The 64,069-nt window shown below is 32.1% G+C and overlaps 4 protein-coding genes and 1 pseudogene across 4 annotated transcripts; 4 read left to right on the top strand and 1 right to left on the bottom strand.

The window, feature by feature from the left end:
- Window positions 1-3,361: 3,361 nt before the first annotated feature.
- Window positions 3,362-9,779, top strand: LOC122525242 (annotated as a pseudogene).
- An 8,334-nt stretch (window positions 9,780-18,113) lies between these two features.
- On the top strand, window positions 18,114-20,638 carry LOC122525241. Its single transcript, XM_043647922.1, has 3 exons — window positions 18,114-18,639; window positions 18,723-20,346; window positions 20,512-20,638. Exons 1-3 carry the CDS (start codon window positions 18,114-18,116, stop codon window positions 20,636-20,638), a joined length of 2,277 nt encoding a protein of 758 aa, XP_043503857.1.
- Window positions 20,639-32,502: 11,864 nt separating this feature from the next.
- LOC122525243 (G1/S-specific cyclin-E1-like) lies at window positions 32,503-34,483 on the top strand. Its single transcript, XM_043647923.1, has 3 exons — window positions 32,503-32,516; window positions 32,921-33,539; window positions 33,644-34,483. Exons 1-3 carry the CDS (start codon window positions 32,503-32,505, stop codon window positions 34,385-34,387), a joined length of 1,377 nt encoding a protein of 458 aa, XP_043503858.1. The 3' UTR covers window positions 34,388-34,483.
- Window positions 34,484-37,643: 3,160 nt separating this feature from the next.
- On the top strand, window positions 37,644-38,099 carry LOC122525240. Its single transcript, XM_043647921.1, has one exon. It carries the CDS (start codon window positions 37,644-37,646, stop codon window positions 38,097-38,099), a length of 456 nt encoding a protein of 151 aa, XP_043503856.1.
- A 4,427-nt stretch (window positions 38,100-42,526) lies between these two features.
- Window positions 42,527-44,273, bottom strand: LOC122525238 (G1/S-specific cyclin-E-like). The gene is given in 3 exon segments (XM_043647919.1): window positions 42,527-43,135; window positions 43,240-43,858; window positions 44,260-44,273. Coding segments are annotated over 3 exon segments (1,242 nt in total).
- Between the last annotated feature and the right edge of the window lie 19,796 nt (window positions 44,274-64,069).

Below are 64,069 nucleotides of genomic sequence, written 5' to 3'. Positions count from 1 at the left end.
AAAAATTGATATCGGAGATGAACACAGTTCATGTGCAAAGTATATTGGATATTACTTTGATCTGGATCAGATTTTTCAAATCGATAAATAAAACTTTTTCATCAGAATTTGTTTGCTTGAAATTTGAAATTTGCTTTGTTCTTATTTTTATAGAGCTACAAGACACTGAAACGGTATCACTTACAATTTTTGGTAACTTAATAATACTAAAATCTTTTTTTCTTAGAATACTGTGCTACCATCCGATTCATTTGAATAATGTGGAATTATTTTATTGTACGATTGAAGGCAATTGTATTTTGCATTGTAACAATTGACATCATGTCTTCCGGAAGATACTTCTGCTAAACAATGACATGATCTGATCAGCTGTCAGAAATGGTGGATGTTCTTCAAACCATTGTTTTACTACTTTTACCTCTTTTAATCTCAAGATATATTATGATAACGTAAATCCTTGTGCTCCTCGCTGTAAGTACTTTCTATTTGGCAATATTGTTCCAAATCATCAATTATGTATGCTGTAGAATTAAAACATATTGAGGCTAAGATGCTGCGACGCTTTCAGTTACACCTGGTCAGTGAACTAAACCCCCTATACAATGGATTGATCGCTCATAGTTTGTTCTACGACCTTATCAGGACTCACTTCACTGAAAATTTATTAGTACGCCATGGTAAATGGTATGTTGCACATGGTAAAGTATCCATTGTTAAGATAGTGTTCATATTCTTTCGGTGAATACGCTTTCTTCCAGATCCAAGTTTTCTTGCACATATAAATAGGCACTTTTGGCGTAATTAAATGATTGAAGGCGTGAAAGAATGTTATTAATGAATTAATTATGAATTATATAATATATTAATGAATTATATAATAATAATTATTATATATTAATGAATTTGAAATTAAGAATGGCATTTCAATAATTGTTTATACGTGTAAATTAAAATTATCAGTACTTTCAACATGGAGAAAACGTCTAAACAAAGAAACCATTTTAATGTATTAGATTCATACTACTGAAGTTTTAACTTTCCACTACAACATTCATATGTAATCTAACGGTATCAACGAGTTTAATCACTGTTGAGTTTGTTTTAAACTTTTCGAGAATCGTCTGCTCATCTGGTTCAGTTTTGAGTCCGCTTGAGTTAGGTTCAATGACTAAAAGTTATTCATACATTAGTTGAACGGATACTAAATTAAAGAGAATTTTTTTTCAACTCTCCCATTCTGTAACAGCTGGCATTAATTACGTGACGTGAAGGACAACAGGGCTTAAAAGAGTAATCATAATAGTTCAGGTATAGTTTTAAAACTGTACACGTTACAAAATCCGGACCGGTGTACGCGTGAATATCGGGCTGAAGGAAAAAGGTGAAGAAAAATAAAAACTAAGACCACCAATAAACACTCGCTGGAGCGCCAAATTTGAAAAATAATTTTACTGTATAAAAAAAATAAATAATTTTAATGCATGCAATTGTATAACAAATAATGTTTTAAAGCTTTATTCTCAAAATTGGCTGGGCATTTGACGAAAATATTTTACCACAAAACACCTTAAAGTATACTACTAATATACCAAAGCTCGTTAAAATCCGTTGGTATCCCAGTGTAAGGTTCCCTTGTTAGATCTGTAGAAAAATAACGGAATATTGAAGTCATCTAACGCTAGTTTTCATACATGTGGGATTAGAATAAATATAGAAGCAAGAGGCGTTGAAATATGAATATTCAAAAATAATCGACTATCAGAAAAAGTTGTTTTTCGGTTAGGTATAGGTATAAGAATTGTTTTCCTTTATTAATGTAGTATGAAGGGAATGAGAGAGTATGTGTATGTATGTATTTAGCGTGGATGCGGGGAAGACAAAAGGAGAAAGGATATAAGGGGAGAATAGGCAGAGGAGTACGAGTTGGACGAGTGTAATCTGAGTATATTGATGAGTTTAATAAATAGAGTTTGATGAGTTTGACGAATGTATTAACGAGTGTAAAGAGTATCGACGAGTGTAAGAGTTGAAAAAGTAAAGTAAGAGTTTAAAGAGTAGAGTAACAATATCAGAGTAAAGAGTAAATTAGAGTATCAGTAAGTTAAAAAACTATTTCAAAACAAGTCAACAATCGTTTATGTTGTTTTACAAAACGTACATCACTCTATTGATCTGAAAGACCTTAAAGATGAATTTCAAAAGCTTAGGCATGAGATCGTAAACATAAACAAAATTAGACACAGAGTTACTCATAACCAACTTTCAATTTTCTATATTCACTTAAAGCAAAAATCAAATAAAAATACAATAGATAATATAAATCGTCTAAATAATATTATCTTTAAACATTCTTTTTTATTAATAGAAGAAAATACAATCAATTCTCAGCAAGCATTATGAGTAATTTATGCTGACGTAATGCATTAACAATAATGGCAAGAGATGATAAAATGGTAAATGTAAACATACAAAATTCTATCAGCATAACAAGATAATTGATAAGCCAAATCTTGTTTCTAGATCAGAAGGGTAGAACCTTCTTAACCTAAGTACTAAACCAGTATTTTCTAACAAATATGTTGCTAGAGGATTTCGATATTTGTCTAAACGGAAGTTGTAGTGTTCACTGATATTTGCAATGTCTTCTTTTACTGTAAAAATTCTTAAGTCCTTGTAAATTCTTTCATTTGTTTTAACCATAAGACATTGCAAATATTCCGCAGGGTTTTTGACTAAATCTGTGAAGAATTTCAATATTTGAGTTACCAGAGGTTCCCTACAGTTGAATTCCGTGTCAGTCTGTTTTCCAGTACCTTAACTAAATATTTGACTAAATCTTTAGTTTGTAAAACTGCTTAATTTCTGGTCACAGGAGGACATGTGCGCTTACGCAGCGTTAAGGTTACACGTACTAATTTATTTTCATTAATGTTGATTCGCCACTTTTGGCATAATTTTTCTAGCACGTGCAGATGACGTTGAAGGATTTCAATCCGTTTTGAGGATAGTCATCTGATGCTAACAAAGCTGTGTCGTCCACAAATGAAGCCGTTGTTATCTCATCTGAGTTAGTTAAATCTGCCTTGTAAATTACGTATAATAATAGTTTTAGTACACTGATTTATGGGATACCGGATAGGATTGGAAAAAGTGTGGTGAAGTAATTTAGGTACCTTAGGACGAATTTTTTGTCAGTGAAGTAAGATTTGAGGATTATGTAGAAAGGATACAGCAGCGTTTACTTGAGTTTATACAATAGTCCAGTGTATCACATTATATCGAAAGCTTGTCCAAAGTCCAGTAATATTGTTAAACAGTATTTTTTCTGTTTAAGATTTCGCGATATATTACGAATTAGACGATGACTTTGCTCGATTATTCAAAGCCATTTTCGAAACCCGAAATGATGCTTACAGAATGTCGGGGTACTTAATACTTTAAAGAAACAATTAATTAGCATTTTGTCAAACAATTTAAAATGATGATAAAAACCTGATAGGACAATATAAGGTAACTACATGTACTAACTTATAAACAGTTTTTATCTAAATATCATAATTATATTGTGCATTCACTTTGTACAAAATTTAAATAAATAACAATATTATTCTCGAAAAATATATCATTTTTTTTCGTCTAGTTGTTAGAAACATTTGTTGAAAACAAAAAAAATGTTCATGTCTTTAATATAAAATAATATCTTAATTGTGTGTAATTGTTGTCCAAAAAAAGATGTTTAAATTTATCGATAACGTGCAGGAATATTCTTTAACGATAGAAACACAGCTTTTTTGCTTACTTAAACTTCTTTTAACCTTTGCTAGTGTAATATTTTCAATGGAATTTCCTTGTTCTTAAATAGCTGATGATAAAACCTTACTGATTAAGAACTTTTCTTGTTCTCGTAGAAAATGTTATAAAAATGTGATATTCTTTGCTTTTCTTCTTCTTCGTGAATTATTGAAGACTACTATACTAATTGCGATATTTTTTTTGCTTATTCTTTTTTATTTGTTTATTGTTTAAAGTCCTGTAGTAAACTTAGGCTTTCTTGTTTACTTTGCAAAACAAACATTCTTTTTTCCAGTGCAACACCCACTACTACCGCTTCCTCGAATGATAATCTAGGAGATCTAATTAAATGAGTTCTTATATCAACGTTACGTATTCCATTACGAAACTTTTCGCATAATTTTCTTCTAAGTGACTTGTAAAGTTGCACTTATTATATTTTCCGTAAGTTATCAGCATATTTCCCTATCGTTTCTTGTTCATACTGATTTCGACACATAAAACGTTTCTCGTGTACATTATTTTCATAGGGAGAATAAAAAAAACAGAGATAATAGCTTGTAATATTTCGTATGAAAGTTCGGAGAATTTTACTGAAAAAAAGTCTGCTTAACTTTATTTTGGACATCATTATCTACCATTTCGTTGAAAAATTTAACCTTTTTCTCATCTGGTACCCTGACAATATTCATAACATATTCAAGTTTATTTAACCACATATAAAATATATCTTTCTTTTCTTGATTGTACATATTAATCATAGGAAGAGCTAAATTTACATAATCAATTACTCCATTAGATTTTTCAAATGCAATGGCTTCTACTATCGCCTCATCGAGCGATAAACCAGGTGTTTTACTTAAATGATTTCTTATATCATCGTCGCGGATTCCATTAAGGAATCGTTCCATAATATGTTTTCTAAGCGATCCGGATAATTGCACTTCTTATATATTTTTCGTAAGCTATCAGCATAATTTTCTATCGTTTCTTTTTCATATTGATTTCGACACGTAAATCGACTTCTTTGTAAATCAGTTTCATTGGATGAAGCAAAAAAACACAGGTAATGATATATTATATCTTCGTATGCAAGTTCAGAGTAGTTGAAAGAAGGGAACGCATGCTTGACACCCGTATGGACATCATCATCCACCATTGTGTTGAACAATTCAACCATTTTATTATTTGGTACTTCTAACGTATTGCTACATACTCAAATTTATTTACCCATGTAGAAAAAATTTCTTCTCCCTGTAGGTTGAAAATATTCATTATTGAAAGAGCTTTATTTCGATAATAAATATTTGATTAATTTTGGGTAATAAATCCTCATTGTTCATTGTTTTCAATTAAGAGAAAGCTTTTTATCACTAATTGCTCGGAAATGGATAAACTTTTGAAAATTCTTCGTTCAGTCTTTTTTTCGCTTTCTCCACTAACTTCAATACACTTTACACTTTTCATAAAGTAAATGAAAATAATTTTTCTTAGGAAAACGTATATGTTTTACATTTTCTATTATATTATTTACACTTATATAAGTATAGGATCTAAGTGGTGTAATGTTTATCAATATAATTTATAAAAAAAAGTATTAAAATTTGTGATGAGAATAAACGTACTAATATTCAATTTATATCTTAACGGTTTAATTATGCTTAACGACTAACTATTTAAATCTTATTGCTTTTAGAGATAGAAGCTAAACGGGGAATTTATTCAGCGTCCTACATTAGTCTTTAGTAGAGATAATAATAATAAGGGACAATAATAATAAACATTTCTTAATATTGAAAATTCGAACGTTAATAAAGTTTACAATTACATTATTATTATGCCGATGTTGTATTTCATAGATTCTTATAGATTTAAAGCCAAAAGTAAAAAAAAACTGGTGTGTGTACGTAAGAAGTTATACTTCTTTGGCGTATCAAAACGAATATAACCCAATAACCTCAAAAATAACTTCAAAAAATAACTTAAAAAAAAAAAATAATAATAATAATAATTTATATTATTATTATATTTATAATATATATTTAAATAATAATATAATAATTATTATTATTATTTTATCATTATTATTTTTTCTCGTTACTTTTTAATTTTCCATGTTTATTTTTTAATTAATGTTATTATTATATCATTATTATTATTATTATTAATTTTCTTTTTACATAGAATATAGTTGATAGAAACCTGTTTCCCCCTCCGTGCTGATGTAACATTCGCTAATGTAAGCCGATTATTTTTCTTTGATTATTATACTTTTATTCATTTATTTATTTATTTAATTTTATAAATATATTAGGAGTACAAATAACTTTCCGCAGTTTTTTGTCAAAAAAATAATATTTATTGTGACAGAACGGTAGTTTAAATTTAATCGAAGTATTGTCCATCATTAGCAACTACTTTTTCCCATCTTTCAGGCAGCGTTCAGATTCCATGTCTGAAGAACTCCTTATTTTTTGAGGCTATCCACGAATCAACCCAATTTTTGGTATCATCGTATGATGTGAACCGCTGCTCCGACAGAGCATGTGCCATTGACCGGAACAGATTATAGTCGGACGTCGCAATGTCTGGTGAATACAACGTGTGGGGTAGTACTTCCCAATCAATGTTTTCAAATAGTTTTTAACCGAAACCGCTACATGCGGACGAGCATTATCATGTAGAAGAATAATTTTGTCGTTCTGAAGTAGTATTGAGGGCGTTTTTCCTTTAGAGCTCGGCTCAATCTCATCAATTGTGTTCGGTAGAGAGTTCCAGTGATTGTTTCGCTTGGATTAAGCAACTCGTAATACACCACACCTAGCTGATCCCACCAAATACACAACATGAGTTTTCTTCCATGAATATTCGGTTTGCTGTGGATGTTGACGCGTGGCCAGGTAGTCCCCATGATTTTCTTCTTTCTGGATCATCATAATGTATCCACTTTTCATCACCAGTGACGATTCGATGTAAAAACCATTTTTTTGTGCCTAGCTAACAGCATTTCACTCATATAATCAGCGTTCAACATCTCTCGGCTTTAATTCGTATGGAACCCAATTACCTTGTTTATGAATCATTCCTAACGATTTTAAACGATGTGAGACTACTTGCTGAGTGACTTCTAAAGTAAGTGCAAGTTCCTTTTGTGTTTGAGACAAATCTTCCTCCAATAATTCCACCAATTCTGCATCCTCGTAAATTTTTGGCTTTCCACTGCGATCTTTGTCTTTTACGTCAAAATCACCGTTTTTAAACTTTTGAAACCACTCATAACATGTTCTCACACTCAAGGCAGCCTCATTATATGCTTCTACGAGCAATCGATGCGCTTCAACTGTAGATTTTTTTAAATTAAAGAAGTAAATTAAAAGTTCCCGCAATGACGCTTATTTGGCTCAAATTTAGACATTTTTGGATAAAAAAATATATGATGCTAATACGAAGTTAATAATATGATAGGTTATGTTGCTCTTGAATGGGTAACCTAATTTTCAAGCCGGTTATTATCTGCGAATTCTAACGTAAGCCTCGTGTAATGGCATCTTTCTCAAAACTGCGAAACTTATTTGTACTGCTAATACATTTTTGAAAACATAATTCAATTATATTTATTGTCAAATAAAGATTCTTATTTTTTATTTCCCTACCAGATTAATTTTTCCGAATTTGGAACTTATTATTAGATCACTTGTCAGTAAGGGGCTTATATACTTTGTATAAAGTCACATATAGAATCGTATCTAATCTATTTTGTGTATTGATAAGACGATATATTAAATACAATCGTAAAAATCTGTGCCATCAGTGTTCCGTAAATTCTAATTCGTGAACATGCACCGCGGCGTTAGTTATTATCATTTTATCGTGCCTTCTTTCCGAAAGTCTCGGTAAGATTAGTATAATTCAAAAATATATATTTGTATTACAATATAAAATATATAAATAAAAACAAAAAACAAAAAGAATAAAATATAGTGAATTGAATAATTTTTATATTAGGAAAAGTAGTTTTCGGTCCAGGTGAACAAGATTAGGGATATGTGACCGTTAGAAAATATTCCCATATGTTCCGGTGGCTTTATTACACCACAGCAGACGTTCAATCGTATTATGAAAAACCCTTAGTGATTTGGTCCTGGTGCATCCTCTACTTCTTTTGGAAACTTCGAGGAACTTGGTTCTCTCGATACAAATTTGAAACCAAGGAATTACACGTGGGTAGGAATTTATTTTTTTCTCATTTCGAACATTTCTAAATAAAAATAAGTATTACAGAAATGCATTAAAAATTTCCAAATATTTATCTTCTAACAGGTTAAGGATTACAATGTTTTGTTCATTGATAATCCAGTTGGTGCAGGGTTTAGTTATGTTGAAGACTCATCAGCATATGCTCAAACAAACGAACAAATTGCTATTGATCTCGTCGAATGTATGAAAGGATTTCTAAAAAAATTACCAAAATTTTCTGATGTATTTACTTATATCCTAACCGAATCGTACGGTGGAAAGATAGTGGCTGAATTTGCTCTACTTTGGTATAAGGTCTGATCTTTCTTTTATTTTCTTATTTTTTTGTCCTAAAAAATACATTATAAAAAATTAATACTTATTATTAGATATTTTAGAATATATTATAATTCATAAGACCCTAAAAATCCATAAAAGAGAAAGTATTAAAGGTAATGTTTCAAATAAAAATTATATTTGCAACATTGTAAATATAAATAAATAAATATAAAATAAAATAATACTATTAATTATTATATATAGTAATTTTATTACAATAATTATTTTATATAAATCGATGGTCTAGCCACACTGTAGATTACTAGTTTCCGGTACGATTACTAAAATCAAGTCACATAGGCACAGTTAGTAACATGGATGGGTGACCCGTCCGAAGAAACAAAAGACTGAAACTGTGTGATTATTGAGTCCAGAGAGTCGTCGAATAAAACGCGTCTCTTTGGTAGTAAAAAAATGTGAGAAGGTTAATAAAAAAGTGATTGGAAACCGTAAAAAGACAAATATTATTATATAAATATTATAATGTATATAATATATAAAAAGAAAAATATATATATAATAATAAATATAATAAAATATATATATAATAATATAATAAATATATAACAAATATATATAATATATATGTATATAACATAATATTTAAATAATATATTACAAAAAATATAAATTAAATAATTATCAAAATTTTTGATAAAATAAAAATATCAATAAAAATAATAATATAATATATAAATATATAAATAATAAAATCGTATTAGTACAAATAAAATAAAGTATAATATATTTATCTTCTTATTGTCTCTTTTACTGGTTTAAGGGGTCTTACGATCTATCTGCATTACTATACAATATTTATGAACGCAAAAGTATAATAGCAAACAAATATATACAATGACCATAACCAAACAATTATGACAATAATACTTAACATATTAATATAAACATATCAGGTATATTACTAAAATATAATATATTAAATTTATAGGAACAGCAAGCAGGTACTATAAAAAGTAACCTAAAAGGGATTGGCCTTGGCGATGTATGGATATCTCCAATCGATTCTGTTCTCACTTGGGCACCTTTTTTACTTAGCACGGTAATGCTATGGAGTCAATTGTTCCACGATTATAAACGATCAATCACCATAACTATCATGTTAAGATAAATTTCATATTCAATATTTTTAGGGTATGATCGATTCTAATGGTTATAGAAAAATAGAAATATTAGCCAACGCAACTAGAAATGCCGTTAATAGTGGTCGATGGTCAATGGCCACTTCTTTACGGGAATATACAAAAAATACCATTCTCCAAGTTACAGATAATATCGATTTCTATAACATTCTAAAACTTTCCCCTTCCTATGGACCTTCTCAAACTCTCGGGAAACTATCATCAATTTATACTGATGGAGGTGATCATACTTTTTCAATTTTATCAATGTGATGACTTTTAAAAAAATATACAACAATATTCTGATCTCTGATAACTTTAGTAAATTATTATTAAACTTCGTTAGCATGCTACAATACAATCAGCACAATTAAATAATGATAATAATAATAACAGCACGTTCAGAAAGTACCTAATTGAATTTAATTTACAAAATAACTTGCATATAAAATTCGAAAGGCAATAATTTGTGAAAAGCATGAAAGATATTTTATTATGAAATTCTTTAAAGAATATTCGAGCTATAGTAACTTCTGAATAAATCTGACAATAATCCGTCATTCGAATTGTCTCAACAAATGAAACACGAAATATACATATAAATGAAGATAATAATAATAATAATAATCTATTAATACGACAGATGCTAAATATCACAATTTGATTCTACGGGACAGTAAAAATTAGAGGATTTGATGAACGGACCAGTAATAACTGCACTTGGTCTTAAAACTTTTCATGGTCGACAATCTGACAGGGTGTTCAATATGTTGCGAGAGGATTTTATGAAACCGGTTGTCGATAAAGGTAATTCTCTTTCACACAATTGTAATACATACATTTATATTATACAATAAGCACTTAAAAAATCTAACAATGAAATTTTATATATCCAATAATTTAACCTCCTGTTGTGTGTCGCGATAATAATAGTTTTTATCTTTTGTTCAATCCAACTGTAGACTGTTTCACAACAACACACACTTTCAAACGTTGCAAATAAAATTTTGATTTATTGATTTATTTATAAATAAATATTATTTATTGTAAATTACGTTTTAAAATTCAATTCATCATAGACGAATTGAATACAAATTTTCAAAAATATTACGATCCACCAGAAGTATTATGTATTGACGAATCGCTAATTACATTCCGTGGGCGCATTGTATTTAGGCAGTATATGAAACAGAGAAAACACAAATACGGTATAAAATTATTTAAATTATGTTGTGGTCATGGATACACTTATAACTGTAATGTGTACACCAAAAAAGGTCTCGATAAGGAAAACACAACTCCGTCAAATGTTGTAATGTCTCTATTGAAAAACTTATTTCATAGAGGCCACACATTGTGTACTGACAACTGGTACACCAGTATCGATTTAGCGAATCGCCTAATAGAAAAAAACGCACATTTGATTGGAACACTTCGAACAAATCGTAGGGAAAACCCAAGTGATGTGATAAGAACTAATTTGAAACGTGGAGAACTTATAGCTAAAGAAAATAATCAGGGTATTACAGTGTTGAAATGGAAGGACAAGAGAGATTTTTTGGTCCTGTCCACAAAACATTCCAGTGAAATGATAAACATAAAAACAAAACGCAGATTTTGCTGTAAACCACAAATTATAGTTGAATATAAAAAAAAAACATCCATTGATTTATCAGATGAAATGAGTGCGTATAGCAGTCCCTTGAGGAAAACACTCAAATGGTATAAAAAGTTAGCCTTTGAGTTATATTTGAACACCGCTGTGATTAATTCGCTCTTCGTCTTTCAAGAAGTAACAGGACAAAAAATATCAGTTACGGAATTCGGAGATAATTGGTGAATGGACTGACACAGCGAGAAGATGAACAAATTCCGCATCGCGAAGGAAAAATTCTTCATAAATTGCAGAAAAAGAAAGGAAGCGTCCATAAAGTTCGAAAATATTGTTCTGGTTGTTATGCTAAAAATTCAAGATTATTTGGGTCCAAGAAAGCCAAAAATATAACAAAAAAGTTGTTACATTTTGTTACCTGTGTAAATCCCAGCCATACTTTTGCTTAGAATGCTTTAATAAAGCTCATTAGAACTATATTTGACTAGATTTCATTCAGGCGACATTTATCTTTTAACTTTAATACTGTCGGTCCCACCGACCGATGTCGGCCGAACGAAAAGTCTAACGCCGGTCCCCGAGGACCGACGCCGTCCCGAAGAAAAGTTCAGCGGCGGTCCCCAGGGACCAACGCCGCGCTCAACGTGTTAAGAAGCACGTTCGTTCGTTAATTTCAATTCTGTCGCGTTCGCGAGTATTTTTAAAATTTATATATTAAATTAACTGCGACCAAGGCAGTAATTGCATTACCCTAAACAGTCGCACAAACAGTTCGCGTATTAATCAGCGTATTAATAAAGATTTTTGTACTTGCATTGTTTTTGTGCAAATCAGTTTTGGGAAGCAGTTATAGAATCAGTGATCGCATGCATAATGAATTAAAATCATACGCGAATTAAAGTCAGTGTTGTTCGCCGTAATTTCAAATTTTGATTTTACGAGAAGAAACTTGTAGATAAGGTTTTTATTTTCGTTTATACCGCGTTATTTGATACATGCGTGATGCATCGTCATGGTGCCATTGAGCTTCATCCCATTGGAATGCATTCTGAATATTCATTTTTATTAACATTTATTCGTTTTTGTTTGCTATGATTTTGAATCATATTACATATAACTTATCATTTTGTTCTATTTTATGTTACAGACATAACGACGGATTATCTTCCTCTTCATAGATGTGGAATAATTTCTTCGATGGATCTTCTTCAATAACAAATAGAGTAACTCTCCGATCGTCAGACTACAATACTTGTTATGAAGTAGGAGTGTTTTGAGCCACCGCAGAACTCCTAATGCTATTAATACTTCGTATATGTGTTATTTTAATTCTAAAATATCACAAATATGTTATATAACGGTTGGTAACGAATGAGTGAGCACGGAAGGAACTTTAAATTTCTTCAATCATGCCGAGGATTAAAGGTCCTAATCGGCACGAGCTACTGGCTGTAATTATTTAAATAAATTATTTACGAGCACACGAGTAATTCTTTTTCATCAATAACTCATGAAAATTATATAATTTGTTGTATGTTTTATTAGTTCAGGATAGGTCTTCTTATTTCATCGGTTATATTTATTTAATTAACAGTACAATTAATAAACGCCCTTTTTATATTTCCTATTTTGCTCTCGTTACTAGTGTTGAAATCGAGAATTTATTCGATTATTATTATTATTATTATTTATTATTTATTTATCGATTTCGTCCAAAAAAGCATGTGATATTATCTTTAAATGCATTGCATCGTGTTTAATTTATGTAAGTGCGAATAATTTTAATATATCGATACTTCGATATTAACAATAAATGAACACGAAGACAAACCTTTTCGCGACGGATAGACTCTAACAGTTAAGTGGTGGTACAAAGCCTAGTTCTTTAATTAGAACACCTAACTTAATAAAAGGAGTCTTCCGAGGTTTTACATATATATTTATATATTCTTTTTCTTTTTTGAAATTCTTACTTATTAAAAAATTAAATTTAAAATTTCTTACAAATGAAAAGTTAAAAAAATTAAATAATTATAAAAAAATTAAATAACCTATAGAGTCCTAGTCCGCTTAGATGAATTTCTATAGAAATGAATTTATATGTTATGTATTTATGTTTTTTTAATCATGTTTCTCAAATCATGATTTTCAGCTTCTAATGAGCTAATCTTTCGTTTCTTCCTCCTATACTTTCTGCCTTCCCATCTAGGAGTGTGCTCAAATGCTACTCGTACTGGTAAGAAATGGTTAGCATAGGTTCAGTTTTAAATTTTTCCCTTATTAGCGATTGTCTTTGTAGCAGTGGTTGCACGATGTACTTTGCTATATGCGTATTAGGTAGTGTGTACCGTACATCGTTTTTCGCGATAGTTTTTAATTAATGCATCATTCAATATTTGAAGTACTACTTGTAAAGTCATTTATGAGATGAAAAATACGAATATTTGCATTTTTACATTATATTAAATTTTTATACTTTCTTCTTTTAATAAAATCGTTTTTAATGGTAGAATTACCGAATTTATTTATGGAAACTCTGATATACTCGTATATTATTAGAATGCACATATATTAGTATGTACCAGTAATTTTGATTTAGTCATTTTTGCAATAATCATCAGCCTTGGTTGTCAATTACAGCAAAAAGTACGTATACCTTTAGCATATACGCTTAGAAAACAAGTGGTTTAAAACTAGGGTGTCGGAGGTGCGTCGGGGGATGCTCTCTAGTTTAGGTATTTGCACCCTGGTGGTATGTGAGAGAATCGTGGAGTGAGTGGGTTGATGGGTATGTATGTATGTATGTTTGCTCTTTTTAGATATTGCCAATATACTGGCATGGCATACTTTTCTGAATGAATGTGAAAACTTTAATTATAAGCAGGTGGGAACCCCGGAAAAACACGTGGTATACTTTCACTTAAAAGTGGAAGTCCTACCTCCGAGTTTTATACAGAATTGTTACAAAATTATATTATTTCATTTTATCATGCTTGTTTTATAAATTAATTCTGTCACTCTTCTGTAATATTTATTATGTATCATGATTCAAGAGGATTTGCAACGATTTGAAAGATTTATTTCTATTTCGATTCTATCTCGAACGAGATGTAGTCGAACAAATTCGCAAATTTTTTGATGAGTTTGATGCTTAGTTTTAAGTATTATAACTAGCACTTCGCACTATCGCGATTTAGTCTTTGAAATATTTAATATAATTCATATAAAGAAAAAATTAAATAAAAATATTGCAAGAAAATGCATTACATTTATTGCATTATTCATTTAAATTCTATTTTATTACTTGACATTAAAAGTGCGACGTGTTATTAGGTCATCGATTATGATTATCTGCTTGGACATTCAATTAATTAGGCTCGTATATGTGTACACGGTCAATTAACTTAGAATTCATTCATAGTTCACAAGTTTTAATAATGAACAGAGAATGTAAATTAGTTTTTTAATAATTGAGAAATAAATAAAACTTGAGAAATAAAAACATACGAGTAAATTTGTTTTAAGTAGTATGGAAGATCTTATTTTGCATGCTCGTAGGAAATGTCCAAATGCAGTTTTTTCAGGGCATGATGAAAAGAGGAGGCAAAATGCCGAAGAGAGAACGGGCTACCAACTTATCTATTGCTTAAGACGGAAACTATAAGCTATTGAATTATTTTCACAGGTTTTACGGCAAGTTTGAACTTTTCGGGAATAGCTCTCTAGTGTTTATATTTTATTGTATTACTTTTTTGCTCGTCGTTAATTTGTTGTTGTAATTGGAGATAATGGAAATCATTCTATCTCCTTGGGATACCAAATTGGTGTCTAAATCGTTAAAGATGAGCATAAGTGTTTAGATAGAGTCAAAAACATTAAAATACCTTATTAACACATTACCTATGGGAGATATCTCGTGTCTTTAGAAATCCGAATTTTGTGGCCGGGAGACGAAATATCTAGTTTTCAAGAAAAAAATCACAGGAAAAACCGAAATACATTGTAGATTACAATTTATACATGAATAGCGTCGACCTCACTGACAAATATCTATCATATTATTCAATATTGAGAAGAACAATCAAGTGGCCGAAAAGGATCGGACTAATAATACTGTTGGAAAAATAAAGCGAGTTGCCTATCTTGGTATCTCAGGCGTCTCCGATACAGTGGTACCAAACCACTTAGTTTTTAGTAAGTTGGCAGATGGTGTAATAGACGAGAGTTAGCGCGACGCGGTATATTAAGTAGCCACGTGTTTGAGTTGCAATATTATATATTTCACAGTTATGTTAAATAAATATCTTTTTCAACGATACTGCGTATCTCAATTTAATTGGATAACCCGACAAATACTAATCAACTACGGCCTGTCAAATACATTTAAAATTTATAATTTTTGTAATGAGAATAAATTAAATATAAAGAGTTTTTATTTGCTGTGGAGCAATAATGAATATCAGAAGAAAATAACTCAATAACTACTATTATGAATATTGAACAAATTATTCCAAAAACAAGAGATTACGTACGAATCGACCCGGCATACAGACTCTCGGGTATTACGAAACAATATACCTTTGAACCAATAATAGACAAAACCATAAAGAAATTCCCCCCAAAAAAGTATGTAAAGTCTGTCTATCTGTCCAATGGAAAAGGGAGCGAAACAAGATACTGTTGTAAATTGTATCAAATACCATATTGCAAAAGCGATGCTTTTGACCTAATCCTCACAAAGTGCTGTCTGAGAGACGTCATTTATTTTATGTGCCATTGCAGGACTTTGACGTCTTCGAGATGTCAAAAACCGTTTTTGGCTAACACCGGGACACGGAGCTATATACAATAAGGACGATCGAGATAGGTTGTCTGGTATAAATGTGTCTTCAAAAATACAAGCAAAATACTTATATTCGCTCTCACCACCAGAGTAGCGTTACAATCATCTCGATCTCTGTGACGTCACGAAAAACCGCTACAGCGTTTGTAAATAACATAAACACGTTTTTACATACTTTATTTTTGGCATTCTTCAATCATTTTCCGCTTATAATTAAATTAACTCCACATTTTGAAAAATTGTAAAAAAATGTGTAGTGAAAAATTATATTAGTGACTGTTTAGCGAAATGAAGAAAAAAGTCTAAGTTGAATCATCGTCAAACGACTTTATTTAAAGTTCTAGAGATGAGATAACCTATAATTTTAATTGTTGGTAATTATATTTTTATTTTATAAAAATCTATAGAAAAAATAAAAAATCGTATGATTATCAATCTAGCAAATATTAGTGAATTTTTCGAATAAGAAAAAGAATATCATATAAAATATATTTAGAAAAAATTATTGGTTGTTACTCTTCGATTTGAACCTATATAATTTTATTCTCATTCTCTAATATTATTCTCATTTGCAGTATTGCAGTTACAGAATAATATAAGTACACAGATAGAAATTTATTATTTAAAAATATTCAGCAAAAAATTTATAGAAAATTATTTTAAATTAGAAATCTAATCAAAATATTAAAACTATTTTTAAATAAAAAAAACATAATTGTTTTTATAAAAACAAGAAATAACTTTCTTATTTAACGGTTAATTTACTTGACTTAAATTAATATTGTTTTATCACTATATATGTCTTTAAATGTTATTAATATTTAAAAATAATTTTGATATCGTTATCTTCAACATTTCATTATGAAACAAACAAATTAATTATGTAAATTATTCTTTTCCTATAAATTTAATGTCCTATAGCGCTGCAAAAATGAGTTTCGGCATTATCACAACTTCTTCAAAAGAATTTAGTTTGTGAGTTACGTTTTAAAGAGGAAGATATTCTTAAAAATATAAAAGAATAAATTTGCCAAATGGTGAGATTTTTTACTTTTCCAGAGCTAGATTTGATTTAAGAATCGGTGCAATTCAACTTCCGATAAATAATACAGCAGGCAAATAATACAGCAATCAGGTCGAAACGAAGTTAAGAGATGTAAACTTTCAAACAGTTAAGGAAGTGATTATAAGACGATGCTATTTTCAAAAAATCAATACGATCGGTGGAACCATCTTCCGACCCAGTGGGAATAAATTTTAAATGATAGAAATCAAAATGAATGCTGTCTCACAATCAGTCAATAATTACTCTTAAAAAACCACTACCGTATACGTAAGGGAATTGAATCTAGTAGTTATCTCTTCATACCTAAGTAGTTAATTTGAAATTTCAATAACTTTACTCAAATTACCTAATTTCTTTTAATTTTAACAATTCTTTAACCGAATTTTTATCAAAACTGAAAATATATAATTCCTTAACTTTAGCAATAATCAAAATTATATTTATGTTTGCATTAACACGTTCAATGTCACAGTGATTTTACATAATGAAGGATAGGAAATAAAGAAAGAAACTTTCTCTTTCCGGCATTCGTTTGTTTGGGCGATACCACGTGAGAAATGCGTTTCATGTTTCGTCGCATGGAAACCACTCGATGTTTCTCGTGGATAAATAGATGAATATTCGAGAAGGACCGAGGGGTTTCTAGAGCGATAAGAGGAATATAAAAGAGGAGCGTTTCGGTTCGAACCGAGTTCAGTGTAAGTTCAGCTACTGTATAATCAAGAGTTAGTGTTATATTAATAAATTGTACTCCTCACTATTTTTTATAATTTAAACATCCTATAAATTTTGGGGGCTCAGCCGGGATTGAGTAAAAAGTAAGCCGTGAGTGAGTGTAATTTTTGTAATTGCTGGTGTTGTATTTTCGTGTTGCGCGAAGTAGTGTGTAGCATCCTCGTGTAAGTTATACAGCGTTGGTTAAGTCTGTATTAAAGATCGAGGTTGGGCATATTTTGTCAATTTTCGTGTCGTGTGAAGTAGTGTGTAGTACCCTCGTGTAAGTTATACAGCGTTGGTTAATCCTGTATTAAAGATCGAGGTTGGACACAGTTTTTGGTTTGTCGGTTCGTTGAAAAGATTTATAAGATGTCGAAGTCACAGAATAACACTACGATTGCTGAACTCAAGGAGAAGTGCAAAGAATTAGGATGTAGCACTTCAGGAACGAAAACCGAATTAATACAACGGTTGAGAGAAGTTGATCCGTCGGAAGCGTGGGCTCAGAAGAACGTAACAAATACAGCTCCACGCGTTGTGTGTGAAGAAGTAAGATTCCCTGATGCTGAAGATGTAGGGAGACTTTTGAATGATAATTGCGAAGAAGAAGTTAGAAGAAATGATAAGCATTTACTGGAGGAAGAATTGAAACTCGTACGACGTGAGTTAGAATTGGTTAGAAGTCTTCGCGGTGCAAGTATTAGTACAGAGCGACGACAATTGGTTGAAACGCAAGAACAAAGTTACAGTAATCCAGATTTTAGAGAAAGGGTTGATATAAGGCTTGTTGCTGACCTTTTGAATGTTTTTAAGGGAGAAATGGGTGAATACGAAAATTGGGAAAGACAGCTGAGAATGTTACGAGCAACATATAGTCTCAACGATAATCAAGTGCGTATGTTAATCAGCATGAGATTAAAAGAGAAGGCACTTGAATGGTTCTATTCAAAATCAGATTATGTCACAATACCCATTGAGGAATTGCTAGCCGATTTAAGAAGCACATTTTGTCATCGGCAAATCGTATAGTTCTACGAAAAATTTTTGAAGAGCGTGTTTGGAGAAAAGATGAGTCATTTCGTGAGTACGTTCACAACAAGGTGATACTCGGAAACAAAGTTCCGATTCATGAAGATGAAATTGTAGATTATATCATCGAAGGTATTCCAGATGCAAATCTTAAAAACCAAGCTAAGATAAATAGGTTACGAACGAAGGCAGATATCCTAGAAGCTTTCGAAGGAGTGACCTTGCAGGAAAAGAATCGAATTCCGGGTGATACGAGATTCGTTAGAAGACCTTACAACATGAAGAATTGGAATACAGGAGGGTGGAAATCTACGAAGCAGACAAGAAGTTGTTTTACTTGTGGATCATTTGACCATATGGCTGATAGTTGTCCAAAGAAGAAGGAAGGACCAACGTGCTACAATTGCAAAGAGCGAGGACACATTGCATCGAATTGTCCGAAGAAATATCCCGTAGTAAAAGAAAGTTTAAACACATTTAGAATTCAAGAAAAGAAGTGCGTTATTGACGTTCGAGTGAATAATTGTTGCATCAAGGCATTGATTGATACAGGCAGCGATGTATGTCTTATGCGTTTTGATCAATACATAGAGTTAGGATCTCCACGGTTAATGGATAGAGAATTGAAATTTAGTGGTGTAGGTGGAGGCACAAATACAACAATAGGTGAATACTATGCACGGTTAACAATTGACAATAATTTATATGTAGTTCTAATGCGTGTAGTACCGAATACAGTTATGAGTCAAAAGTTGATATTAGGAATCGATTTTCTCAGTACGGTCGATGTAGCAATTAAAGACGGAAACGCTATTATTACACCGAAAGCAGGTAACGATTTAGATCGCTCAGAAATATTTAAAATAGATCTTATTGAAAAGTCTCTGGAAATAGAAGTAGATCATGTAAACGATGTTAAATGTCAACAAGAAATTAAGAATTTAGTTGCTGATTATAATCCTAGGAAAACAAAAGATATCGGTGTTAAAATGTCTATCGTAGTTAAGGATAACGAACCGGTATATCAAAGGGCGAGACGGCTTTCCCAATCCCAAAAAGATATTGTAAATCAACAGATACAAGAGTGGATGGAAGAAGGTATCGTACAACCATCTCTTTCTGAATATGCAAGTCCGATAGTTTTAGTGGAAAAACGAGACGGTTCATTTAGATTGTGTGTTGATTATAGAAAATTAAATCAAAAGATAGTTAAAGATCGTTATCCTTTGCCTCTTATAGAAGATCAGTTAGATCAGTTGCAGGGCGCTAATTACTTTAGTACTCTTGATTTAAAGAATGGATTCTTTCACGTGTCGATAGAAGAAGAAAGTCGAAAATACACCGCGTTTATAGTTCCTGATGGACACTATGAATTTTTAAAAGTTCCTTTTGGACTTTGTAATTCGCCATCCGTATTTCAAAAATATATAAATGCAGTTTTTAGAGATTTGACTCGCCAGAAAATAGTATTAACATATTTAGATGATTTGATTATACCATCAATTAATAGTGATGACGGATTAGAAAGATTGAAAATCGTGTTAGATACTGCTAGTCAAGCAGGTTTGCAGATAAACTGGAAGAAGTGTTCCTTTTTACAAAGTAGGGTCGAATTTCTAGGCCATATAATAGAGAATGGAAGGATACGACCATCTGAACGTAAGACTGAGGCTGTTAAAAATTTTCCCACGCCAACGAACATTCGACAGGTTCAAAGTTTTTTAGGTCTAAGTGGCTACTTTAGGAAATTTATACCACATTATTCGTTAATAGCTAGACCGTTGACAGATTTGTTGAAATTGGATGCTAAGTTTACGTTTGGTGAGGAACAAGAGAACGCATTCATTCAATTGAAAAAATATTAGTCGAGAAACCGGTGTTGAGTTTGTATAGGGTTGGTGCAGAGACACAGTTACACACTGACGCGAGTATGCATGGGTATGGAGCGATATTGTTACAAAAGAGCGAGAAAGATAACGCGTGGCACCCTATTTTTTATGCTAGTGGTAAGACTACACCGGCAGAAAAGAAATACACAAGTTACGAGTTGGAAGTACTTGCAATAATTAAAGCGCTTAAGAAATTTAGAGTTTACCTATTGGGAATTTCTTTTAAAATTATTACGGATTGTCGCGCTTTTGCTCTTACGATGGGAAAAAAAGATTTATGCGTGCGAATTGCTAGGTGGGTTTTCTTTTTACAAGATTTTAATTATGTTATCGAGCATCGTCCAGGAAAAAATATGCTGCATGTAGATGCTTTAAGTCGTCAGCCGTTACCATCTTGTATGATTATTGAAGAAAGTAAAAATGGATTAATGAATCGCTTAAGACAGGCTCAGCGGAGCGATAGTGATGTACAAAAAATAATAGATTTAACTAAAGACGGAAAAATTAATGGATACGAAATGCGAGGAGATTTGTTGTTCAAAGAAGTTGATGATGATTTTAAATTAGTAGTTCCGAAACAGATGTGTTTACAAATAATTCGTCAAGCGCATGAGGTTGGTCATTTTTCTGTAAGTAAAACAGAGGCATTAATTCGAAAAGATTATTGGATTCCAAATGTTAAAATGAAAATAGAAAATGTTATTCGAAACTGTGTTGCGTGTATATTAGCCGAAAGTAAACAAGGTAGAAAAGAAGGATATCTGAATCCCATAGATAAAGGGGAAGTGCCCCTTGATACCTATCACATAGACCATCTAGGACCGCTGCCTTCTACAAAGAAGAGTTATCGACATATATTTGTAGTTGTAGATGCTTTCTCAAAGTTTACCTGGCTTTATTCAACAAAAAGTACTAGTTCGTCTGAAGTAGTGATGAGACTGCGAAAACAAGCTGCGATTTTTGGCAACCCACGGCGTATTATTTCCGACAGAGGAACTGCGTTTACCTCTGCCGAATTTAAAAACTATTGCACTGAAGAACGCATTGTACATTCTCTTATTACGACTGGTGTGCCGAGAGCAAACGGACAAGTAGAGCGTGTTAACCGAACATTAATACCACTGTTAACAAAATTATCTGATACATCGAAAGAAGAATGGTATAAATATTTAGATACGGCTCAACAGTTTTTGAATATAACTTTACATAGGAGTATTGGTATGTCTCCATTTCAGTTATTGTTCGGAACAAAACCTCGTTTTAAAGAAGATTTGCAGATAAAAGAAATGATAGAATCAGAATTGATTAGTATGTTTGAGGATGAGCGTAATGAACTACGAGAGCGTGCGAAAGAAAGTATTAGTAAAGTACAGAGGGAAAATCGCAAAACGTTTAATAAAAAAAGAGTCGAAGCTAGGGTTTATCGCGACGGAGATTTGGTTGCAATAAAGCGTATGCAACAAGGACCAGGCCTGAAGTTAGCGAATAAGTTTTTAGGACCGTATACGATAATAAAAGAAATGCGTAACAATCGTTATTTAGTACGAAGAGTTGGAGAGCATGAAGGTCCGTTGCAAACATCCACAGCAGCCGATTATATGAAACCGTGGATTAGTGAAGAAGGTGATATGTCTGACAGTGAGAGTGAGAGTGATATATCCGATAACGAGCGTGTGTGTGAAAATTACAATGTAGTATGTATGCATGTTCTGTAATGTTCAATGTAGTATGCATATATGTTCTGTAATGTTCTATTCGGAGAGGGAACATTCGTTTTCAATAAAATCCTGTATGTATGTATTGTTCGAGGACGAACAAAAATTTTCAGAATGGCCGAGTGAAGGATAGGAAATAAAGAAAAGAAACTTTCTCTTTCCGGCATTCGTTTGTTTGGGCGATATCACGTGAGAAATGCGTTTCATGTTTCGTCGCATGGAAACCACTCGATGTTTCTCGTGGATAAATAGATGAATCTTCGAGAAGGACCGAGGGGTTTCTAGAGCGATAAGAGGAATATAAAAGAGGAGCGTTTCGGTTCGAACTGAGTTCAGTGTAAGTTCAGCTACGGTATAATCAAGTTTAGTGTTATATTAATAAATTGTTACTTCTGATCGCACTCCTCACTATTTTTTATAATTTAAACATCCATATATATAAGCGGAAAGAAAAGTTTTAAATCACATACCAGAAGGCTCAAAAGTTTTAAATCTAACGAAGAAAACAGGATAATAAGTTCTTAGGCTTAGAATTAACAGTTGGTTCAAAAGCTTTTTTTTTTAGGCTTTAGCGTTTTTCACACCGTGTAAGGCTCAATACTTTTTAGCGATTCTCGAAATTCAATAGAAACTTTTTAGCTTTTTTGTAACAGGCTTAAAACGTTTTAGAACTTCTTTGCTTATATCGTTCTGCACTTTATACTTTACCAATCTATATTTTTTCTAAAAGGTCTCTTTTTTCTATACAGTTTTTATCCATTTTTTTGCTATATGACATTAAACAATCATGTGTATGAAAATAAACGTTAAATGTTTGTTTCTTAGAAACAATTGTGTATTCGATCTCACTCCAGGCACTATGTATAGTACTGAAAGACCCCCGAGCTTGTAAGGGAGTTTTAAACAATACTTAAAATTTAGTATTTAAAAAGATGTAAGTCAACGCTTGCAAGATTAAAAAAATTTAGATTCAAATTATTCTTACGAATTATTTTTAGGAAGATGTGATGAGAGTGAATTTTTTACGAGCAACATGAAAAATCGACATCCACGAAGTTTGTCGGTATTTACGATGCTCGGCAAAGCGATTTCAAATTTATTGCATGAAGTCATCTTCTTTTCTTTTCTTCTTTCTCTTTTGTTTTTCTCAAGCGGGACACCCATCCAAGTACTAATCGTACTCAACGCTGCTTGACTTAAATTATCGAGCGGGAAATAGTGCTGTAACCGCGGCAAGGCCGTTGACGCATAAAATAATTCGATAAATCTCCCTTATATTTAATGTGGATTGATATCTATACCTTGATATCTTTTTATTCTTTCTTACTTTCTGTTAATATACTTTCTTTTTTCTGTTAACTTAATAAAAAATAATAATTAGTAGACTTCTCTTACTTTCTATCCTCCCCTTTTTACCTAGTCACGCTATAAATATATATAATTAAATATAAATGAGAATAAAAATATAATAAAAAAAAAATAATCTTTTTACATTAGACAATATTTTCGATCATCAAACAGGGTGGGGAGGGACAGATTTCTTTATCAACTATATTCTATGTAAAAAGAAAATTATAATAATAATAATAATAATAATAATAATAATAATAATAGTAATTATAATAACATTAATTAAAAAATTAAAAAAAGTAACAAGAAAAATTAAGAATGATATTAATAATAATAATAATAATAATATAATAATAATAATAATAATAATAATAATAATAATAATAATAATAATATGTAATCATTGTGATAGTTGATCTGTAATTAATTATAAAAATATCGAAAGTGTAGCATAAAAGATTGGAAACGTATCATGCAATATGAATATGTTATTTTTTTTTATTAAGTTGTACTTCTTTTTCAATACTAAGTAACGAGCATTGCCTGACGTGGATTTCCTTCAGAATTCGTGTAGCACTCATTTGTGATAAAAATTTATGTATCATTAGTAACGATTATAAATTCTTAGCGTATATTTGAAATACGCGACTAATTCATTTTGAGAATATTGAGATTATTTAGAATATCGAAATGTTGTTATCGCGCTTTTCCACTGTTTAAACTATGATGTTAACTAAGCACGCACTGCTGGGCTATAATCAAAGACACTCCTCATATTTTTACACTTTAATGTTATTACATCACGCCAGCCTAAAGTACTTATAACTCTCGTCGAGAATTGATTGTATGTTCTGTAATGAATAAAAAAAAAAAAAAAAAAAAAATATTTTTACACTGGTTTATTTTAATTATACATAAGGTGGCGATTGATATTAAAAAATTTGAATATTTTCAAAAATAGCATCAAAAACAGTAATTATTTGTGAAAATGTCTAATAAATGTCTTTTTTGAGGGTAATTGAGGTATGTATTATTATTTAGTATCTTTAATTTGTTTGATATCTTCTCTATAGTGGTCATCAATTTAGGTTGAAATTAAAAAAACTGGATAACATGCTATGGGATCTTTTTATGCCTTAAACATACGATGACAATTTTCTTTTTTTAATCTAAATATACCGATGAATTACAAATTGATCTTTTTATTCCGATATTTTAACAAATAATAGTAAGTAGAATAGCTTAAAGTTCAGTTAAAATACTTTACTGAGTAAAAAATATCTATAAAATTTTGCTCATAGAAACGAAATATTGCTTTGGAATAGGACGGATTCACAGATGACGACCCAAGAAAGAAAAAGGACAAAGCATTGGAAAAAAGAACACATAATGCGTCTGGCTACCTGGAACATCAAGTCATTTAATAATAAAGATCAAGAAACCCTGAAAGAACTGAAAGATAATAACATTGATATATGCTCCTTACAAGAAACCAAAAAGAAAGGCAAAGGACAAATACAATACGACGACTACTTAGTGATCTATAGTGGAGTCGAAAAACAAGTCAGGACAAAGGAAGGTGTAGCCATCGCAGTGTCTAAGAAGTATCAAAATAACATACAAGAATGTAGCTACATATCTTAACGAATCTTAGTTGTAAAAATGGAAGCGGAAAATCAAAAATTAAATATAGTAGGCCAGTCAACGCGGGCAAAAACTGATTTTTTTTACCAACAGCTTGATTCTTTGAAATAAGGGTAAGTTGACGACGCTGAATCGAATGGTGCTAATTTTATTAAAATCAATCCTCGAGGTTTTGAGAAAAAAGGTAAAAAAGGGTAAAAAATAGCCTTATCTTAGAATATAGGCATTTAATCAAAAAAAGTTTCAAACAAAAGTTGTAGAGAATTAAAAATACTAAAAAAATGTTGTATGAGTTATCTTCGTATTTTCAAAAATAAGCGAATAAAATTGGATTGAAGATGGGAAAAAAATTGTAAGAGTGGGAGAAAGGAAGCTTATCCCTCCGTCGCGTTTTACACGCGAGCAAGCTAGTATGCGTGCGAGCGTCCGTGTGCACTAATACACAAACGAAGGATCTTCGGCAATCTTCGGACTCTCGGTCTTGAATGAAAGTGCGAGTGAGAGAACAAACCAATATTTCTCTCTTTTTATTTATCATGCGATAACGAGTATTATTGTCCTTGGCCATCGATTGATGAGCGTTCTGATATTTCTCTTTTTATATTTTTCTTTCGGTAGCAGAATTTTACGTCTTGGCCATCGAGCGTCGAGCGTTTTGTATACGAGTGCGAGTGAGAAAGAAAACCGATATTTCTCTCTTTCTATTTTTTCATTTGGTAGCCAGAATTTTACGTCTTGGCCATCGTGCGTCGAGCGTTTTGTATATCTATATATATCGGCGCATAAGCGCGGCACTTTTAAATCGAATCTTGATGCTTATGGCACGCCGTTTCTTTATTTATTGTCAAAAAAATGAACCTTGAGTAAAAAAAAAATCATTCATTTTAACAGAAACTATTATTATTTAGTTGAGAGTAAAAATAATGAATTAATTTTGTGTCTCGCCATAAAATTAATTAGAATAATTAATTGATATAATTTTTGACTCACAAAAATTTATTTGTATATCAAATTGAATACGTATTCTCTTTAAGACGAAATTTAAAATTTAAATATTTTTCCTATTAAATTATGTATTTTATAAAATTTTAAATTACTGACTTTTTGTCTCGTAAAAATTTATTAGTGTATCAAATTAAATACATATTTGAAAAAGAAGAATTTTATAACCACACATAAAATTAATTCAAGATATATATGAAAGGATATTCTAAAAACGTGGAATTTATTTTTTGTCTATACATAATTTTAATTCATTTTTATTATGTTATAAGAAAATAGTAATGCATTCTGATTCATCTTCGAAGTCTTAAGAATTGTAAGAAAAAAATTCAACAATTACCAAGTGGTGCGTAGCGTAAGTAGTAACGTCTTCGCTTCTCGCGCTGGTTTATTAACGTTCGATTCTTCGTGGGGGAATTATTTTTTTTTAAGTTTTCCTATCCTTAGGTTATATAAATTATTTTTACATTTCCTAATTTCTAATTATATATAGAAAAAAAATTAAAATTATTACAAAAAAATTAAAAGCAATAAATTTTTTTACATCCTGCACAAATAAACGAAGTTTATTACTTAAATTACAAATTCATCCTGTAAATATCATCCTAAAAAATGTATCGTTTCAGCACGTTAAAAATTAATTTTTGTTATTTATTGGATATTATTTTATTTATAATTGGTAATTGTATTACTCGCGTAATAATGTTGATTTCCTAATAAAATTTATATCGTTAGTGCAAAATTTGAAAAAAATCTGAGGTGAGACTCACTGATCGTCTCCTTGTTAAGGATAGAAAAACTTATAAAAAAAATAATTCCCCCACGAAGAATCGAACGTTAATAAACCAGCGCGAGAAGCGAAGACGTTACTACTTACGCTAACGCACCAATTGATAATTGCTCAATTTTTCGTACAATTCTTAAGACTTCGAAGATGAATCGGAATGCATTACTGTTTTCTTATAACATAATAGAAATTAATTAAAATTATGTAAATACAAAAAATAAATTCCACTTTTTAGAATATCCTTTCATATATATCTTGAATTAATTTTATGTGTGGATATAAAATTCTTGTTTTTCAAATATGTATTTATTTGATAAACTAATAAATTTTTAAGAGACAAAAAGTAGTAATTTAAAATTTTATAAAATACGTAATTTTAGGAAAAATAAATAAATTTTAAATTTCGTCTTACAAAGAATACGTATTCAATTTTATATACAAACAAATTTTTGAAAGACAAAAAATTAATAATTAATTATTCTAATTAATTTTATGGCGAGACACAAAATTAATTCATTATTTTTACTCTCAACTAAATAATAATAGTTTTTGTTAAAATGAATTATTTTTTTTACTTAAGGTTCATTATTTTTGACAATAAATAAAGAAACGGCGTGCCATAAGCATCAAGATTCGATTTAAAAGTGCCGCGCTTATACGCCGATATATATAGATATATAGAACGCTCGACGCACGATGGCCAAAACGAAAAATTCTCGCTACCGAAAGAAAAAATAGAAAGAGAGAAATATCGGTTTTCTTTCTCACTCGCACTCGTATACAAAAGGCTCGACGCTCGATGGCCAAGACGTAAAATTCTCGCTACCGAAAGAAAAAATATAAAAAGAGAAATATCAGAACGCTCAACAATCGATGGCCAAGGACAATAATACTCGTTATCGCATGATAAATAAAAAGAGAGAAATATTGGTTTCTTCTCTCACTCTCACTTGCATTCAAGACCGAGAGTCCCGAAGATTGCCGAAGATCCTTCGTTTGTGTATTAGTGCACACGGACGCTCGCACGCACACTAGCCCGCTCGCGTGTAAAAGCCGACTGAGAGGCGGGACTTGCTTCCCCACTCTTACAATTATTTTCCCATCTTCAATCCAATTTTAATCGCTTATTTTTGAAAATACGCAGATAACTCATAGAACATTTTTTATGTATATTTTAATTCTCTACAACTTTTGTTTGAAACTTTTTTCGATTAAATGCCTAGATTCTAAGATAAAGCCATTTTTTACCAATTTTTATCCTTTTTTACCCTTTTACTCAAAAACGGCACTTCTTACCGCAAAAAAATTAGCACCATTCGATTCAGCGTCGTCTATTTACCCTTATATTAAGTTCTTACCCTCTTTCCTGAGACATGGAGGAAAAGGCCCGCGTTGACTGGACTAATAACGAGTATTTTTGTTTTGGCAATCAATTGTTGAGCGTTCTGTATACGAGTGCGAGTGAGAAAGAAAACCGATATTTCTCTCTTTCTATTTTTTCTTTCGGTAGCAAGAATTTTTCGTTTTATCCATCGAGTGTCGCGCGATCTGTATATCTATATATCGGCGTATAAGTGCGGCGTTTTTAAATCGAATCTCTATGCTTATGGCATGCCGTTTCTTTATTTATTGTCAAAAATAATGAACCTTGAATAAAAAAAAAAATAATTCATTTTAGCAGAAACTATTATCATTTAGTGGAAAGTAAAAATAATGAAATTATTTTGTGTCTCGTCATAAAATTAATTTGAATAATTATATGGTGTAAATTCTTTGCCTCACAAAAATTTATTTGTATATCAAATTGAATACATATTTGAAAAAGAAGAATTTTATATCCACACATAAAATTAATTCAAGATATACAGGAAAGGATATTCTAAAAACGCTGAATTTATTTTTTGTCTATACATAATTTTAATCCATTTTTATTATGTTATAAGAAAACAGTAATGCATTTTTATTTCTATAAAAATGTATGAAAAAAACATTGAACAATTTTCAAGTGGTGCGTTAGCGTAAGTAGTAACGTCTTCGCTTCTCGCGCCGGTTATTAACGTTCGATTCTTCGTGGGGGAATTATTTTTTTTATAAGTTTTTCTATCCCTTACAAGGAGACGGTCAGTGATTCCCACCTAAGATTTTTTTCAAATTTTGCCCTAACGATATAAATTTTTTTAAGAAATCAACATTATTACGCGAGTAATAAAATTACTAATTATAAATTAAAAATAATATCCAATAAATACCAAAAATTAATTTTTAACGTGCCAAAACGAGACATTTTTTAGGATGATATTTACAGGATGAATTTGTAATTTAAGTAATAAGTCTTCCTTTATTTGTGCAGGATGTAAAAAAATTTTTTGCTTTTAATTTTTTTGTAATAATTTTTATTTTTTTTCTATATATAATTAGAAATTAGGAAATGTGAAAATAATTTATTTAATCTAAGAAAGATAGAAAAACTTATAAAAAAAATAATTCCCCCACGAAGAATCGAACGTTAATAACCGATGCGAGAAGCGAAGTCGATACTACTTACGCTAGCGCACCACTTGACGAGTATTCAATTTCTTTCTTACAATTCTTAAGACTTCGAAGATGAATAAGAATGCATTACTGTTTTCTTATAATATAATAAAATAAATAAAAATTAAATGTGTAGACAAAAAATAAATTCTTTGTTTTTAGAATATCTTTTCCTTGAATTAATTTTATGTTTAGATATAAAATTCTTTTTTTTCAAATATGTATTCAATTTGATACACAAATAAATTTTTACAAGAAAAAAAATCAGCAATTTAAAATTTTATAAAATACGTAATTTATTAGGAAAAATAAATAAATTTTAAATTTCGTCTTACAAAGAATACGTATTCAATTTTATATACAAACAAATTTTTGAAAGACAAAAATTAATAATAATTAATTATTCTAATTAACTTTATGGCGAGGCACAAAATTAATTCATTATTTTTCCTTTCCAATATATAATAATAGTTTCTGTTAAAATGAATTATTGTTTTTCTTTTATTGAAGGTTCACTTTTTTTGACAATAAATAAAAAAACGGCGTGCCATAAGCATCAAGATTCAATTTAAAAACGCCGCGCTTATACGCCGATATATAGATATACAGAACGCTCGACGCTCGATGGCCACGACGTAAAATTCTGGCTATCGAATAAAAAAATAGAAAGAGAGAAATATCGGTTTCTTCTCTCACTCTTACTTGCATTCAAGACCGAGAGTCCCGAAGATTGCCGAAGATCCTTCGTTTGTGTTAGTGCACACTCGCGTGTAAATGCGACGGAGGGATAAGCTTGCTTTCTCCCACTCTTACAATTTTGTTCCCATCTTCAATCCAATTTATTCGCTTATTTTTGAAAATTCGAAGATAACTCATAAAACATTTTTTTAGTATTTTTCAATTCTCTACAACTTTTGTTTAAAACTTGTTTCGATTAAATGCCTAGATTCTAAGATAAGGCCATTTTTTACCCTTTTTTACCCTTTTTCTCAAAACCTCGGGGATTGATTTTAATAAAATTAGCACTATTCGATTTATATCAAAGAATCAAGCTGTACCTACAATAATCAGTTTTTGGCCCGCGTTGACTGGCCTAATATTGTAATTTCTATTTATATCTAATGAGAAAGAGGGAGGAAAAGAAAAAGAAAAATTTTTAGACAGATGACTAAATCAGTTATTGGTTTATTATCGATCAAAGCGACACGTAGTTATTGATTTTGTAAATTCCCTTTAGTTGCAATATCGATCGATAAACACTTTCGAACTATCGATACGATCGATAAACAGTTTCGAGCTATCGATACGATCGATAAAGTATCGACTTTATCGGTCGATATTTTTCTCTCTTTTTTTTTCATTGTTTGCATTAGTATACATTAATAAAAAATAATAGACGATCTTTTATTTTATAGTTTATCAATCATTTTCTATAAAAGTTATTTTATTGTTATTTGTCGATAATTACTGAACAAGTATTAAATACGTTAGACTTTTATCTACTTTCGTTAGAGAATACTATTTTGTGAGTACATCTAAAAGATTTTAACTTTTATTTGCATTAGAGAATATTTGATCTTATCCAATAAATTTCATGAATAAAAATAAAATTAAGACTTATTTATAATAATATACTTTAGAACTAACTTTTCGAATATACAAGATTCAGCCATTTGTACATTCATCAAAAATAAACATCGAGTGTATGCTACGGACGGATTAGCTGAGCGTCAGCTGTGTCAGACGGCTCGACCAATCAGAAAGGGCCATCTTTGAAGCGCTAGCAGCGACACCTATAAGCACGCTTGCCCGGCGCCTATTACTTTTGTGGCGTTCTCACAAGACACTCTTTCGTACCTGTTTCTTGATTTCATTTTAAATATATATTTATTATTTATATATCTTTTTTACACGACTATCTGAAGTTCCACATCGTAACGCATTTAATTTGAGTGAATTTAAAGTAATTCCATCGTTCGTTCGGAAATACAGTGCGATTAGGTCAAGGCGGGAAGCAGCGTTTGCAAATGGACGCGGAAGAGTCTCGATGCATGTGCGTTCGTGTTGTTTCGAAAACGTTTTAACGCTGTTATTTCATATACAAGTGAAAAGAAATTATCAATAAGGAGACTAATGTACTCGTTCAATTCGAGAAAAACTTCGTCGAGTGCCTTTGTGCTTAATTATTGAAAAATCGGATGTAATCTGGAAGACTCGTTGACCGAAGGAAGAGCTTAGAGACACCTTTGTTTGATCAAGGAAATCCTTCTTTCCTGAGAATGACATCGGTGTTTGTCCGATGATAGAGGTCAAGGGAAGTCCTTTTGAAAGTATTTATCGAAATTGAAAAATGTTCCCCTTTTGAGGTTATGGTATTCATATAGAGGGCGTCACAGCGCCAGATTGCAAGCAGGGGTTGGTCATCGTTTCGCGCGCAGGTCACCCGCGCTTCAAGATCCACGTCCTCCGATTTTTCCATGAAAATTTTATTCCAAATTCATTTACACTCAAACGTTACATATCTAAGGACTAGAGAAGATTTTCTTAAGATTAAATATTTCGAGTGACTTTAAGTTTAATACTTTATATCGGATTAGAGTATCAGGGAAGACGACGTGCATTATGGCGATCGAGTGTGCCTGAACTTCGCGCACTACCATCATTTCGGTATTTTATAGAAAGTATTTTTCGATCAAATTTCGCTTTATTATCTTCAATATTTGGAACGATATCGGTCGATTCGTATAATAAATACAAAGAATAAATAACTCTTGGAAATATATAGAACTTAGCCAAGGTATCTCGGCAAGATGCAACAGACCAGGTGAGTGCTCGTCCTTCTGTTCTATTAAAAGTTTTTTCCATTATCTCATTGGTTTTCATTTAGAACAAATTGATACTCATTATAGCGACCTTGGAACACTCTTAGCAAACATTCGATTAATTTTTCTCCCTTAGTTGTGGCTTCAATTTATTTTATATAACCTTCTCTTGTTACTATTCACATATTGAGATTTCTAAAAGAAGAAATGCTATAGCAAATTAATTATAAACTTAACAGAGATATAATAAATGACAAATTATAGTTAAAATTTTGCACATTGCATCCTGTATTGGATGTTTAATTATTGTACTTAGGTCATTCATTTTTTATACGTTGTCTCATTTATATCTTTATGATAGGAAAACAGTAGTTGTATAATTTTTTTCTTTTTCATTTATCGACAGCTTACAAGAGAAGAAACCTTCACATACCTATTTGCAATGTGGTAGAGAGATACAATCGATGAAGCGCAAAAGGAGTACAGCTGAACTTTCTGAAGATTCAGAAAATATATATCCCCCTAGCAAAGTACTAGCATTAACTCACGTGCCATACAATGCGTCTTGTAATGGTGCGCTTTCCATGGAGAATCCATGCACGCCTCTTCAAACATCTCCAACGCCTTTAAAGGAACAGCAGGAGCCAGTAACTTGGTCCGAATTAAAAAACGCGACTTGTTTCTTAACACCTTCCGGCTCTAGCAATGGAACAAATAGGTCAGCTCCGCTTCCAGTCTTTTCTTGGGCAGATAGTAGGCACGTATGGAGCCGTATGTGTTTGGCAGATCAAAAGACTCATAGTCAAAAAGATTCACATATGTTTCAAAGGCAACCGACATTACAACCACGAATGCGAGCTATATTGTTGGATTGGCTTATTGTAGTATGCGAAGTGTACAAACTACACAGAGAAACTTATTACCTTGCTATGAACTATATAGACAGGTATCTGTCTATTCATCAAAACATACCAGAAAGTCAATTACAACTTATAGGTATTACATGTCTGTTCATAGCAGCTAAGGTACGTATTCTTTATTTACCTTTTTTTTTGCATTAATATCTACTCATTTCAAATACTTTATTTATAAATATAACAATCTAATGAAACATTTAATTTATATTCAGGTCGAAGAAATTTATCCACCTAAAATATCTGGGTTTGCATATGTCACTGATGGAGCTTGTACCGAGGAAGAGATTTTAAAAAAAGAGTTAATCATTTTGAAGGGATTCGGATGGAATCTATCATCCGTGACTGCTTCCGAATGGCTTAATATTTACATGCAAATAGAATGCGGTGATTGGTCTAAGCCCAACGTGTTTATATATCCACAATATGGCGGATTACATTATACGCAAGCTGCTCAGCTGTTGGATTTAGCAACTTTGGATGAAGGCAGTTTAAAATTTCCTTACAGCCACCTAGCTGCAGGATGCATTTACCATATACAAGGACGAGAGTGTGCTTTAAATGTGTCGCGTCTTTCTTGGGAACAGTTGGCCCCTTGCGTCAAATGGTTAACCCCATTTGCTAAAACAGTATTGGAAGATGGTTCCAAATTTTTGTTAAGTTCCACTGTATCTTCTGTAAAATCTAACTCTGGATCTGGACTTAAAGCAACAGTACCTAACATAGTGATAGACGAATCGCATCGAATCCAAACTCATGTTGTAGATCTGAACATGTTAGAGAAAGCGCAACAACGATTGATAGAGGATCTTCTACCAACTGACCTAGAAGAAATAGAAAGTAAAACTGAATCCGATTTAAATAGTAGTCCAACTGAAAATTGTCTTTTAACTCCTCCTTCTAGCGGTCAAAAAAATTATCCATCGACTCCAAGTCATCCACCACAGTTTCGCCCGTAAACATAATAATTATTTGCTAACTATTACTCATCTCTTTGCGAATAATTTTTTTTAAATTTTAGAGTTATTATTTTGAAACAGAAAGAAAGAGATTTATTATTGATAAGAAAAAAAAGAATTATGAGAAATGGAGGAGATATAGAGAGAATGAAAAGAAAAAAAAAACACTAACAGCGCTCACGCGATCAAATCTTATGCTCGTGCGTATATTAGTTGTTACATTTTATTTCGTAAATAATATGCATAATGTTAATTCCTTTATGTACATTAATCGATAGATCATATCTTGAACAATCTTTTAGTATGAGATGGTGATTATTGTAGAAAATAACTCTGTAAAAGGCATTATTATAAGAAAATATCCATTCTGAGCACAAATTTAATGTAATATATTTTAGTATAAATATATAAACATTTACATTAAAAAAAAAAACAGAAAAAAATAAGTGCCTTGTTTTAAAGCAACTTAAACTTAAATAGGAGCCGTTTATTAAATAGTAACTAATCTCTGTGATTATATCCATACAGTAAAGTTTCACGCAACATATACTTTAACAAATCATATTTAATTAATATTGTTCTTATTCTTATAAATATTATTATTATTATTATTATTCTAATACATATATACACCATCAAAAAACAAAAAAAAGTTATTCTAGTGCCTATGAAAAATCTTTACTTGTAGTTCTTTTTATTTATACGAAAGAACATTGTTCATAGTATTATATATATATATATTGTAAATAGTATTATATATATATAAGCATAATATATAAGCGATATATACATATATTATTATTAATGTACTATGAAATGCGGTAATATATTAATGTGTTGTTCGCGTGTGCAGTTTTATACATATTATATATATATATATATAATATATAATATGCATAAAAAAAGAAGAAAATTTCGAGTGAGTGGATGCGCGTGAAATTGTGCGAGAGAAATTAGCATGAGTAAATATGACAAATAAGACTTATAACCACCATATCTCGTGGTGATTTTCACACTGCCGTTCACGTACAAACGTGATTGTTTATACACATTTGTATGAAGCTTGAGAATAATTTGTTAATCTATAGGGTATTCAAAAAAGAGCTTTTACCATTAATCATTGTATTAATAATAATTATAATATTTGCCTTATTGTAAGTAATTCGAACAAATTATTGTATACGATTATAGTATCGCATGAATTTTAATTCTAAATTTAGTAATAGAAACTTGTAAGAATAATATTATATGTTTAGTTAACATTATATATCTCTTTTTTTTTTATATAAACAATAAAAAAAATGCAATAAAATTCATACGTATGAAATTTTGCCGCGCATTTTCATTAACACTATTTACCAGGACCGGTAAAATGACCGTTTTTAAATTTTCATTTGGAATTTCCTACATTCAACGTATGTGAATCGCCTTTAAACTTTACCACTTTTCCTCATATATATGTATGATATTTTTTCAATATTCACTTATTTTTCTATTGTTTATTTTCCGAGAAAAATTTGTAGTCTGTCTTACCTACCACGACCGGTCATTTGACCGGTAGTACGATTTATACATTTATGTAAGAGTTTCTATCTAAGACTCAATGCCAAAACTATAAAGTCGTTACAAACGAAAGGTAATGTAGTTATGACACATTTTATCCGATAAGTGCCTTCCAGAAAATGGTTTACGGCACTTCCAAGTGTTTACAGTTCTCACTCGACTATCGGGCTAGCGGTGTTTATTTGCTTGATTGATATCCGATACGGTCAAGATCCTCGAATGTTCTACGCCATCTCATCTACTATGACGTAAAATAAATAAACTTGTAACTGAAGGAAGTGTATAGACGTCTTCTCACGAATTCAAATCAGTATAGTCTTGCGACACGAACAGAGTGCATCGAACGTGAAAGTCACAAAGAGCATACTTGGCAGTCTTTTATAATTATTTTGTAATATTTTATATCGTATTACGTGTTATAAGTGCCATTTTCAAAATAGTGAACAAGACTAACAATACTTCGCAGTAAGTTTCACATTTTATCTTTTATTCTTTTTTCATCTATTTTGATTTACATTTTCATATTTTAGTTTTTATTTTTGTAGAATATTTGTCCCCAAAATGGCAAGACGTTTGAGGAGTGCGAATGTATTATTAGATAGAATAAATGATATGATGTAGAATGTTCTGAAGATGATCAGGAAATTCTGGATATGGAAAATAACAATACGGAAAATTATGATCCACTTGAAACAGATTCGAACACCGATGAGAACGAAGAGAATATTTCGAACGTACGTAGACGACGAAAGAGAAGGAGATTCTTAGTTAGTTCCGATAGTGAGAATGAGGAAGAAGTAAGCGAAATTGCGATGGACGGAACTGTTTGGCACGAAGTAAAAATAGGGTCTAATCCTGGAAGAGCACCTGGTCATAATATTTTTAGGGAAACATCAGGCCCGACTGGGTACAGTAAACGTAATATTATGAAAGGCGAAGTTAGGACGGCATTTTCTGTGATAATTGATAAGAATATAATCGAACTTATAAGAAAGTGCACAGAGGCAGAGGCATTTAGAGTGTTGGGATATAAATGGGAACTATCTACTGCAAAGTTATATGCATTTTTTGCAATTCTGTATGCACGCGGCGTATATGAGGCTAAGAATATAGATATAGCACTTCTATGGAATAAAAAGTGGGGCCCGCCTTTTTTCTCAAATACTATGAGTAGACATGACTTTACGAAGATTATGAGATTTATTCGATTTGACGACAGAAATCAACGAAACCAACGGTTACAAACCGATAAATTTGCTATGATTCTCGAAGTTTGGTACAAGTTTATTGACAACAGTCAGAATTGTTATAAACCAGGACCATATATTACTATTGACGAACAATTGTTTCCAACGAAAGCAAGGTGTAGATTTACTCAATACATGCCCAATAAACCGGACAAATTTGGTATAAAATTCTGGTTAGCATCCGATGTGCGTAGCAAATATATAATAAACGGCTTTCCATATTTAGGAAAAGATGAAAGTAGAGAACCCTCAGTTCCTCTTGGAGAGTTTGTCACTATGAAATTAGCAAAACCGTATGTAGGATGTGGAAGAAATATAACCACGGACAACTTTTTTACAAGCCTACCTTTAGCAACAAAACTTTTAGCAAAAAAAACTACGATTGTTGGACAATTAGAGCAAATAGAAAAGAGCTACCAAGACTGGCAAAACTGAAAAATGACGACATGGCACTTTTTTCAACCAAACTCTATCGCTCAAATAATTGTATGTTGACAGTTTACAAAGCCAAACCAAGAAAGAAAGTTCTAATTCTCAGTTCAATGCACAACTCCGTACAAATTGAAAAAAATGACACCCGAACACCGGAGACAATTCAATTATATAATAGCACCAAGTTTGGCGTAGATGTGACCGACCAAATGGCCAGAAATTATTCGGTAAAATCTAAATCTCGGAGATGGCCTTTGCAAGTATTTTTTAATATCTTGGATTTAGCCGGGATAAATGCATGGGTGTTATATAAAGAAACTACGGGAGGAGAAATTACAAGACAGGAATTTCTATTTCAATTGGCAGAAGAACTTGCCATCGAATACCAACAAGAGCTCGGCAAAAAAATCAACCAATACCAATCGCAAGTACAAGTACAGGTTCTCGTGAACGGAAAACATGTCAGATAAGGTATTGTAAAGATAATAAGACGAACAAAATCTGTCTAAAATGTAAAAAGTACGTATGCGGAAAATGTACAGTTGAGAAGCCAATTTGTAAAAAATGCGACGAAAACGAATAAAATGTAGATTATGTACTCTTAAATAAAAGAAAATATATTTTTATACTGGTAAGCTAGCCATTGGTCTGCATTCAATATTGAAAAATATAAGTTGTGAAAGACCGGTCATTTGACCAGCCGCGGTAGGAATAGGTATACGTGAAGTGTCGGTAGGAATAGTGTTAAGATTCCTAGAAATCTATATTACCGACTGTGAAAATAGAAAATACAGCGGCATTGCATTTAAATCAAACAAATAAATCACTCGTTCTGATTGGTCGTTGAAATCATCTTCTTGTTGCAAAATATTGCTGCAGTGTTTGAAAAAGTGTAGTACGGTTATATTTGTATGATATAACATGGAATAAAAAGAATTAAACGAATCTAATGAGGTCAAGTATGTTATACGGTAAAGAAAATGTATACCTTTATTTATTAGATATAGAAAATAAGATTTTTGTTGAGTGGAGATCATTCTTCTAATCAATTGAAACCTGCTGAGCCTTCGCAAGTACATAGTGTTTAAAAAATCGATATTTTAAAAATTATTTAGTATAAATTAACAAATATCATTAAACAGCAACTGAGAAATCGTAGTTACATTTATCTGTCATAAAAATTCAAGATTAGGATCCGATATATAAACTATTCTTTTTTCTTTCTTTGTTAATTTGTTTCATTCTATTTTGCATAAGACTAACTTTAATATAAGTAAAAATTTAAATATTTTACTGTTACATATATACAGTAATTATATATTTAGTTAACATTATGTATTTCATTAAATAAAAATACGATAATACGTATATATCTTGCTTATTTTACAATTAAATAAAATTAAAGAAAACTGTATTACCAATTTTTATTGGTCGAGAAAATGAATTTTATTCTTTATCGAGAAAATGAATATTATTCTTTATCTGTTTTTATTTATTTTTATTCTTTATTTATTTATCTTTTCTTTATCAATTGGATTTTCTCCTAGAAACAACTTTTGAATGGCTTCATCTATTGATGCTTGGTTTTCTTGATTATAATTCTTTATGTCTTCCTCTGTGATTTCTAAAAAATTAGTGGGGGGGGCGTCTTCTCCTTTTGCTAATTTTTGCCATCGGTGGGATCCTAATTGCCGGGAGTGAAATATCTGTCCCTAGGATTTTCTTTTTTACTCTGTTTGTTTCTTGTTGTTTTTCCATTTTCTTTCAAATATTTTTCGGACGTTCGTGCCAAAATATAAAATTATATTGACCATTGTTTTCTATTTCTGAACTTTGTATTTTTTTAAGGGGGGAAATACGTGTAGAGGCTTCAAAAAAATCAATATTTTTTTATAAATCGCTTGTAAAACTATTAAAAAATTTAGTCATAAAATTTCAGATCAAAAATCAAAATTGTTCGAAAGTTATAAGCGATTACGGGAGCGTCCGTCGTTCAAGTGTCGGTACGCGTGGCATGTAATACGGAGCGGTCGGGGTTTTTTCAAATGCGCTTTTCTCGAAACTGTGTACACTCTAGCTTAAAAAGTTTTCTACGATCATTTTGAAACTTGGTATACAGCTTCTTCATATAAAAATTGCGGATTTCAGAATGTACACAATCTGCTCAGTCAACTGGTGAAAACTGATATCTCCGTTACTTTTCGAGGAAAATCTTAGAAAATTTTGGGAATATATAAACAAATGTAGGTGTAAAATAGTCTAACAATATTAATAAATTACATAAATTCCTTATGTATTAAAAAAATTCATGAATATCACAATGAAAAGATCGTTTCACAAGTATTTCTCCCCTTAAACGACATACGTATACCTTTTCCGTTTTTTTTTTCCTATGTCTATTAGATAGCATTATTATTCTCTAGTAGCTCTAATATTTTAAAGGGACCGTTGTAAGTGTTATCGAATTCTCCTTATTTTACTGCCAGTAAGAAGACTTCATCTTCTTTTTATCGTAATAAGTTTTACTCCTGAGCTTTGCCTTTTCTAAATTCTGTCGCGCAAGAGATTGTGGTCGATTTACTTCATCGAAATGATCATTTGGATATTGGTTGTATGTGAGATCCACGTCTTCCTCTATAAGAAGGAAAGATAACGATAGGCAGGCAAGTTTTGCAAACACTAATTCGTAAAGTGTATGCTTTGTTCCCTCATGTACACTGGTATTATAAGAGAACATCGCAGAATTCAACCACAAGTCCAAATCATTCTCTTTATTATTTATGTAGGTGTTGAGGTATTGTAATAGGACTTGGTGCGACCTTTTGAGAGATCTGTTAAATTACGAGTGATATGCAGTTGTAGTGAATTGTTTAACATTACATCGTTTTACTAACCCTCTAAATACAGCGGATATTAAATTTCTCTCTTGATCGGTAATAAAAGCGCGGGGTCCGAAAAGGATGATAAATTCTTGGTAGAAAGCATTCGCGGTCGCGGCAGCACTAATTGTGGTTTGAGGTACAGCTCGAGAATATTTAGTGTAGCCGGGACCAGGCAGGTTTGTCTTCTAGAGGTCGAATAACGATAAAAGATAGCAATTGAGTGAGGATGCAAGGTAAATGACGGTGATGGAAGGGAAATGATACAAGGTGGTAAAAATTATAAATTCCGATAGCTCTGATTCACTTGAATATGTAATTATTATTTCGTTTTCTTACTGAAAAATGGAGGAGCAAGATCCTTTTTAGTAGTATCCAATCAGTAGTGATAGCTTTAGGAGTGCTTGGGCTGGTCGCTGGTTAGCTTCTTTCCCGATTTGCACACGTTTGTATAACACTTACAGTAAAGAATCAAAATCGAGCTATAGTCAGAATGCAGCTAATCATTTAAAAAACAAAGTACAGCTAATTACTGGAACTAAGGTCAGAGTAAAGGCTTGAGGGCAAAGCACTCCTAGTCTTTATAAAACCAGAGGTCCTGTCGTAGTGGGGATGGTCCTTTCCCCATCCTTTTGACGCATGCCGACCCAAGCCTTCCTGATGCATCACAGCTACTACAAAATTCTTATGAAGGCTCACATATTTTCCTTAATATTACGTAGATAATTAATACAGTTTCTTATTCTTAAAATCTAAGTCTTATTAATATTTCTTCTACATATTTTTATTGTTCATTCTTATAACATGCAGTAATTTTCCTTCTTTCAATATTCGAATCTTATTTAATTAATTCCGACGATACTCATATAATAATCTTTTCTAAACTCAATTTAAATGTTTAACTTTATTTATTATTCTGTAATTATATTTATATAGTCTTTTTATTTGATGTCTTGTAAATTTCTATATATATTTTATCAATTTATTTATATTTATATGTACGTATTCTTTCTTTTGTTTTTTTTCTTTTTTATGTTTTAATTTATTTATTTATTTTTTTTAAATTATATTAAGTACATATAATATTTATTTATTTATACTTATCTTTATTATTATGTATCCTTTTTATGATTTAATTAATTTGTTTATTTATTTATTTTATTTTACTATCAGTATTACACATTTATATCATCTTTATTTTATCTTTAACTTCGATATTTCTTTTTTTTTTATGTTATAATAGGTTATCCTTGTAAAAGTTTAAATAAACGAAATAATCCCTTTTTTTATTATTCATTAATAATAATCCCATACTTCCCTTTTTCACTTATTCCTTTATAGTACGAGTATACATAGAGGATTCGTATGTCATCAATATTTTTAGTATTTCTGATTTTCTAGAATTCAAATCTTAGATATTCAAGAATCTTTTATATTCTTCCATTAAAATCATTCGAGAAAGTTCTACGCATTTCTTTTAGTTCAGAATTGTTTAAGCTTAGTCTATCGGTCGGGTGACGATTAGTTTTAGTTCAATATAACTTAGATAGTATTTGTCAAATCTACATTATATGGAATTTATTCAGCCAATAATTATAAAAATGGTCTAAATCAAAATTAACAAAAAAATAAATGTATCAGTTATTCCACACTACATTATTTTATAAACTAAATTAATTCAATATAAATTAGATAGTATTTGTCATTTCAACATTATATGGAATTTATTCAGCCCATAATTATGAAAATGGTCTACATCAAAGTTAAAAAAGAAATAGGTGTATCAGTTATTACACACTACGTTATTTTATAAACTAAATGATTCAATGTAACTAAGATAGTGTTTGTCAATTCAACATTATATGGAATTTATTCAGCCCATAATTATGAAAATGATCTAAATAAAAATTAAAAAGAAAAATAAGTTTATCAATTATTCCACACCACATTTTTATAAACTAAATGAATTCAATATAACTTAGATAGTATTTGTCATTTCAACATTATATGGAATTCATTTAGCTCAATATAAGATCCTCTATCAATCGTTGTTGCGCTTTCTCTAACATGTTCAGATCTACAACATGAGTTTGGATTCGATGCGATTCGTCTATCACTATGTAAGGTACTGTTGCTTTAAGTCCAGATCCAGAGTTAGATTCTACAGAAGATACAGTGGAACTTAACAAAAATTTGGGACCATCTTCCAATATTGTTTTAGCAAACGGGATTAACCATTTGACGCAAGGGGCCAACTGTTCCCAAGAAAGACGCGACACATTTAAAGCACACTCTCGTCCTTGTATATGGTAAATGCATCCTGCAGCTAGGTGGCTGTAAGGAAATTTTAAACTGCCTTCATCCAAAGTTGCTAAATCCAAAAGCTGAGCAGCTTGCATATAATGTTATCCGCCATATTGTGGATATATAAACATGTTGGGCTTAGACCAATCACCGCATTCTATTTGCATGTAAATATTAAGCCATTCGAAAGCAGTCACGGATGATAGATTCCATCCGAATAACTTCAAAATGATTAACTCTTTTCCTAAAATCTCTTCCTCGGTACAAGCTCCATCAGTGACGTATGCCAACTCAGCTATTTTAGGTGGATCAATTTCTTCGACCTGAAAATAAATTAAATGTTTCATTAGATTGTTATATTTATAAATAAAGTATTTGAAATGAGTAGATAATAATACAAAATAAAAGGTAAATAAAGAATACGTACCTTAGCTGCTATGAACAGACATGTAATACCTATAAGTTGTAATTGACTTTTTGGTATGTTTTGATGAATAGACAGATACCTGTCTATATAGTTCATAGCAAGGTAATAAGTTTGTCTGTGTAGTTTGTACACTTCGCATACTACAATAAGCCAATCCAACAATATAGCTCGCATTTGTGGTTGTAATGTCGGATGCCTTTGAAACATATGTGAATCTTTTTGACTATGAGTCTTTTGATCTGCCAAACACATAAGTCTCCATACGTGCGTACTATCTGCCCAAGAAAAGACTGGAAGCGGAGCTGACCTATTTGTTCCATTGCTAGAGCCGGAAGGTGTTAAGAAACAAGTCGCGTTTCTTAATTCGGACCAAGTTGCTGGCTCCTGCTGTTCCTTTAAAGGCGTTGGAGATGTTTGAAGAGGCGTGCATGGATTCTCCATGGAAAGCGCACCATTACAAGACTCATTGTATGGCACGTGAGTTAATGCTGGTACTTTGCTAGGGGGATATATATTTTCTGAATCTTCAGAAAGTTCAGCTGTACTCCTTTTGCGCTTCATCGATTGCATCTCTCTACCACATTGCAAATAGGTATGTGAAGGTTTCTTCTCTTGTAAGCTGTCGATAAATGAAAAAGAAAAAAATTATACAACTACTGTTTTCCTATCATAAAGATATAAATGAGACAACGTATAAAAAATGAATGACCTAAGTACAACAATTAAACATCCAATACAGGATGCAATGTGGAAAATTTTAACTATTTGTCATTTATTATATCTCTGTTAAGTTTATAATTAATTTGCTATAGCATTTCTTCCTTTAGAAATCTTAATATGTGAATAGTAACAAGAGAAGGTTATATAAAATAAATTGAAGCCACAACTAAGGGAGAAAAAGTAATCGAATGTTTGCTAAGAGTGTTCCAAGGTCGCTATAATGAGTATCAATTTGTTCTAAATGAAAACCAATGAGATAATGGAAAAAACTTTTAATAGAACAGAAGGACGAGCACTCACCTGGTCTGTTGCATCTTGCCGAGATACCTTGGCTAAGTTCTATATATTTCCAAGAGTTATTTATTCTTTGTATTTATTATACGAATCGACCGATATCGTTCTAAATATTGAAGATAATAAAGCGAAATTTGATCGAACAATATTGTCTATAAATACCGAAAATGATGGTAGCGCGCGAAGTTAAGGCACACTCGATCGCCATAATGCACGTCGTCTTCCCTGATACTCTAATCCGATATATAAGTATTAAACTTAAAGTAACTCGAAATATTTAATCTTAAGAAAATCTTCTCTAGTCCTTAGATATGTAACGTTTGAGTGTAAATGAATTTGGAATAAAATTTTCATGGAAAAATCGGAGGACGTGGATCTCGAAGCGCGGGAGACCTGCGCGCGGAACGATGACCAACCCCTGCTTGCAATCTGGCGCTGTGACGCCCTCTATATGAATACCATAACCTCAATAGGGGAAAATTTTTCAATTTCGATAAATACTTTCAAAAGGATTCCCTTGACCTCTATCATCGGACAAACACTGATGTCATTCTCAGGAAAAAGGACTTCATTGATCAAACAAAGGTGTCTCTAAGCTCTTCCTTCGGTCAACGAGTCTTCCGGATTACATCCGATTTTTCCAATAATTAAGCACAAAGGCTCTCGACGAAGTTTTTCTCGAATTGAACGAGTACATTAGTTTCCTTATTGATAATTTCTTTTCACTTGTATATGAAATAACAGCGTTAAAACGTTTTCGAAACAACACGAACACACATGCATCGAGACTCTTCCGCGTCCATTTGCAAACGCTGCTTCCCGCCTTGACCTAATCGCACTGTATTTCCGAACGAACGATGGAATTACTTTAAATTCACTCAAATTAAATGCGTTACGATGAGGAACTTCAGATAGCCGTGTAAAAAAGATAAATAATAAAATAATATATATTTAAAATGAAATCAAGAAACAGGTACAAAAGAGTGTCTTGTGAGAAGGCCACAAAAAAAATTGGCGCCGGGCAAGCGTGCTTATAGGTGTCGCTGCTAGCGCTTCAAAGATGGCCCTTTCTGATTGGTCGAGCCGTCTGACACAGCTGACGCTCAGCTAATCAGTCCGTAGCATACACTCGATGTTTATTTTTGATGAATGTACAAATTGCTGAATTTTGTATATTCGATATAAGTTAGTTGTAAAATATATTATTATAAATAAGTCTTAATTTTATTTTTATTAATGAAATTTATTGGATGAGATCAAATATTCTCTAATGCAAATAAAAGTTAAAATCTTTTAGATGTACTCACAAAATAGTATTCTCTAACGAAAGTAGATAAAAGTCTAACGTATTTAATACTTGTTCAGTAATTATCGACAAATAACAATAAAATAACTTTTATAGAAAATGATTAATAAACTATAAAATAAAAGATCGTCTATTATTTTTTATTAATGTATACTAATGCAAACAGTGAAAAAAAAAAGAGAGAAAAATATCGACCGATAAAGTCATATCATATTATGATAATCATAGTTGATACTAATAGACAACTTATTTTAGATGTCACTGATATTTACATGATGCTACTGCTATCTGATAGGCGCTACTGTTCTGTGCTACAGCTAACTTTTTTACAGCTAACTATTGCTAAGGGCAAGGTTCTACTGCTACTTGCTAGGTGCTAGAGCTAGAATCTTAGTGCTACTTAAAGGATTTCATTTCTACTGCTACGTGCAAAGTGCTGCAGCTGTTTGCTATTTTCTATTGCTAGTTGCTAGGTGCATGCTTGTAGAACTATGTTTTACATTCTAATGCATGATGATAAGGGCTACTAAAATATGCTAGATTTCTAATGGAAGAAACTAGGAGCCGTGTGCTACTGCTATGTATTCGATTTTATTGCTGGGTATTAGGTTTAAATGATAAATGCTAGTTGCTACTGCTAAATAAAAGATGCTTCGTGCTACTGATAAATGTTAGGTTCTATTGCTAATTTTCACTGGTAGATGCTTGGTTTTACTTAATAGTACTAGGTACTATTGCCACTTGCTATGAGTTGCTTCTAGCTGATAGGTGCTACTTCTAAATGCTACTGCTCAGTGCTTAATTTTACTGCTACGTGCAAAATGCTACTGTTAAGTGCTAGATGCTAGTTACTCGTTTTAGGTATTACTGCTTGCAAATAGTTACTACTTATAAGTTCAAAATTCTACTGTATAGTGGTTGATTTTACAACTAATTGCATAGTGCTAGATCCACTGCAAAATGCTTGGTCATAGGTATACTTGCCAAGTCTCATTGAACAGTGCTTAGTTTAACTACTAGCTGCTAGGATCTACTAAAAGGTGCAAGGTAAAATTGCAAGGTGCTAGGTGCTATTGCTAGTTGCTAGGTTCTACTGCAAGTTGTAAGGCTCTTTTTAAAGTTATACCTCTTTTGGCACGTTAGGGAAAATGTAATGGGGAGTGATTTTGTTCCGAGTGTCTGGAAAAACGACACCACGAAATTTGTCGGTATTTACGACGCGCGGCAAAGCGATTTCAAGTATACGAAATGAAGTTGTCTTCTTCTTCTTCTTCCATTTTTTTTTTCTCAAGCGGGTAACCCATCCAAATACTAATCGTACTCAGCGCTGCTTTACCTAAATGATCGAGCGAGAACTAATGCTGTAACCGCGCCATGGTTGTTTACACATAAAGTAATTCGATATATCTCCCTTACAAATAATGTGGACTGATATCTATATTTTTATATTTTTTTTTTTTCTTTTTTTATTCTTTCTTATATATAATATATCGATCGATTGAAAATATTTTTCTTTTCTTTTTGAAGTTATTTTGTTAACTTTACAGAAAAGATTAATTAGTAGCTTATCTTCTCATATTTTCAATCCTCCTCCTTTTTACCTGGTCACGCTATAAATATATGTATATATATAAGGTATATTCTGTACAGTTCTTATAAGGATTATGTCTTGGTAATATAACTGCCTTGAGTTTCTGCAAATAAGAGTCTCTCTCGATTATTTTATTAATATTATTTACACTAAACTACATTATCTGCATTGCTTTACCTTGTACAAATACAAATTACACTTAAAACTACACTATGTACATTAGTTGCATTACCTGCAAATAAGAGAAACAACATTTACAGCTAATATTCACTCTTATTTTATTGGCTTATTACTAGCTTCGCAATTTCAACTCTAACCGTCTCTGCTTAGAAAACTCCTAACCGTTTCTGTCCCGTTATTAACGTTCCCGAATCTTTCTAAGCCTAATACGCCTGCGCGTCTTAACTGTAAGAAAGCAGCTAATTTAAATCATTAGTAAAGGTGACGAAATATAAATAGTAATATTTCGTTACATATATATGTGGGAAGGGAAATTAGACAAAGGGGTTACGAAACAAAACACGGTATGGTTGGTAGGACCGTTGGGAGGTAGCGACGTGCAGCGGTACGTTGCTATGCAAGTAAACAGTGGGAGGGAAGAAAAAAGATCTAGATCAGTCATCGTATAGCCTTTAAGAAGCAAAAAGCTATTATTGTATTTACATGGAAACATTCTATTCATCTTTGTATTGAATCCTACATATGGGGGCTCAGCCGGGATTAAAAAAGAATAGATTTCATGTGTGCAATAAAAAGTCGTATAAAGTCGTGTGAAGTTGCATAAAGTTGTATCAAGTCGAAAGTTGCGTTACAATTACCAGCAGTGTGAATCCGATTCTAAGTTGATTAAGAGTGTTGCGCGAGGAAAGTTGACCACGCGTGAATACTAAAGTAAAGTTGTGAAGTAATCGGTAGTGTTGGTGTAACGGTGATATAGGAGGACGATAAAGAAACATTAAGATTAAGAAAAGTAGCTGTTTGAACGATGGCTCAATTGAAGGTAACACTCGAAACAAGTGCGGATGAGCAGGAAGTTGGACGTGAGGAATTGAACGAAAAGGCCGTTCAAAACACGCCACTAAGAAGACGAGTTGAAGAACGAAAGCGTCAAGGTAAAGCAGTCGAGGAAAAAGCCGTCATTTACACCTATGAGCAGATTGACTCCATGAAATTAAGGGAGTTAAAAGAAGCGGCGAAGAAGTTAAGGTTATCCACAGTCGGAAATAAGCAGGCGTTAAGAAATCGCTTGAAAGATGAAGAAAGCGAAGACGAAGAAAGCGAAGACGAAGAAAGTGAAGAAGAAGAAGAAGAAGGAGACGAAGGCAAACGAGAAGAAGAATCACAGAGTGGTGGACAACGCGGGGAAGGAGGAGCGGTAAGCGTTGATACGCAACAACTCGCTTCGTTTTCCATAAAGGATGTGGAAGAAAGCCTATCATATTTCAACGGAGAGGATAAGCTACTGATAGATCATTGGATCCACGATTTTGAAGATACCAGCGTATTGTTGGGATGGAACGATTTGCAGAAGTTTATCTACGGGAAACGTATGTTAAAAGGAGCGGCAAGACAATTTATATCGTTCGAAAGAGAAATTAAATCATGGGACAGCTTAAAGCGTAGTTTGATTAGGGAATTTCAGGTAAAGGTAAATTCAGCCACGATTCATAAGCAGTTGTCCAAGCGTAGACAACAACCAGGCGAAAGTAGTCGTTTGTACATTTATAGTATGCAAGAAATCGCGAATCAAGGTAACATCGAAGAAGACGCCCTTATACAGTACATAGCGGATGGTTTGTTAGGCGAACGTCGCGATAAGGCAGTATTGTACGGATCCCGAACGCTCACAGAATTTAAAAATAATATTCAAATATTTGATAAACTTAAAGAAAGTAACGTACAAGGAACGCGATTTAGAAAAGATAATCAAGGAAACGTAGCGTCGACACGTATCGGTAGATCTCCGGCGATAAAGAAAGACCATTGTTACGGGTGCGGTTCGGAAGCACATAGTTATCGTTTCTGTCCAGACAAAGAAAAAGGTCTCAAATGTTTTAAATGTAATAATTTCGGTCACATAGCGAGTCATTGTAATAAATCACAGCAGCCGTCGGAAAATAAAGCAAGTATCAATTGTGTTCAATCTACTACGGATAGAGTTGCGATCAGGATTAATGGTTTGTTAGCATATGCGTTATTAGATACGGGCAGCGAAGTAAGCATTATAAATTCAGAGCTATATAATAAATTAGGAAGACCAAGATTATATGAAACCACTCGACGATTGGCAGGGTTTGGTAATGCGATAACGAAGCCAATAGGGAGATGTGAGGTGAATATCGATATCGAAGACGGTAGATATAAAACGGATGTATTTGTAGTAAGTCAGTCAGATATGAGATACGAAGTTCTTTTAGGAAGAGAGTTGCTGAAAGAGTTAGACGTTCGTATAAATAAAGGGCGAGTAGAAATAAGACGACCAGACAAAAGACTCAGCGAGGAGATAAGCGAGGGATCGGTAAAATCGAGCGACTATGGTTATGTTGAGCGACGGACGGATACAGACGATATGAATGCAAATAAAGAAGTAGAAGATATAAAGGCGATAATGGAAATAAAATATGTAGATACGGATGAAATAGACGTAAAAGAACCGTACAAGGTGCGCATAAAAGAATTAATACAAAATTATAAGCCAAATACTAAACCAGACGCGCGAACAGAGACAAAAATAAAGTTGACGGATAATATTCCAGTTTGTTCTAAGCCGAGGAGATTAGCTCCGAAAGAGAAAAAAATAGTTACGCAACAATTAGACGAATGGTTGGACGAGGGAATAATTCAACCCAGTACAAGTGAATATAGTAGTCCGGTAGTAGTGGTACCTAAGAAGGACGGAACTTACAGAGTTTGTATTGATTACCGTAAATTAAATGCAAAGGTGGTAAGAGATCGATTTCCAATGCCATTGATCGAAGACTGTCTCGATGCGTTGACACAGGGAGTGGTATTTTCGACAATTGATCTTAAGAACGGGTTTTTTCATGTCAAGATTGAGGAAGATAGCCGTAAATTCACTTCGTTTGTTACTCCAGACGGGCAATTTGAGTTTCTTAGAACACCTTTTGGGTTATGTAGCAGTCCCGCCAGTTTTTTAAGATTTATTGATGAGGTTTTTGGCGATTTGGTAAGGAAGAAAATAGTGTTAACATACATGGACGATCTTATTATCCCAGGTATCGATTACGAAGATGCGTGTAGAAAGTTGGAAATAACGTTAACGGTAGCAGCTCAGAACGGGTTAATTATAAATTGGAAGAAGTGCAAGTTCCTTCGGGAGGAAATTGAGTTCTTAGGACATGTGGTGTGGAATGGGAGTATTCGGCCATCACCCACGAAAATAAAAGCGGTACAGCGGTTTCCGGAACCGAAGAATAGAAAACAATTCAAAGTTTCTTAGGTCTGACAGGATATTTTCGTAAATTTATTAAGGATTACGCTAAGATAGCAAGACCATTATCAGATTTGTTAAAGACAGGTAAGGCATTTGTCTTTGATACCGTTGAAAGAGAGTCGTATTCGCGATTAAAGTATTTTTTGTCTCAAGAGCCGGTGCTCCGTATTTATGACCCCGGAGCAATGACGGAATTGCATACTGATGCAAGTATAGACGGGTTTGGCGCCGTATTATTGCAAAAATACGACAACGAAAATAATTACCATCCGGTTCATTACATGAGTTATAAAACGTCGGAAGCAGAGAGGAAGTACCATTCGTATGAATTAGAAGTCCTAGCGATAATTAAAGCAGTTCAGAAGTTTAGAGTCTATTTGTTAGGAATAAGATTTAAGTTAGTTACGGATTGCCAGGCATTCCAAAAGACGCTTAAGAAAAGGGAGTTAGCACCGAAGGTAGCAAGGTGGGCGTTGTCATTGGAAGAATTTGACTTTGAAGTTGAACACCGTCCAGGAGAAAGAATGAAGCATGTAGATGCACTTAGTCGTTATCCGGTAATGTGTATCGAAGATACATTATTACAAAATATAAGAAAGAAACAGGAAGAAGAGGAAAGATTACGTGTCATACGTCTTGTAGTAGAAAAAGAGCCATACGAAGATTATATTTTAGAAAATAATATTTTGATGAAGCGTGTAAACGATAAGAACGTGATAGTGTTGCCTACGAGCATGCAGTCTAATATCATAAGAAAGATTCACGAAAATGGTCATTTCTCTGTACGAAAGGTAGCCGAAAAAATAAAAGAAGAATTTTATATACCGGGTCTGAAAGAAAAAATCGAAAAGATCATCAGCTGTTGTGTACCGTGTATATTAGCGGAGCGTAAGCAGGGGAAAAAGGAAGGTCAGTTACAGCCGATACCGAAGGGGGATAGACCGCTCGAGACTTATCATGTCGACTATCTAGGGCCGATGACAGCGACGAGTAAAGCTTATAAGCATATCTTGGTAGTGGTAGATGGGTTTTCTAAGTTTGTGTGGCTATACCCAACTAAGACGACAACCGCACGGGAAACGTTAGAAAAACTTGGGATACAGCAGAGAACATTCGGTAATCCGACACGTATTATTACAGATAAGGGAACCGCATTCACGGCAACAGAGTTTAAAGAGTATTGTATGACGGAAAGGGTCGAGCACGTTCTAACTACCACCGGTATACCGAGAGGAAACGGTCAGGTTGAAAGAATTAATCGAATTATTATCTCGGTACTGACTAAGATGTCGATGGACGCGCCTGACAAGTGGTATAAGCACGTAGATAAGGTCCAAAGAGCGATTAATAGCACTTATCAGCGTAGTGTAGATGCGTCACCTTTCGAGGTGATGTTTGGCGTAAAAATGAAGCAGCGCGAAGATTTAGCTATTTTAGAATTAATAGAGAAAGAGGCGATATTGCAATATTCTGACGAGCGCTTAAGACTGAGAGAAGCAACGAAGGAAAGTCTGTTAAAAATTCAAGAAGAGAATAGGCGTAATTATAACCGTAAATGTAAGAAAGCGAGTGTTTACAACGAAGGCGACTTAGTAGCGATAAAGCGCACGCAGTTTGGTGCGGGGTTATAGATACAAATGAAATTCTTAGGTCCGTATAAGATATCTAGATGTAAGAGAAATAACCGATATGAAGTGATTCGTGTTGGTGGGGATGATGGACCAAAGATCACCACACGGCGGCGGATTACATGAAACCGTTCGAAGAGTTCCCTTCGGGGGCCGAAGGAGATGCAGATATGGCCGAGTGTGGGAAGGGAAATTAGACAAAGGGGCTACGAAACAAAACACGGTATGGTTGGTAGGACCGTTGGGTGGTAGCGACGTGCAGCGGTACGTTGCTATGCAAGTAAACAGTGGGAGGGAAGCAAAAAGATCTAGATCAGTCAACGTATAGCCTTTAAGAAGCAAACAGCTATTATTGTATTTACATGGAAACAATCTATTCATCTTTGTATTGAATCCTACATATATATATTTATATAAAATTAAATAACTTCAATAAATAAATGAGAATAAAAATATAATAGGAAAAGAAAAATAAACTTCTTACATTAAAAAATATTATCGAACAACAAGCAGGGAAGAGGAACAGGTTTCTTTATCAACTATATTCTGTGTAAAAAAAAAACTTATAATAATATTACTAATAATATAATATTAATAACATTAATTAAAAAAAAAAATAGGAAAATTAAAAAGTAACAAGGAAAATTAATAATGATAATAATAATAATAATATGTAATCATTGTGATAGGTGATCTATAATTAATTAAAAATATATATTGAGATTGTAGCATAAAAGAATGGAAACGTATTGTGCAATATGAATTTATTGTGATTGTTTTGAAGTTATACTTCTTTTTCAATACTAAATAACGAGCGTAGCCTGACAAGGATTTATTTCAGAATTCGTTAGGCACTCAACGTAATAACGATTTATGTACCATTTATAAATACCATTTATAAATATGCGGCTCAATCATTTCGAAAATATTGAAAATAACGAAATTTTGTTATCGTCCCTCCCCACTTTTTAAACCGTTGCTAGGCACGCCCTGCTGGGCCTATTAAACAAAGCACTCGTCCTATTAGTCCAGTCAACGGGGCCGTTTGCCTCGATTTCAGGATAATAGTGAAAACTTGACATAAGAGTAAATAGACGACGCTGAATCGAATGGTGCTAATTTTTTTGAGGTGAAAGGTGCCGTTTTTGAGAAAAAGGGTAAAAAATGATAAAATTGGAAAAAAATGGTTTATTTAGAATCTAGGCATTTAATCGAAAAAAGTTTTAAACAAAAATTGTAGAGAATTAAAATATACTAAAAAATGTTATATGAGTTATCTGCGTATTTTCAAAAAAAAGCGAATAAAATTGGATTAAAGATAGGAAAATAATTGTAAGAGTGGGGAAGCAAGTCCCGCCTCTCAGTCGGTTTTTACACGCGAGCGGCTAGTGTGCGTGCGAGCGTCCGTGTGCACTAATCACAAACGAAGGATCTTCGGCAATCTTCGGGACTCTCGGTCTTGAATGAAAGTGCGAGTGAGAGGTCTTAGGCGATAACGAGTTTTATTGTCCTTGGCCATCGATTGTTGATCGTTTTGTATACGAGTGCGAGTGAGAAATAAACTAATTTCTCTTTTTATATTTTTTCTTTCGGTAGCAAGAATTTTATGTCTTGGCCATCGAGTTTCGAGCGTTCTGTATACGAGTGCGAGTGAGACAATAAACTGATATTTCTCTTTTTCTATTTTTTCATTCGGTAGACAGAATTTTACGTCTTGGCCATCGAGCGTCGAGCGTTCTGTATATCTATATATATCGGCGTATAAGCGCGGCGTTTTTAAATCGAAACTTGATGCTTTTGGCACGCCGTTTTTTTATTTATTGTCAAAAATAGTGAACCTTCAATAAAAGAAAAACAATAATTCATTTTAACAGAAACTATTATTATATATTGGAAAGGAAAAATAATGAATTAATTTTGTGCCTCGCTATAAAGTTAATTAGAATAATTAATTAATATTAATTTTCTGTCTCACAAAAATTTGTTTGTATATAAAATTGAATACGTATTCTTTGTAAGACGAAATTTAAAATTTATTTATTTTTCCTAATAAATTACGTATTTTATAAAATTTTAAATTGCTGATTTTTTTCTTGTAAAAATTTATTTGTGTATCAAATTGAATACATATTTGAAAAAAAAGAATTTTATATCTAAACATAAAAAAACTGGTGTGTGTACTTATGTACGCACGTCAGAAGTTATACTTCTTTGGCGTACCAAAACGAATATAGCATCAATAACATCAAAAATAACTTCAAAAAATAAGTATAATATTATTTATTTATACATGAGGAAGAAGAAGGGTTTAATTAAAATAAGAAATAAGAAATAAAACACTTCTCAGACGTCTAATAAACGAAAATAAGAAATAAGAAATAAACACGTCTCAGACGTCTGATCTGCATAAAAGGAATACGAGGCGAAATTAATCTTTCAGAAACTAAATCTAAAGGTGGTAGATGCTGAGGTACATCTGGATATTTGAAGCCGTTATATGTTGACAGTACTGGAATATTCTTCTTGTTTAAAGCTTGTATGCATGTATTACAAAGCTTAGTATTTTCCATAGGTACATTAGGTATAATTTGTGTTAGAATATCCTTATGTTCAATAGATGGCTCTTTTAAATCATTTTTAAACCACAATCTGTCACATACTGAGCATGGATGTCTAAATGAATTGTCCAAGAATTTTATTTTCAATTCCTTATGAGCTCGTTTAAATTGATGATAATTGCTATATGGTAAATCCATATCAATTTGCTCGCCAGTGGAATGATTAATTACTAACTGGTCTGAAGAGTTAGAATAAATAGAGTGTACATCTGATTGAGGTAATTCCTGATCCATTATTGTAGCTTGGTTTAACGAATTGCATTTTTCATCCAGTACAATGTCTTGATTAGACAATACATGTATAATCGAAGCGTCAGCTAAATATTGATTATTTCGTGCTCGAGATCGTGAACTTTGCTCCATGTTTGTTGATGTAATGTTTTTTGATGTTATACGTTGATGACACGGCATAGAAGAATTGTCCATATGCACATCAGCTTGCACAATAATATAGTTGTGATTGTTATCTTTTGCAGTATACAACGATGCATCTTGAAGAAGTAAAAGTAAAAAATAAAGACCAAATCCCAATTGTATCAAAAGAAGTATAAATTCAAAAATAATAATTAGCAGTACTATTAGTTATTGCTGTGAATTTTAAATTATATAAATTTGTACCGGTAATCATAGGCTGAGCCGATGGTTCAGAAGTCACTAATAAATTCGAAGTCGATGGAGCACATAAAGTTCCATTCGCAGACAATTGGTTTTCTTGAAGAAATAAATGTCAAATAAATGTCAAAAAATAAAATAAATGTAATAACTTAAAATAACTTCAAATAACTTTAAAACATAAAGATCAAACAAAAAGAAAAAATAATTAGCAATAATATTAGTTATTGCTGAGACATTTAAATTATTTAAATTTGTACCAGTAATCACAGGCTTAGCCGATGGTTCGCAAAGTAAATTAGAAGTTGACGGAGTACATAAAATTTCATTCGCAGGCAATTCATATGCTTTTTGAATCATTTTTCTTCGCTGCCAATGAACCCTACAACGTTTTGCATTAGCGCGCATTATGTTTTCCTTATTTTCCTCATTATTTTCCTTATTTTCCTCATTATTTTCCTTATTTTCCTGATTCCTTTTCCTACGAAGACGATAATCTCTACATTTCTCTGCATTAGTTTTAGGCATATTGAAAACTTAAAAAGAAATTGAAATGTATACTTATCCTTGTCAATAAGAAAGCTGCAAGAGATTATAGTTTAATAATAAATTCAAAATTAAAATAATTAAATAATTAAAATAATTAAAATAAAATAAATAAATTTTCAACAATAATTAATAACAAATAATAAAATTTAAACTATAGATAAATGTGAACGCTTAGTCTTAATTTTTGTATTGTTGGTAAGGAGAATAGTTGGAGATCTACGTCCGATCGGCACTATTGTTTTATTAATTTAAATCGCAACGTGTCCAGCAACTTTCTGTACGATTTTCTAGCCAATCTTTAGTGAATCTGAAAACTTAAGCCACACAACATTTACTTCTCCATCTTCATTGTATTCAATATGAAATAACTACAATTTTCCCGAATGCCAATATATACTCTACATTTGTAAATAAAATAAAATATAACTGCAATAAAAACTTTAATAAAATAAAGATAATAAATATAATTTAAATAAAATACAATTATTAACAAAATTAATAAAATAAAACAACAAATAAGAAAAAGAAAAACTCTTGGTTAAGTAAATACAAAGTTTAATACTATATTGGCTCGTCAGACAAAAAGCCTTGTAGCTTAAAATCTCTGGTTGATAAATTAAACATAATAAGGAATTGCGGTTTTAACAAAAAATTAAACACGTATCTCATTTCTTGCTCGCTTCGCTAGTATACGGATTCAACAAAAAGGTTCACCTCGTTTATGGAAGTATAAGGAATACTTATACTTTTCTTATTTCGTTCTAGCTTAAATCGCTTTGTTCGTCGCTTTCTTTGTAAATTCTTCGCTGCTCATCTAAGACGTATCGTCGTAGACGTCCAGTGGAAGAATAGGACGAGTGCTTTGTTTAATAGGCCCAGCAGGGCGCGTGCTTAGCAACGGTTTAAAAAGTGGGGAAGGACGATAAGAAAATTTCGTTATTTTCAATATTTTCGAAATGATTGAGCCGCGTATTTCGAATATACGCTAAGAATCTATAATCTTTATAAATAGTACATAAATCGTTATTACGTTGAGTGCCTCACGAATTCTGAAGGAAATCCTCGCCAGGCTACGCTCGTTATTTAGTATTGAAAAAGAAATATAACTTCAAAACAATCACAATAAATTCATATTGCACAATACGTTTCCATTCTTTTATGCTACACTCTCCATATTTTTATAATTAATTACAGATTACCTATCATAATAATAACATATTATTATTATTATTATCGTTATTAATTTTCCTTGTTAGTTTTAATTTTTCTAGTTTATTAATAATGTTATTATTACATTATTACTATTATTATTATTAATTTTTTTTTACATAGAATATAGTTGATAAAGAAACCTGTTTCGCTTCCCTGCTTGATGATCAATAATATTTTCTAATGTAAGAAGATTGTTGCGTATCCCGCGCAACGAGTGAGTAGGGCGAAGCACCTAGGCGCGTACGGCCCTGCCAAAGCATTAGACGCGTGCGACAAATAGTCCAGTCAACGGGGCCGTTTTTCCGGAAATCTCAGGAAAGAAGGTGAAAACTTGACATAGGGTAAATAGACGACGCTGAATCGAATGGTGCTAATTTTTTTGTGAAAGGTGCCGTTTTTGAGAAAAAGGGTAAAAAAGGATAAAAATTGGTAAAAAATGGCTTTATTTAGAATCTAGGCATTTAATCGAAAAAAGTTTTAAACAAAATTGTAGAGAATTAAAATATACATAAAAAATGTTCTATGAGTTATCTTCGTATTTTCAAAATAAGCGAATAAAATTGGATTGAAGATGGGAAAATAATTGTAAGAGTGGGAAGCAAGTCCCGCCTCTCAGTCGGCTTTTACACGCGAGCGGGCTAGTGTGCGTGCGAGCGTCCGTGTGCACTAATACACAAACGAAGGATCTTCGGCAATCTTCGGGACTCTCGGTCTTGAATGAAAGTGCGAGTGAGAGAACAAACCAATATTCTCTCTTTTTATTTATCATGCGATAACGAGTATTATTGTCCTTGGCCATCGATTGTTGAGCGTTCTGATATTTCTCTTTTTATATTTTTTCTTTCGGTAGCAAGAATTTTACGTCTTGGCCATCGAGCGTCGAGCGTTTTGTATACGAGTGCGAGTGAGAAAGAAAACCGATATTTCTCTCTTTCTATTTTTTCATTTGGTAGCCAGAATTTTACGTCTTGGCCATCGAGCGTCGAGCGTTTTGTATATCTATATATCGGCGTACAAGCGCGGCATTTTTAAATCGAATCTTGATGCTTATGGCACACCGTTTCTTTATTTATTGTCAAAAATAATGAACCTTGAGTAAAAAAAAAATAATTCATTTTAACAGAAACTATTATTATTTAGTTGAGAGTAAAAATAATGAATTAATTTTGTGTCTCGCCATAAAATTAATTAGAATAATTAATTGATATAAATTCTTTGCCTCACAAAAATTTATTTGTATATCAAATTGAATACGTATTCTCTTTAAGACGAAATTTAAAATTTAAATATTTTTCCTATTAAATTATGTATTTTATAAAATTTTAAATTACTGACTTTTTGTCTCGTAAAAATTTATTAGTTTATCAAATTAAATACATATTTGAAAAAGAAGAATTTTATAACCACACATAAAATTAATTCAAGATATATATGAAAGGATATTCTAAAAACGTGGAATTTATTTTTTGTCTATACATAATTTTAATTCATTTTTATTATGTTATAAGAAAACAGTAATGCATTCTGATTCATCTTCGAAGTCTTAAGAATTGTACGAAAAAATTGAACAATTACCAAGTGGTGCGTTAGCGTAAGTAGTAACGTCTTCGCTTCTCGCGCTGGGTATTTAACGTTCGATTCTTCGTGGGGGAATTATTTTTTTTTAAATTTTTCTATCCTTAACAAGGAGACGGTCAGTGAGTCCCACCTCAGATTTTTTTAAATTTTGCACTAACGATATAAAATTTATTAAGAAATCAACATTATTACGCGAGTAATAAAGTTACTAATTATAAATTAAATAATATCCAATAAATAACAAAAATTAATTTTTAACGTGCCGAAACGAGACATTTTTTAGGATGATTTACAGGATGAATTTGTAATTTAAGTAATAAATCTTCCTTTATTTGTGCAAGATGTAAAAAATTTATTGCTTTTAATTTTTTTGTAATAATTTTAATTTTTTTCTATATATAATTAGAAATTAGGAAATGTAAAACAATTTATATAACCTAAGGATAGAAAAACTTATAAAAAAATAATTCCCCCACGAAGAATCGAACGTTATAAACCAGCGCGAGAAGCGAAGACGTTACTACTTACGCTAACGCACCACTTGGTAATTGTTCAATTTTTTTCGTACAATTCTTAAGACTTCGAAGATGAATCAGAATGCATTACTGTTTCTTATAACATAATAAAAATGAATTAAAATTATGTATAGACAAAAAATAAATTCCACGTTTTTAGAATATCCTTTCATATATATCTTGAATTAATTTTATGTGTGGTTATAAAATTCTTCTTTTTCAAATATGTATTTAATTTGATAAACTAATAAATTTTTACGAGACAAAAAGTCAGTAATTTAAAATTTTATAAAATACATAATTTAATAGGAAAAATATTTAAATTTTAAATTTCGTCTTAAAGAGAATACGTATTCAATTTGATATACAAATAAATTTTTGTGAGGCAAAGAATTTATATCAATTAATTATTCTAATTAATTTTATGGCGAGACACAAAATTAATTCATTATTTTTACTCTCAACTAAATAATAATAGTTTCTGTTAAAATGATTATTTTTTTTTTACTCAAGGTTCATTATTTTTGACAATAAATAAAGAAACGGCGTGCCATAAGCATCAAGATTCGATTTAAAAGTGCCGCGCTTATACGCCGATATATAGATATACAAAACGCTCGACGCTCGATGGCCAAGACGTAAAATTCTGGCTACCAAATGAAAAAATAGAAAGAGAGAAATATCGGTTTTCTTTCTCACTCGCACTCGTATACAAAACGCTCGACGCTCGATGGCCAAGACGTAAAATTCTTGCTACCGAAAGAAAAAATATAAAAAGAGAAATATCAGAACGCTCAACAATCGATGGCCAAGGACAATAATACTCGTTATCGCATGATAAATAAAAAGAGAGAAGTATTGGTTTGTTCTCTCACTCGCACTTTCATTCAAGACCGAGAGTCCCGAAGATTGCCGAAGATCCTTCGTTTGTGTATTAGTGCACACGGACGCTCGCACGCATACTAGCTCGCTCGCGTGTAAAACGCGACGGAGGGATAAGCTTGCTTTCTCCCACTCTTACAATTTTTTCCCATCTTCAATCAATTTTATCGCTTATTTTTGAAAATACGAAGATAACTCATACGAACATTTTTTAGTATTTTTAATTCTCTACAACTTTTGTTTGAAACTTTTTTCGATTAAATGCCTAGATTCTAAGATAAGGCCATTTTTTACCTTTTTACCCTTTTTCTCAAAACCTCGGGATTGATTTTAATAAGTTAGCACCATTCGATTCAGCGTCGTCAACTTACCATTTTTCAAAGAATCAAGCTGTTGGTAAAAAAATCAGTTTTTGGCCCGCGTTGACTGGCCTATAGTGTCAATCTATGCACCCGAAGATATTATAATAAAACAAGAAGAAAAAAGAAGCCTTCTACGACCAACTACAAAATTTAGTTGGATCATTACCAAGTAACAAACAAATGATAATCCTTGGAGATTTTAACGCCCGCATCGGAAACGAAATAATACCTGGAATAAAACAAAGGTTCAACGAAAACGTGTAAATGATAATGGAGAACTAATGACACAGTTATGCACATTTATCGAGCTAAGGATTAACAATACATTTTACAATGATAAGGAGCAATATAAATTTACATACAGCAACACCAGAGGCTTCAGGTCCACAATTGATTATATTGTTACCAACAGATACGTCCAACCAAACCAAATATTAGATATCAGGACGTTAAATTCCGCGAATGTAGGAAGCGATCATAGCCTGCTATTAGCAAAAAATAATAATGAAGTTTAAACCCCAAAGAAATCTTGCCCGAGCAACTCAAGAATCGAAAATAAACATCGAGTCACTATGGAACTTACATACTAAACAACTATATGAGAACAGGTTGAAGGATAAAATCGAAATAAACCCAATAAAAGAAGAGGATAATGCAAACACGGCCTGGAAGAAACTAAAAACTAACATTTTAGAAGCTGCATATGAAGCCCTGGGAACACGAAATGTAAAAAACCGGGCTAGAAGATCAAAACTCCTTGGTTCCGCCCAGAGATTAAGGAGATATGCAAAAAAAAGAAAATAACATACCTTAACTATAGAACATTACGAACACCAGGATCATATGAAATGTATAGACGAATCGGGAATCAAACAGCGACGTTAGTGAGGCAAACAAACAACACCATTGGGAGATTTTTTCGAAGAGAATGGAGAGTGACTTCTTTGGACTCCAAAAACAAATCTGGCGATTTATTAGAAATCAAAGAAAGGAAGTCAACGAAATGATCGAAACAAATCAGATCAAAAGAGAAAATTGGATTAACTATCTAACAGAGCTCTATAAATCAGAAGAACCTCAAGCGGAACTAAATACGCCAGAAATAATAACTAAAAGCGACATACAAATTGAGTCCAGTGATGTAGAAACAGCTATTCGCAACTAAGAATAGGAAGAGCTCAGGGCAAAATGGCATCCCAAACGAGTTACTAAAATATGGTGGCCAACGTCTCACACAACAATTAAACTTCCTAATCCAAAAAATACTATGCAACACAAAATACCTGACGAATGGCGAACTAGCACAACTATAGTTATGTTTAAAAAAGGAGACAAAAAACTACCTACAAATTACAGGGGAATAAATCTTTTAAACACTTCATTGAAACTAACAACAAAGGTTATAACGAACAAAATTAACAGCTTAACGAATCTAGAAGACGAACAACAGGGATTCAGATCAGGCAGATCGTTCACAGACGCGGTTTTCATCATAAGACAGATAACAGAAAAATCAATTGTATACAACAGATCAGCATATGTGTTTCATTGATCTGGAAAAGGCATTCGACCGAGTGCAGTTAAAGGATGTTATACACCTCCTCTATAACCGGCAAATTCCGAATAATCTTATCAAGACCATAGAGGACATCTACAGAAACAACAAGATCCAAGCAAAGATAAATGGTGCCTTGACTGAACCGATTGATGCAGGTCGTGGTATCCGACAAGGGGATTCCCTAAGTCCCCTGCTTTTAACATCATTATGGACGAAATAATAAGAAATGTAAGACCGCTAAAAGGATAGATTGGCAACGAAGAAATAACCATCCTATGCTATGCTGATGACGCTGTATTAGTGGCCGAAAATGAGGATGATCTACAACGTCTACTACACCGATTTAACTGCATAGCCAAATCATCCAATATGAACATATCGGCCCAGAAAACTAAATGCATAACAACATCAAAGACACCGTTAAGGTCAAACTGGAAATTGAAGGGAAGGTTATTCAGCAAAATAAGATTTAAGTACCTAGGAATAGAAATCTCAGGATATGGTGATGTTGTAACAGAGGTAAGAGAACAGACAATGAAGGCATCCAGAATAGCGGGTTGTTTGAATGACACAATATGGCGAGACAAAAACATGGACATAGAGATTAAAGCAAGAATCTATAAGGCAACGGTAAGATCTATTATGTCATATACTGCAGAAACTCGACCAGACACGGCGAAAACTAAACAGTTACTAGAGACAACCGAAATGAGAGTTCTTCGCAGAATAGCTGGAAAAACACTACTGGACCGAGAGAAAAGTGAAGATATAAGAAGAAAATGCAAAGTGGAGAACATTCACGAATGGATAATAAAAAAAAAAAAAGAATGGAACGAACATATCAACAGAACGGACAACGGAAGAATTGTCAGAATTCACGGGATAAGTCACCGGTTGGCCGCAGAAGCACGGGGCGCCCACGAAAACGATGGTGCGACAATTTAACAGTGCAATAGGCAGAAAAACGTCGTTACGAAACAGGCAACTTGCCTAAACTAAAGAATGAAGAAGAAGAGAAGAAGAAAAATATCTATTATATTATTTTTTAACTCAACTTATCAGGCTCTGCTTCTCATTTTATATTTTTCACATTTTATACATAAGCTACTTTCTTTATTAGGTTTAGTTAATTATACGGCTCTACATTTTTTATTCCATTCAAAAACCGTAACACTTTCAAGAAAAAGACTTCATTCCAGCATCAGATTTATGTGTATAAATTTCTTATTCCAATGGGCTGTTAATGATATAAAAATTTCTTTAAACTAAAATATCTCCTTCGTGGAGATTTAATGTGAATTATTATGCGAATAGAATTAAACCATAGTTACAAAGAATAAGCAAGACATGAATCTGTTAAAAGGTAAAAATAATAATCTTGCTTCTGAAAGAAACAAATATTATAATTCTCTTAAAAATTCTCTTGTAAAATATTTATTCAAATCATTAGAAAGCTTATTCTCTCCACATAGATGATCAATCATTTTACTGGAAGAGAGAGTGCATATATTATTTTCAACATCGATAAGAAGGAGCCGTCGATACTGAAATCGTGAAAGATTTTGGAAGACACCGTCTTCTTTTTATTCACACTGGGAAGAAACTATGCGCATAAGTATTCTAGTAAAAGAATTATAAAAAGAACGTTCTCCTTAGTTATTTATAAATTATTTTCTACAATAATTCTTATTAAACTATAATATCTTGCAACTTTTTGACCAGTATCAATATACATTTAAATTCTTGTTTCAGTTTTCGAGATTTCTAAAACTATTGCAGGGAAGTGTAATACCTATTACTATCGTTATAAAAATGTATCTAAAAGAAAGTATCCTTCTCAAGCAAACGCGGAACGTTTTAAGGCCTATAGGCGGCAAAAAAAATGTTTTGGTAAGCTAAAGTAGTATATCTTCTTTCGTGCGTACATAAGTACACAGAATATATATATATT

This window comes from Polistes fuscatus, unplaced genomic scaffold (genome assembly GCF_010416935.1).
Source record: "Polistes fuscatus isolate 324 unplaced genomic scaffold, CU_Pfus_HIC Scaffold80, whole genome shotgun sequence".
NCBI classification, from domain to species: domain Eukaryota; kingdom Metazoa; phylum Arthropoda; class Insecta; order Hymenoptera; family Vespidae; genus Polistes; species Polistes fuscatus.
Note: the sequence above shows the minus strand (reverse complement) of the source record. Positions and strands in the feature narration are given on the sequence as shown.

What these genes read in the sequence shown, in the direction of transcription:
- LOC122525241 (XM_043647922.1), top strand. Translation starts at nt 18,114, where the DNA reads ATGTCGAAGTCACAGAATAACACTACGATTGCTGAACTCAAGGAGAAG. An exon ending in TCTCAACGATAATCAAGTGC is followed by an intron (nt 18,640 to 18,722) that starts GTATGTTAATCA and finishes ATACCCATTGAG; the next exon opens with GAATTGCTAGCCGATTTAAG. An exon ending in AGTCAAGCAGGTTTGCAGAT is followed by an intron (nt 20,347 to 20,511) that starts AAACTGGAAGAA and finishes TCTAAGTGGCTA; the next exon opens with CTTTAGGAAATTTATACCAC.
- LOC122525243 (XM_043647923.1), top strand. An exon ending in GTCTGTTCATAGCAGCTAAG is followed by an intron (nt 33,540 to 33,643) that starts GTACGTATTCTT and finishes ATTTATATTCAG; the next exon opens with GTCGAAGAAATTTATCCACC.
- LOC122525240 (XM_043647921.1), top strand. Translation starts at nt 37,644, where the DNA reads ATGGCACTTTTTTCAACCAAACTCTATCGCTCAAATAATTGTATGTTG.